Source organism: Alexandromys fortis, unplaced genomic scaffold (genome assembly GCF_014885135.2).
Source record: "Alexandromys fortis isolate MF-2015 unplaced genomic scaffold, M_Fortis_MF-2015_v1.1 scaffold_201, whole genome shotgun sequence".
Taxonomy (NCBI): Eukaryota; Metazoa; Chordata; class Mammalia; order Rodentia; family Cricetidae; genus Alexandromys; species Alexandromys fortis.
Window position 1 is genome coordinate 720,267 of NW_026068087.1, and position 72,089 is coordinate 792,355.

General features: G+C 40.7%; 1 pseudogene; it reads left to right on the forward strand.

Annotated features, from left to right (window-relative positions):
* The first annotated feature begins 17,518 nt into the window (after positions 1 to 17,518).
* Positions 17,519 to 17,891, forward strand: LOC126488688 (60S acidic ribosomal protein P2-like; annotated as a pseudogene).
* Positions 17,892 to 72,089: the final 54,198 nt, after the last annotated feature.

Here is a 72,089-nt window from a genome sequence, read left to right on the forward strand (position 1 = left end):
CTGGGCTTTTGGTAGACGGGTCTCTGGTAGAGTGAGAAGTCTGTGGGGACTGGGCTTTTGGTAGACGGGTCTCTGGTAGAGTGGGAAGTCTGTGGGGACTGGGCTTTTGGTAGACTGGTCTCTGGTAGGGCAGGGGAGTCTCTGCCCCAGTTAGGGGTTGGCATATGGAGACTGGGATAGGGTGTGCAGAGACTGGCAGAGTAGGTGAATTTACAGGCAGCCTACCTGGACTTCCTCCAATCTCCTTGGTCTCTGGAAGAGCAGGGAGTCTCTGTCCCTGCTGGAGGCTGGGGCACAGCAAGTAGGTGGGCGCAGGACTGAGGATAGCATGGGGGGGGGGTGCTGAGACAGTGAGAAAATGGGGACGATGGGGGAGGACAGCCTACCTGGACTTCTCCCCGTCTGCAAGGTCTCCAGTAGAGCAGGGAGTCTCGGCCCAGGTGGGTAGGTGGGTATGGCCAGTAGGAGGGTAGGATCTGAGGTTACAGTGGCCAGAGGCCTAGACAACAGGGGAGTTTGGTGGGCGCACAGCCCACCTGGGTTTCTCTCCGTCTCAGGTTTGTTTTTTAATGTTGATTTATTATTAAGGAAAGAATTTGAGTGAAAACTATCCTTCCTGCATTTTTCTGAGTTCTCAACCTCCTTTCTAAGCAAATGTAAGCTAGCAACATTTTGTAGAATAAGTTTAACGGGATACCAAAGTACTAGTTGGCTTTGGATGCCCGTGGAGCTTGACTGGCCAAGCGTCTAAGGTTACTGCATGTGGCTCTCAGCACCTCAAGGGAGTAAAGCCCCTTTTCTTCTCTGTGAGAGAACCGCTCTGTGGGAGCCCGAGGCCTTATTCGCATGACCTCATTGTGGAATTGAACACTCAGTGTTGAGATGGAGGGTTGGGATCTCTGAGGCTACTTAATAGCATGGTAGTGCATGGAGTTTCTCCTTTTGGATGTGGTACATAAAAGTTGTGGTGGCATTTTTGCTGATTTTATATGGTGAACCAACATGACTCAATAAGTGGATTTTTATAATTTACTTATGCATTTGTATAATAATAAGAGGGTCCAAAGGGCAGGTTGAAGAAACCACATCCTGCCTTTTCAAAAACAAAATCTCTGAGGACGGATGTTGCCAGTTGAATTCTGTTTGTGGAGTATATTAAAATCCGGGGCTCCTCGGAACCTAAACGTATAAAATATGTCGAAGGAGAAGAAACAAACGAAGTTTGAGAGCTGGTGCTCCAAGTCCTTCACAAAGTACTGTCTGTACAGTTGTGTTTCTCGTGGCCTTCAGAAAGGCGGCTCGTGAGTGCCTGCTGGAGGAGCCAGCAGAAACACTGAGTCATTCCTGTGCCCAAAACTTTGTCTGTTCGATGTGACTGGAGGATCCAGTGTGATAGGCAGAGGGGAGCAGCTTGGCTATGTCATTGATGGTCTTGTTTGTATCAAGAACCATCCTTGTGCTTAGAGACCATTTAGGTCAACGAATAGGTGAGGGACATACCTGGAGAGTTTCTAAAAGTTCTCTACAGTGATAGGACAACTAGAAGCTCAGACATAGTTTAATATGATTATTTAGTACTGTTTATTTTGTGTGTATATATGTCCATGCATGTGAGAGAGCACAGGTACATATGTGCCACAGTGCGTGTGTGGAGGTCATTGGACAGCGCTGGAAGTCAGTTGTCTTTTCTTCTTGTTGACCTGATGTCTATTGCTATTTTTGGCTGAGTTTTGTATTCCATGCCAATTGCTATGCAAGCTTCAGCAAATCTTTTCTCTTTCCCTTCTTGCTGTAAGAGTGCTGGCAATAAAATGCATGCCACCACCTCTTGATCTTTTTTATGCTGGTTACAAGGATGTCACTCGGTCACGAAGCCTGTGAAGGTGCCGCTGTGACATTTCTATTGCTGTGATGAGACGCCACGACCACGGCACCTCTTACAAAGGAAAACACTTAACTGGGGCTGGCTTACAGTTCAGAGTTCACTTCATTGTCATCACAGCGGGAAGAATAGTGTCACACAGGCAGACATGGGCTGGAGAAGAGAACAGAGAGCTCTCCCTCTGGATCTGTAGGCAGCAGGAGCCTTGAGCTTCTGAAACCTCAGAGCCCGCCCCCAGTGACGCACTTCCTCTTCCAAGGCCACTCCCTCTGAGTCTATGGGAACCATTTTCATCCAGACCACCACACTTCCTGAGTCTCACTCCGCCTATGAACATAATTCTAAAATGGCACAAATATTGAAAATATACTAGGGACTCATTCATATAATTAAACATAATCTACCAAGTGAAAACAAATGCTGAAATCGAAATAATACATATCTCAAATGTCATAATTATAATAACTACTATCCAAGGAGTCTCATTGCAAAGCTATGAGTAAATGGGTTTTACCTACGCTTTCTCACATTTTGCATTGTCAATATTTTCCAGAAACTAAGAATATTATTGCTTGGCCTCTGAGTGTACTCAATAAGGATGTGAACTGAAGTAAGATCTATTGAGATCAATAAACAGCATAATATTGTAGAAGAGAGAGCTGAGAGAACTTGATAGTAATGAGAAGGGGTCTAATGACTTTCAAAGTCTCTAGCACGAGGTACTTCATTTGCACAGTAGGTAGTGAGTTGGTCTCATAAAAGTCTTAGAATCATGGGTAGATTCAAATAAATGCACATGGGAAAAGAAAAATATTAGGAAAGCAGTAATACATTTTAAGCAGAATTTAATTTTAACCATCACTTGTGGAAGTTCTTCCAAAAGTATGTTTCTTAGAGACTAGAGTATTGTTTTAGCTAAATTTATTTGTGCTAAGACTATTTCCATTAAAAATGAAGGTTCTGTCCTTTCTGGAGATTAACATCATCAGCTTGAGGCTGAGAATCAAAAATTTCGTTTTCACTATCTAAAATCATTTTATAAGGAACTTTACTTACAAAAATTTATTCTATCATATGTATATGTGTGTGTAAAGGAGTATATGTATGTCTGTCACATGAATGCAAGTGCCTTTAGCGGCCAGATGAGGGCGCCAGGACCCCTAAAATTGGAGTTACAGGTGGTTTACACTGCACTACATGAGGTTGGAGCTGTGGAGTTAACCTGAATGGTATGGAGAACAGCGTGTGCTCTCAACTGCAGAACCATCTCTCCGGAGCACAGAGGGCACAGTTTTGAAATCTGGCATCTTTCCCTGAAGCCCTTGCCTCAAGCAGAAGACTGCCCCTGGCTCCCAGCACTGGGGTACAGATTACAGCTCTTTGTGGTATGCCTTCTGATCTAGAGACTCCTTTTCTGAGACAAGATGCGCACGCCTTTAATCCCAGCACTCGGGAGGCAGAGGCAGGCAGATCTCTGTGAGTTCGAGACCAGCCTGGTCTACAGAGCTAGTTCCAGGACAGGCTCCAAAGCCACAGAGAAACCCTGTCTCGAAAAACCAAAAAAAAAAAAAAAAAAAGATCTCACTATAAAGTAGCTGTAGCTGTCTTGGAACTCACAGAGGTCCTCCTGCTTCTGCCTCCCAAGTGCTGGGATTAAAGGCATGCGCACCACTATGCTCAGATGATCAAGAGATTTTTTGATGACTCAGACATTTTGATTATCTGGAGAAACTCTGACATGCCAACCGAATTGTGCACCTGCCAGTTAAAGCACACGATGAAGGAAGGAAGGAACAAATTACTTTCAGAGTCATAAAGAACTCACTTGGGCTACACAATTCTGCAATTGCTTTCATTCTTAATTAACAGATGTTCCTTTGACACAAACGAGCTCACAGATCTGTACCTTTCTTTGTGCTTTTCTCTGGCATGTGGAGAGACATGTAATCCGTTCCTACTGGAATCTTGTTCTTCTAGCCTGAAGCTACATTGTAAAATGCTAGCTAGACAATGTTTTTGTCTTAACATTGATCATAGTTCATGTTGCAATGTCAGATACGGTAGCCAAGAGACCTTCAGACTGATGGAGGGTAGGAGCTCTAACAGAAGAACAGCTCCTTCTGTTTCTCCTCCTCTTACCCCTTTTCTTTACCATCTTCTGTCTCCCTGGTGTCCCTTGGTTATCAGATTCAAAAATAAAAAGACGACAAATGGAATTGACTTACCAAATTCTTACAGTTAGCCATCCGTATACTCTCATCATCTCTCCATCCCCTACTTTGGGAACATTTTAGCACAAGGAGCGGTGACCCTAAACACTTGTTTTAGAAGAGAAAGATAAGGAGACGGTGTCGGTTTTCTTCTTTTGTTTTGTTTTGCTTTTTGTTGAATGGAATAGACTAGTCCATGGAAGAAAATAATATCTGTCTTTTAGTTTCTGGTTTGTTTCTAAATAACTCCATAAGGATTTGAAATCAGAAGGAGCTGGCGATGCGGCAGCAGATTATTGCCCTAAGGATTAGACGGTTGCCCTGGTGAAGTCTGTAAACACTGTTTCTAAGCGATGGTTTGAATGTCTCCAGAGTGAAACGAATTACAACTCAGGGATTAGAAGGAAATTTTCACAAGAGACTACCTCAAGGTTAGCTATTCATTAATATAGTGTGATTTCAATAAGGATAGATATTGTTTTACTCATTAACCATGCTGTCAGATAAATATTATTTTTAAAGATGAGAAGTATACATATCATTTTTGAAACAGTTCAAATCCCTGACATTTTTTATAAGCTTAGCTAGCAAACCGGAGTAAAATCATCAAAGCTATTCTTTTAATGAGAAAATCCACTCTTCTTAGTGATGTTCAAATAGAAAATTTAAAGCATTCAATTGAAAACCATGAGCAGTAGCCCTGCACATTGCTGCAGGACTCTTGCTGGTATGTTTTTTTTTTTTTATTTTAAAAGAAAAAGGTAATCAAAAGCACATTGTGAGCTCCAAAGCTGTACTCTATGCTTCAGGTTAACATAGTAATGGGCCTGACCTTTAGCCCCGATGCAGCCCCTCCGTCCTAACAGCCCTCTGTGAAAGGACACCAAATACCGACAGAACTGGAAAGGTTAACAAAGTTAGCGGGCAAAATAAACTTGATACTGAGAATGAACTTTCACATGTAGCAAAAAAATAAACATAGTCCCTTAGGCTGACCATCAAAGGATGCTTGAGACACCCATGTGCCCTCCGGTGCTCAGTTCCTACTCTCTTTTGGGGGTAGAGTTGCTTAAGCAAAGGGTTACCAAATTCATAGTGAGTCAATTATTGCAATTCATAACTAGTATATACGGGATCATTTTAAAACAGATGAAATCTCAGCACCGCTGGGATGGTCATATCTAAGAATGACCACCTCTCATGTCGTCTTTGTGATATCAAGTGTGAGACACATTCTAACCTACCCCGTTTATACCCCCCTCAGTACATTTGGGTTTTCTAGATGATTTAGAAAGTTCAGGTGCAATATGTGGCCTAAATTCATGGCTACAATGAAGTGATGCAAAGCCATGCTCCTGCCTCTGACACACTTTAGAAGTGGTGATGTTCCTTCTGTGTTTGGTTTTCCAGAACAGGGTCTTCCTACGAACTACTAAATGCTATGGAATTCACTATGTAGGTCACCTGGGTGGCTTTGAATTCACAGAGATCCAACTGCCTCTGCCTCCCAAGTGCTGGGATTAAAGGGGTACACCACCATGCCTGGCAGAAGTAGGGATTGTGTATTAGGTTACCTTTCCAGTGCAGAAGTGGGAAGAAGCAAGTGTATATGGCTATCCTCTCTAGTCTCATAATTTCTCCTCAAAGAAATCCCAGACCTGCAAAATCCCAGATCTGGAAAGAAATCCCAGACCTTCAAGGAAGGCTTAATTTTTGTCTGTCTGCCTGTTTGTTTCAATTTATTTAGTTTTAGTTTCTATGCACGAGTGTGTTGTCTGACTATATGTAAATGTACCGTGTGTGTGCCTGGTGCCTGGAGGTCAGAGGAGAGTGTCAGATCCCTTGGAACTCAAGGTACAGACAGTTGGGGAAGCTGGGAACTGAGTTCTAATCCTCTGCAAGGGCAGTAGCTCTTTTTACCACAAAAGTCAACGGGAAGCGTAGGTTTGGTTCTTTTACCCACCCCCATATCAAGGAAATAACACGTAAAAGGAAAAGCCAAGGACAGACAAGCATGGTCATACCTGCTTTTGCACTTAACAACCCAGTCCTTCACGACTTAAAATAACAAAGCTTCAGGTGGCCTTACTACTTAACTTAACAGAGTTCCAGTTGTTACCTAACTCCTCATAATAATTTATTGTTGGGCTTTGAAACTCTTTCTTCATGTTGCTAGTCTTCTAAAGCACTGGTTGATGTGACTAACAGTCTCTCAGACAACACCGGGATTAAGAGGGTATTTGCACACCTGCAAAGCTCATTGAGTGACAGAAATTGAAAATGCTGCAAAGGGCAAAAAAATGTATATTTTAAGTTATTTAGTGACCACAGCCATATAACACTGTTCAGACAACCAGGAATGTATGCCTATATATTATATATTACAAAACCCAGTTTTGATTGATTTTTGTTCCATGTCGAATATTTGATTTACTGGATGAAATGACAAAAATCCATCAGAGAAATAGTTGACTTTATAAGAAAATACCTGAGCAAGAAATGCATTAAGCCAAGACTTGTGATCCTGGGGGACTTAAGAAAAGGAGTGAAGAAGGGCATGAGGGACTTTTCCTAACTATGTGAATTCTGAGGCATGATTGAACATGCATACTAAATGAGTTACTGTTTCCTCTCTGCCCACTTGCTTTACACAAGTGTAAATTTTTTCATGAATTTCACTAAGTTTTCCTCGAGTGAGTCTCATTCTGATGACTTTGAGATTTTTTAAAATTCTCTCTTCTCATTTTAATAGAGAGTTGAGCGCTCAACCTGAGTGCATTTTCCCAAGAAGGTAACTTTCTGATGGGCTCACTGAGGAGGGGAAAGGTATCCATGGCTTGATTGATAAACCAAGAAAGTGATGGCAAACAGGAACTCTCCCACTGCCAGCTCCCAAGGCCCACAGCAAGTGAGCAGTGGGGTTATCTCCAGAGCCCTCCACAAGTCCCTGCTGAGCAGCACAGAAGACTGAACCTCACTCAAGTGAAGAAGTCTTCTCGCCACCTCATTTCAGACTCTTTGGAAAAGTTCTCTTACTATCTACTTCTCTGTTCATGAGTCCTGGAGAGCTCTACAGAGAGATAAAACTCTGATGGGGGATTCCACTCTGTATGCTATGAATATGTTTTATTAACATTTGTTAATAAAGGTATTTCTTTGGCCTATAGCAGCACATAATAAAGCAAGGCAGAAATTCCAAGGAGATATAAAGGAGAAAAGAAGGTGGAGTCAGGGAGGCGCCATGTAAGTGCTGAAAGGAGACAGGTGCCCCGGAAGCTTACAAGCCTCGTGGTAAAATACAAAATAATAGGAATGGGTTAATTTGAGGTATAAGAGTTAATAAGAAGCCTGAAATAATAGGCCAAGCAGTATTTTAAGTAATAGAGTTTCTATATGATTATTTGCTTGTGGGCAGCCAGGAACAAACAAACAGTCACCTCCTACAAAATGATGCCCATGATCTGGGGCATGGGTCTACATAAGACATTTAAAAAAAGCTTAAGAAAAAAAAAAAGATGGCTTCAGACCCACAAAAATGGAAGCCAAATGCAACTTCTTGGTAGCCATTTTTTGGATGGACTTTGTTTGCTTGTGGTAAGCAGGGGTGCCACAGCTCCTTTAAGAGAGGACTTCCTGGTTCAGCACTAGCAGTAAAGGTTGTGCAACTTCTTTAGGGGCGGGATTCCTGGTTTGTGCTAATTCCATGAACAGCTCTGGCTCTTTCAGGAGGCTGAGCATTTAAATGGGGTTTGTGGGCAGTGTGCTACAAATTGGCTAATGGTGACATAGACCCACTGTGACCCTGGAACTGGGGTGGTGTGCATGGCTCTTAGAGGCAGTGATTATGCCTCTGCCATGTTAGAGTTGGCAGAGCCAACAGGAAGGGCTGTGGAGTTGGTCCTAGCCATGCCCACTTAGCATTTAAAAGAAAAATGTACTCCTGGTCAAAAAATAATTACAGATATGCAATAAAGACAGATTCAAATGGAAAAGACCTCTCACAGTGTTGAATAAATACATGTAGGCTTGAGAGAGAGAGAGGAAAAACAGACAGGTATAATATAAAAGAATACAAACAGTCGTAGATTAAAAGAGTATAGATAAATATTAAACTTGTAGAAAAAGTAGCAGAGTAAGAAAAATAAGCCATATAAAGATGGAATATACATAGTCTGGATTATGAATATTATTGTGTTTTCTTTTAAATTTTTTACTATAGAGATATTTGATTCTGGCAGCTGCTAAGCTAAACCAACATATATACTTTAAAGGTATCTTGATTTCAAAATTTAAGTCTAAGGATATGTTTTTGCTTTGTAAAATAGGTACTGTTTGTGTTTCTATAGGGGATGAGAGCCTGTGGATTCCTTCCAGACCAATGTGATTTGATGGACCAAGACGACCAGAAAGGTCTCCATGAACACCCAAAAATACTTTGCCCAACAAAAAACAGGAAGCAGTTTGGAGAGAACTATGCCCAAATTCCCAAATATTGTTTATAAATGTTTGTTTTTATTTAAATGGGAGTATGATATACACAAGAATACTTTGCATTATTATGGATCTTTCTCAATTGATTCAAATTTAAGGTCAATTTTATTTTATGTTTATTTCAGCTCTTGATTAAGGTATTGTGTTTTTTCAGCACATTTAAAATGTAATTTATAGTTAATAAATATAGATTAATAGATAGCCATCTATAATAATGTATTATTATATATAGTCATATTAGTAGGTTTTCTAAATGTACAGAAATGTATTTCAGATGGATAGATATTCTTCAAACCTCTCAAAGACTAATCGAATATGGCATTTAAAATGCTTAAGAACTTAGGACTTTTCATAACAATGAGACACATGTGCTCCTGGCAGTACCAATCTATTTCAAGAGGATGATGGGCATCAAAGAGATTCCTTATAGAGTTGATTAGTCATTTGGGCAAGAAACTGCTATTGTCTGGACTGCTTGATGGTATACTGTATGAACTGGACAAGCAGGACCATCAGAAAAATGACTGCTGAAGTTGCCTAAAGAAGGTGATACTGTCCTTCAGGGTTTCTGTCTCATTAAAGAGTCTGCCAGACATTCTTTAGGACACAGAAGAACGTGACTGACAAACTGCCAATAAAGGTGGAAAAGTTGAAATTTCCTGCTTCATGGAAAAGTCTGCCAGATATTATCAGCCTGTAGGCTGAAGATGGGGCCCCCAATGTTACAGAAGAACTTTGGGTGACTGTTCAAACAGCAAGATGTCTCTGTCAATTCTAGAGTTTTGGAAGTTGCTTACAATGTACTTCCTGTTAACTTAGGTAATATTATAATTTTCTGGGGTCTTTGATGTCATTGAAGAATAGATAGTTATAAAATTAATTTTCCTTAGTTATTATAAAAGATAAAATAGATATAAATATTATAACTGTTGGTACATGTTTTGTTATATATAATTTTACTATCTTAAAGTTAAAACATTCCTTTTTATTTAGACAAAAATTGGCAGGTAAGGTGGGATTCCCCTCTATACATAGTGAATATGTTTGATTACCATTGGTTAATAAAGAAATCTGCTTTGGGCATATGACAGTGCAGAATAGAGCAAGGCAGTAATTCCAAGCAGAGATATAGGAGAAAAGAAGGTGGAGTCAGAGAGACACTATGTAGTTGCCAAAGGAGACAGATGCCCCAGAACCTTACCAGCAAACCATAAGCCGCATGGTTAAATACAAAATAATAGAAATGGGTTAATTTAAGATGTAAGAGTTAGCTAATAAGAAGCCTGACATAATAGGCCAAACAGTGTTTTAATTATAGTTTCCATGTGATTGTTCATGTGTGCACAGCCAGGAACACACAAGCAGTGTCTGCCTACAAAACTTGGCTTACTACCCTTGATAACCCATTCATTATGCTTAAAAGGAACTTATATCAAAAGCATCCTGCCAGTTTATAATCCATTTTCTCATAATTGTCTATTGTTTCCTCGGGGCTTAATCATACAGGTTATTGAGTTAATCAAACATGCAATTCTTTAAGAAGTTAAGCTTTATTTGTGATATGGATTGTACTTTATACTGCTGATATTTTACAATTATTTTGAGTAGTAGTAGGCAAAGATGTTGTGGAATATTTGTTTACACTGTGTGAAGATGTGTCACTGTGGTTGGATTAATAAAGAACTGAATGGCCAGTAGCTAGGCAGGAGATGATAGGCAGCATTGGGGGGGGGGGAAGAATGCTGGGAAGAAGAAAGGCAGAGACATCAGGAAGACACAAAATAAGTCAGACATGCAGTACAGAGGAGAGGTAACCTAACAGCATAATATAAGGTAGATGAATAAAATCAGTTTAATTTGAGTTATAAAACCTAGTTGGGAAAAAACCTAAGCTATACATTCCATATTTGTATTAATTCAGATATGTATGTTACCTTTGAAAGCTTATATNATATGACCAGACACCAATGAAGACAAGTAGCCCGGGTGATCCAGCCTCTTAAAATGCCTTTGTTACAATTTCCTCAAAATTCTTTATCCAGAATAGCTTCAAGGCAGCTAGCTGAGATGATCCAACCTCATAGACTACTCCAGTCTAGACTTCAGATAATCTCTATACTTTCCCACCACACCAAGACTAAACAAAAATAATACAGCCAGCTCTCCCAGGACTTGACCATTGTCCCAATTTCCTCAGGGTGCCCTAAAGGTGGTGTCACCCCCCCCAAACAACAGGAAACAGTCTAGAGAACATGAAACTCAAAGTCCTGGAAATGGGGTAGCTGTTTTTTGATTGTATGGTGGATGTTTGTCATCATTTAGGGAAGCTGGTTATAAGTTGTTATTGATTATGTTCAGAAAAGAAAACTAAACAAAGGAGATTGGATTCATGGATTTGTTTCTGAAAAGAAAGAAAAGAAGGAACATAGAAACAATAGGATAAAAGGGTAAATTATTAAATCTACTTTAAACTAAAATAAAATTATTAATCTCAAATATTTTACATTGGTATGAAATTTTTGTATTTTGATACAAATTTAGGGCTATTTTTGTTATAAAAAGCTTTATATGTTTCTACTCTTATTTAGGGTATTTTTGTATAATGATACAGATTTAAGGTTATTTTTTATTAGAACATACTCTATAGATGTGTCTACTCTTGTTTAAGGTATTATACCTACACAGCTCATTTAAAAAATGTAATGCATAATTAAGAAATACAGTTTAGTAGTTAGCCATCTATAATAATCAAACTTGCAGTCATGTTAGGTATATTTTCAAGGATAAACAACAGACAAACACTTCAAAGACCTACAGAATATGGTATTTAAGATGCTTTAAATAATCTATGACTTTTCGTAATAGTGAGACTCATCTGCTCTTAACAGTACCAATTTGCTTCAAAAAGGGATGATGGGCCTCAAAGAACTTCTACATGGAGTTCACTTTTACTGTGGCAAAGTTAGCCACTTGGAAAGAAACTGCCCTTGCCTTGATGGCTGAAAGTATGTTGTCCAAGTTGGACAAGCACAAAAGAAGGCGAATGTTGAACTTTGACAATACAAGGTAAGACAGTTTTTCAAATTTTATTTCTTCTCAGAAAAGTATGCCATATATTTTAAGCCTGTAGGTTGAAGATGAATGTCCCAACATTTCAGAGGAAACCTGAGTGACTGTCTAGAAGGCCAGCTGTCTCTGCCATTTCTAGAGTTTTGAAAGTTGTTTGCATTAAACTTTCTCTTTACTCTGGTAATATTTTACCCTTATTGAGTCTTTGATGGGGCTGAAAACTAGATAGTTATAGTTATAGTCTTCCTTGTTACCAACTTCAGAAAAGAAACTCACAAAAAATGATGTAAAGTATAAAAGGTTGAGAGACATAAAAACTTAAGTTGTTTATCTAAGAAAATAATTATAGGTCTAAAAAGGTATTTTTGGGTTGGTAATACTTATGATAGAAAGTGGTTTAGGTATAATGCTCTTGTACACTATAAAGATTTGTCACTCATATTGGGTTAATAAAATGCTGAATGGACAGTAGCCAGGCTGGAAGTATAGTGGGGTGACCAGACTAGGAGAATTCTAAAAATAAGAAAGCAGAGAGTCAGTCGCCAGCCAGACACAGAGGAAGCAACATGAAAATGCCTTATTGAGAAAAGGTACCAAGCCACATGGCTAAACATAGACAAGAATTATGGATTAATTTAAGTTATAAGAGCTAGTTAATAATAAGCTCAAGCTAATAGTTTAATATAAGCCTCTGTGTGTTTCTTTGGGACTGAATGACTGTGAATTGTGTGGGACAGAAACTTTTATCTACAGTATAAAACTTTGGACTCGCCAAGAAAAGAGAGAAAATGGAATATTTTCTGCAAATATTCCAAATGCAAATGCAATGTTAGAGTTAAAAACTTCCCTTTTTATTTAGACAAAAGGGGGGGAGTGTGCAATACTTAAGTACACTGTATGAATATGTGTCACTGTAACTGATTTAATAAAGAGCTGAATGGCCAATAGGTAGGCAGGAGAGGATAGGTGAGGTTTCTGCAGAGAGTGCTGGGAAGGAAAAAGGCAGGGATACTAGGAAGAAACAGAACAAGTCAGATATACAGTACAGAGGAGAAATAACCAAACCATGTGATAGGAGGAAGATTAATAGAATCAGGTTAATTTGAGTTATAAGAGCTAGTTAGGGAAAAGCCTAAGCTAAGGTCAAGCTTTCATAACTAATAATAAGTCTCTATGTCGTTATTTGGGAGTTGGTAATTAAAAGATAGTATGAGAAGAAATATTGCTACACAAAGAGGAGTGAATATTTGCATAATGTTGAGCTCAGTGGTGCACAGCTAAAAATCTCAGTGGTCAGAAGAGGATGATACATGCAGTGCCAGACTCAGTCACAGCAAAATATTGGCATCCCCTCTAACGATCATGGCTATGATCTATGACATCACGATGCCAAACGCAGAGAGACGTCTTGATGCCTAGGTTACTTGCAGTCTGTCCATGATAGCCATGATATGGAAGCAAGCTCAGGTTCGATCAACATGGAATACATTTGTGATGTGTTGACACTTCACCCATAAGAAAGAATAAACTCCTTCTGTTTGCAATAACATGGATGTGCATGGGGGATATGATGCTAAGTGAAGTAAGCTGGAAACAAAAAGCATAAATGTGGAATCTACAAAAATAGGTATTGTACAAGTTGAGAATGCAAATAGTGATTTATAGAAGGTGGGCAGGGAGGTTGGGATAGAATACTGGTCAACAGTTGGATTGTAACAAAAGTATGTTTTATTATTCTACTATACAATAAGAGTAGTTATAATTAACAATAAAATATATATTTAAAATGATTGCAAAGGAAGAACTTTAAAATGGTTTATTTCTGGGCACACAGCTTTAATCCCAAGACCTGGAGGCAGAGGCAGACAAATCTCCATGAGTTTGAGGACAACCTCATCTAAATAGTGAGTCCCTGTCCAGCTAGGGCTACAAAGTGAAACGCTGTCTCTCTAATGCTTCTAATGAAGATATGATAAATGTTTAAAGGGATAGACATGTTAATTAATTTTATTAATGATTATACAATTTACATATGTTTCAAAACATCATATCGTACTCCAATACTATAAACACTGATCATGTGTCAATGAAAAGAAAAATTAAAGACAAGAATTTGATGCTATTAACTTAAGGGAAATGATCCTTGAAAAGCCTTAAAATCACAGCCTGCTAGATGTCAGCCTCTAAAGCCTTCAGTGTTCTGTTTATATTTTTCCATCTGTAAACACTTTGCTACTTAAACAGTGGGTTTTACTTAAGAAAGTTTTCAGCTCAGAAAGCCCACGGGCTTTGCAGCAAAAACCTTGTGTCAGAGAAGGGTACTGAGAGCTGTAGAGTTGGATGAGAGGCTGTACAGTCAGGTTCCCCCTGGACGTGGGAGGGAGACGCATCTGTGATGGGAAACAAGCTTCCCTTTGGTCTGTTTTCCCCAGCGTGACTCATCCAGCTATGGAGGAGCTCAGTGATTACTGCTTCCCAGCTGTGTGCAACACTCCAGCAGTTAGCATTCCTTTTAGAACATATACAAACAACCCGGTCTTCCAATTCAGACTCTGCGGTTGGGCCCAAGGCTGTTATGGAGATAAAGAGGAAGGCCTGAAGGCCGCCTGTGGCTTTGGGTGTGGGGTGGTGGTGTTGGTGGTGAGGAGATGGAGTGATACTTAATATAGGACAGTGCTCATGCTACATCCAAGGCAAGATTTCCCCACTCCCTCTTTCTTTCTCTCCCCCTCTCCCCCTCCCTCTCTTCTCCTTGACCTTGTTCTCTCCCCATCTCTCCTTCCCCGCTATCCCTTTCATTTTCTGCTTCTGTTACCTCTTTTCCTTCCCCCCTTCTTCCCTTCCCTCTTCTCCCAGTGGTAGTTGCCAGGTAACCTTCCTGCCAACATAACTCAAAATAGGTTACTTTAGGTGAACCAGAAAATCCATTTCTCTGCACTTTTCCATCCCCATAATTAAACCCACCTTGAGGTCTGGTGGAAAACTCCTCACATGCTGTGTTGCCATCCATCTCCCCCTACTCCACGCCACCACGCGCTCTTTAAAGTGACCACCACATATTGTTCCAGAGGGAAACCTCTCGTCCTCACCTGTTTCATCGCTGCTCTGTACAAGTTGGACTTCAATTCACAGGCCCTAAAGCTCGTCAGCTTAGATGCAGAATTGGGTATTTTGGTTCTTTACCATTGTGCAGACTCTGCCATTTTCTAGTTCCGGAATGTTTAACACCGCTCCAAAACCCAGCCTACTCTAGCCACGGCTCTTTCTCCCTTACCCAACCTCTGACAACCACAAATCTACTCCCTGATTCTATTGATTTGCTTTTCCTGCATATTTTATAAAATTTCAATCGTATACTCTATTGCTATTTGTGATTGACTCTATTGTTTAGCTAGAATGACTTCAAAGTTCATCCATGGGCAGAACAGTACTCGGCTACATGGATACACATGTTAGCCATGGATTCACACCAGATGGTCGTGTGTTCAGGGCATGCTTGCCCCTTTCCCATTTATTCTTCCTTCTTTTTAGCTTCACGTTACTCTGGGTTTTGTAGCATAAAGCTATTTCTTATAGTTTATTTGACTCTATACCTTCTAATAAAAATTACCTCAAATGCCACTATGTGTATACACACACACAGGGCTCATTTTAAATGTATAACCTGATTTTAAAAGTGAGGATAAATGCCAATACCCTGCACCCCTGACGAGTTCGGTATATGACTGATGTTGTTGCTCTGATAATCACCCTTGGGTGTCAGTGACATCCCACTGAGAAGCAATGTTTCAAATTGGTTTTCTATGTCCAGCATATGGTAAAGTTTCACTAATTCTAATTTAATCTGAAATTTTATGAATACATATTAAGTGTATGCCCACCTATTCCCAAATAAGCAAGACTCATATGAACTCACAGAGACTGGAGCAGCAAGCACAGAGCCTATGAGTCTGCACTAGGTCCTCTGTTCATATATTACAGCTTAGCATTTTTAGGGGACTCCTGAGTGTGTGAATGACTGGGTCTTTGATTCTTATGCCTACCCTTGGGGATCTATTCCTTCTGTTAGGTTGCTTTATAAAGCCTCGATATGATGGGTTTTGCTTTATCTTATTATGTTTTTTATTGATTTTATTGAGCTATACATTTTTCTCTGCTCCCCTCCCTTTCTCTCCCCTCCCCTTATATCCTCTCTCATGGTCCACATGCTCCCAATTTACTCAGGAGATCTCTTTTTCTACTTCTCATGTAGATTAGATCTATGTATTTCTCTCTTATGGTCCTGATTGTTGTCTAGGTTCCCTGGGATTGTGAATTGTAGGCTGGTTTTCTTTGCTTTATGTTTAAAAACTACTTATGAGTGAGTACATGTGATAATGGTCTTGCTGAGTCTGGGTTACTGCACTCAATATTATGTTTTCTAGCTCCATCCATTTGCCTGCAAATTTCAAGATGTCGTTATTTTTTCTGATGTGTATTACTCCATTGTGTAATTTTCCTTATCCATTCTTCGGTCAAGGGGCATTTAGGTTGTTCCCAGGTTCTGGATATCAACATATAGAAGAATGAAAATAGATCCATATCTATCACCATGCGCAAAATCTATCACCATGTACAAAACTCAAGTCCAAATGGATCAAAGACCTCAACATAAAGCTAGCCACACTAAACCTCATAGAAGAGAAAGTGGGAAGTACATTTGATACATTGACACAGGAGACCACTTTCTAAATATAACCCCAGTAGCACAGTCACTGAAACAATTAATAAATGGGACCTCCTGAAACTAAAAAGCTTCGGTAAAGCAAAGGACACAGTCAACAAGACAAAATGACAGCCTACAGAATGGTTAAAGATGTTCACCAACCCCACGTCAGACAGAGGTCTGATCTTCAAAATATACAAAGAACTTAAGAAATTGGTCATCAAAAGAACAAATAATCCAATAAAAAATGGAGTACAGATCTAAACAGAGAACTCTCAATAGAGGAATCTAAAATGGCTGAAAGACACTTAAGGAAATGTTCAACATCCTTAGTCATCAGAGAAATGCAAATCAAAATAACTCTGAGATTCCATCTTACACCTGTAAGAATGACCAAGATCAAAAACACTGATGACAACTTATGCTGGAGAGGTTGTGGGGTGAAGAGAACACTCCTGCATTGCTGGTGGGAGTGCAAGCTGATACAGTGTGGCAATATCTCAGAAAATTAGGAAACAACCTTCCTCAAGAGCCAGCAATATCACTTTTGGATATATATCCAAAGGATGCTCAATCGTATTACAAAGATATGTGCTCAACTATGTTTATAGCAGCATTTTTGGCCATAGCCAGAACCTAGAAGCAATCTTATTATGCTTCATTATTTTGTTTTATTATGTTTTGTTATCTCTTAGAATCCTGTTCTTTTCTAGTGAGAGACAGATATGGAGTCTATCTTGATAGTAGAAGAGGTGGGAGGAACTGGGTAAAGTAGAAGGGTGGGAAACTATAATCAGAATATAGAAAATTATAAGAATAGAAAACAAAACTATTATTTTTATTTTATTTGTTTTGCAGGAGGGGAGATCAAAAGTGTGGGAAGTAGACCTGGGAAGACTAGGAAGTGAGTGTGATTGGGGTGCATTATGTGAAATTCATAAATAAACAATAAAAATATTATGTTTGGAGGAAAGCAATTTAGAGATTGACACTGTGCAAAACAATTACCTGAAGCTATATTTTAGTGGGATTAAAATTGTTATAGCCCAAAACTAAAAAGTGGGGAGCTTTTGCTGCCTCTGTGGAGGTTGCAAGCATGAGACCTGTACCATGCAGTAAATGCAACATGCAACTATGCAACTAAATTTAGTACCACGCAACATGCACTAAATTGCCTCTTATCTGCTGGCCAACCTTGGGGGCAATTACTCTCCCACTGCCAAAGACATCAAGAGGACACTAGACATCGTGACCAAGTGGACACGATGACCAGATCAACAAGGTCATGGGTGAGCTGAATGGAAGAAAATTCTGAAAAGAAAGAAGAAAACACTGAGGCTGTCATTGCCCAGGGTGTTGGCAACCATGCTATTGTTCCTGTTGATGGAGCTGTGGCTGTTCCTGCTGTTGTGGTTCTGTGGGCTCTGTGCTGCCCAACACCCCTTCCACTTCCTGCTGTGGCAGAGAAAAAGAGAAGGAGGAGGAGGAATCCAAGGAGTCAGATGGTGACATGGGATTTGGCTTGTTTGGTTAAATTTCTGTTCCCTACTAATAAAATCTTTTTATGTAAAATAAATAATAAATAAATAAAGGCATAAATAATAAATACATACAGGGACTTGATTTTTAAAGTAAATATTCAGTGGGTTTCTTAATTTTGCATACAATTTACTTTGAAGCATAAAGCACCTTTCATATGAACATATAGTTGTTAATTTCTCTGTGTCTTCATAAATTTCCCCCAACATTTCACCAATGGAAGAAGTAGATTCCTTCTCCATATGTGAGACTTCAGACAATGCCCCTTAGTTCCGTGTTTCTCCTGTCCTCAGAGACATTCGCATTGATCTATCCTAGGCCCTTCTAAACTTAATTCTCGTCTATGTTTTCTACCAAGAGGCTTTTGGCGTGACCCTGAGTATGTAGGTATAGATCATAGTTATACAAATCAAGTATATTGTAATAATAAATCATGAAGATATTTATGTAAAGAAATTTTTGGTAAACAAATACTTTTTCTATGAATTAAATACAAAAGCAATTTTTTACACTATAATGAGACATAGTTCTAATATATTTTTACATAAAGAATTAAATTTTGACTAAATACTTGGTATCTTTAGATATAAAGTAGATTCAGTGTTTTTCATAGTTGATTGGTACTTTTATTTAATAATAATCAAAGCAAGAATACAATTTCACATAAGTATGTAATACAAAACAGCAGAAATGCATTTAGCACCAGTTAATAAATTCTTGGAAATCTTGTCTTAATCAAAGACAAAATTTATTTAATCACTTTCATGAAACTAAAGTCAGCAAATCAAACATTTTAACACAATGCAATCAAAAATATACTAACTTGTAACTTAGATGCTGAAGAATAATGTTAGCAAAATATGAAAAGTCTTTCCTTTCTGTGATTAAACCATCATGTTCTGTAAGAACAGTAAGCTGCAATACATTAAAAACACTAATTCATAATACGCAATAATCTTGAATTCGAGCCGATGAGGTTAAGGCAGATTGGTTGGCACTGTGCGGTGTGACATTGTGTCCACTGTGGAGTCAGCACTGTGCGGTGTGACATTGTGTGCACTGTGAAGTCGGCACTGTGCGGTGTGACATTGTGTGCACTGTGGAGTCGGCACACTGTGCAATGTGACATTGTGTGCACTGTGAAGTCGGCACACTGTGCGGTGTGACATTGTGTGCACCATATGGCCGGCACACTGTTTTCAGAAGCAAGGCTGCCATGAAGTCATGTGATATAGCACAGGTGAGAACTGACAGAAACAGTTCTGATTCATTCATTAACACAAAATGCAACATCCACTTTCAATTAAAGAAGACATCCGTGCCTTACTCTGCTTTTATGTTGTAGACAGACATTTTCTAATTTCCTTACCTTGGCATTTGATTCACCTCCGAGCTTCCTTCATCTAACCTTGACCAGAGAGAGTTAGGAGACTCTTATTCAACTTTGAAGGAGGCGAGCAGCTAAGTAGAGCAGTTACTCTGAGGATCACACCGTTATGTGGTGATGACAATAGGTCCTGATGGGTATAATTATGTTTCCTATTTTAAAAGCATTCTTACAGACATTAGCAAATAGAGTATATTGTCATTGGTGTTGCTTAAGATGGAAAAAGGGCCTTTCCGTTGCTTCCTATCTGTGATCTTAAACATTTCTCGTTACATGTCTGAGCTCCAGCATGGTAGCGTGATATTTCTGCGTGGCCTGCTTTCCATGTTACATAAATTCTGCACACTTTTGTTCTATAACCTCACCATCTTCTACAGGAAATATCCTGGTGCTGTCCATATCATGGTTATAATTGAGTGGAAAATGAACATATTAAATATGCATTACACTTACATAATATAATTGTATTGCATCTCATTGTAAAAGCCCCATTAGCCTGTATCTGTGAAAGTTAATGCTGGATTAGATGCATATGATTCAACCAATACATTCCTAATTTTGCAATCAAAATATAGTTTCTTGACATTCCATTTTGTAGGAATTTCTGTATATTCTAGAAAGGATAGAAGTCTGGGTGAAAACATATAGAAAAAATTATTACTTTTGTAGCTTTCTCAAACATCACAGAGCAATAGCCTAGATTTGTTCATATAAAGCATTGGCTTGCCCTTCCTCCAACTATCACCACCAGGGGAAAAACAAAAAACAAAAAAACAACAAAAAAAAAACCTTGCTCATGAAACTTAATAAATCCCATATGGAAATATACAGAAGTTTATCCCATCCTTCAGGAAGAAGATAATAGTTTGCATTGTGACTTCCAAAACCGCCTACTACATGGCATTAAATAGCATGTATGTGTAGTTGTATATTCTACATATTAACTTCCAAGATTTACATATTACACTTTCATGGGAAATATCTTACTATTGCTTAGTTTTTAGCATTCCATTCTAAACCAGCAAATACCTCCATAAACGACATTGCAAGGAAGGCCACTTTGGATGTAAACTGAAGCGAAATTAATTAGAAGCTGCTGAAACCCTAGAGAGTGGGTAGTGATCCCAAATGAGCTCCATGTGATGTTTGATTTCATGACCGACGGAATTAGAACGCCTTCGTTTACTGTTCCGGGAACGTTCATTAGTTCTGCAATGTGTCACACACATCTCCATTCCTCCCAAGCTATTTTTTTAGTCTCCGCATTTCTATTTTGACGTTAGAAAAATATACAACCAAAATCTATAAGACTTTGATTAAATGTTGATACAGCTGATTTCAACACAGCCAAAGCCAGTGACCATCCATGGAATCTAAACAACAGCTTGCAATTACAATGTCAAAGGCTTGTATACACTGTGTGTTACGTTTCATTGTCTGGCATGCAAATATAGTCTCCATTTCCTTTACACTGGGTCCAAAGTATAAAGAAAGCCAACCAAAGAGTTCTGTTTCGTTTACACAAAAGAACAAGGTTCAATCATGTTTGATAAGTTGCAAATTACTGGTAATAACCACAAGTGTTGTTACAGCTGCTGAGAATGGTCAGGAGGATGTGCAAAATGCAGCAAAAGCATGAATCAAAAGAAAAAATCTAAACAAGTTTGAATGATGGTGTATAGTATGGCTAACTTTAGCTTCATTTGGGGGCCCAGAAATGCCATATTGGATGCAGAATGAGGTGCCTCAGATGGAAGCTGGCCTTGTATGGTCGGTTAGACTTTCAGCTCTTCGTACAATGATGTGATCTTTACTCAACTGGATGCAAATTATACTTACAAGTCAAAATTATGACAGCTTTTTCATTTAATGCTAATATTGGGATTTTGTAGAATGTACATTTATAAAATCTTATTCTGAGAAGAATTTCTTTCATTCAGTCCAATTTCTGCTTCTCTTGTGCACTAAGTCATCCAGCAGCTTGAGTGAACTCCTGGAGAAGTTGTAGAAGGCTTAACAGAGCCTCTATCAAAAGAAAAAGTATGCCCCTCTTCCATGTTGCACACTATGGCCATCAGTGATTTTTTAATTTCTCAAGTCCTTTGTTTGAAGGTTTGTAAAATGAAGAAGAATGGGTGAAATAAGAAGGCATTTCCCACATAAGTGTCTGATTAGAACTATCATTTGAATCAGGTTAAAATATTCAAAAGTCAGGATGTTCTGTTTAGAACCATAGACTTCCAGCTTCCTTTGAAAATGTGTACACTATGGTAGAACTGTGTTGTGTCCCACATAGCAATGGTTGGGTAAGGATCAGCTGCCCTCATTTCTACATAATGCTGCTCTTAAAGATAGATCATTCATGGCACCTGCCCCCTTCAGAATTTTAACTCTTAATTGATCCTTTCGTCTTCCCTGAAATTTGTAACACTGCCCAGTTTTGCTTGTTCTGCATCCCCTGCCTTTAGTAGCATTGTTCTATATTCATAATACAAGTATAGAAACAGAAACAAACCGTCTCTGTCCAGCAGGCATATTGCGTGCCGCAGTATTAGTGACAATGAACATTCACTGCTGCCCTTTATAGCCCGAAGAGTTCCAGGAGCTTATGTGTTAGCTGCAAATGCTCACACCAGTCTGTTCAAACACCACGTCCAGCAGGACAAGATCTTTCATGCTAAGCCAGCGGATCTCAGACTTTAGTTTGCATCAAAACCATCTGGAAAACTTGTCAGAACAAGTTGGCAACTGCTTTTCTTTGGACCAGCCTGGGATTATTCCCAAGGATGTCTATTTCTGACAAGCTCCAGGTGTTGTTGATGCTACTGAGCCAGTGACCACACGTTGGAAACGATTGATTTTAACATTGATCTATCCCCTGTGCCTACTGACACAGGTGAGTAGTCAATAAATCATTGAAATAATAGGAACTGTGTTAGGTAGATACTACTTTATAAAACGATGAGAAAATTATAACTTGGATAAAATTGTATATCTAATAAACATCAGTAATAGGATATTAAAACTTGCCCTTACAGCACAGAGTTATGATCCAGTTTTAAAAAGAAGGCACACAGAAGGTTGCTTGATGGCTTGAGTGTCTTGTATCTCAGCTGTTCTTATTCTATGGTGGAAAACTCTCTCCCTGACCACTGAACAAACATTAAGGTCTTGGCATGGTGCCCAAACAATTCTATATATGCTTTATATAGAAACTTTTGCTTAAATTCATTCACAGGGCCGGCAACTCTTCCCCTGCCCTTTCTAGAACACACTTAAAATGTCTGGAGCATGCCGAAGGCTCAGAGCTGCAAGGCTGATGCCCATCCACTGTGCCCCCATGGCTGAACTGATTGGTACACTGCAAGGGGCAGCAGGCTTGCTTCCTACCTGTTTCTTTCTATTTGGATTGTGATTTGATTGGTTATTAGTCAATCAAATGAAATCTGAGTTCAAAGACGAACAGAGCTCTTTGTAAGAAAATGAATGTCCTAGAAAGGCTGAGCACAGGGAAGACTCATGAAAAACACAATGATCTGAGAAATGGATGCAGAAACCAAAAGCTAAGAAAAAGAGATCATAAGATGCTCAAAGATTCTTAATGCTTTGCTGTTAGATGATTTACTTAAACTTTATACTTAGTTAAAGAAAATAAATTGAAATGCACACTTGATCCAACACTGTATGGATCGTACAAGGAAGAGATGGAGCATCAAGAGTGATCAGCAAAATGAGAACTGACAATGTAAAGTGCTCATTGTTGGTTGTGAACTGTGAGGTTCACATCTGAAAATACCAGAGCCTGCATTGGTATGTCTTAGAGCAGAGAATGATCTAAAAATGTTTAAAGAGCTATAAAAAATAAAAGATAAAAGAAAAGGAGGGAGAAGTTGGAGAGATTAAGAAGTGGGATCCGTAATGGCCCACCATCTGTCAGAAGAGAGCTATGTAGAGACCCGTATAACCTGTGTCCTTTGTTCCACATTATCTTTGCATAAAATATGTACTTACTATGCTTTATAAATGCAACTACACTGCTTTTAAAAATTAAGATTATTTGTAGAAGAGTCTTAAAAATCACTTTTAAAAGACTACGTTGGTCTGGAGAGGAGGCTCAATGGGTTGAGGGCTTGCCACCTAGAGTCAGCTTTCCAGAATCCACACGGCAGAATCCACACTGACACAGTAGCCCCTTCCTGTGACCCCAGCACCAGGCAGGCAGGGTCTGAGGGCCCCTGAGGACCTCCTGCTAGTCAGTCTACCTAGACAATAAACCCCAGGTTCAGTTAGAGTCTTATTCCGCCCGTAAGATATCAATTGAGAGAGATTCCTCAATGATATCAGCCTCTGGCTTCTACACACATGCATAACACAGACAGAAACATCAACACAGACACACACACATGTGCACACACACGTGCACACAGAGACACACACATACACTTGACGCCATTGGAATGCAGCGTTTACCAGCTAGAGGTGCTCATTCATTCTCTTGGCTCCACCTCTCTCCACCTCTCATCACCTCCTTATAGCAGCAAGATTTTAGCCAAGAAACTAAATTATTTTCCACTACCAGGATGCCTAAATAGTTTTTGTCCCCATGGACAAAAGTCTTGCAAAGAATAGCAAGCTTATAATACTGTACTACTGGTGCTTTAAAAATGTATACGTTGAGAGAGACATCCTTCATTCTGGAATGTCACCTTGGTGGCATGCAACATGCTGGCCAGTATTCCAGATGAGCTTCAAGTAATCCTAACAGAGACACTCCATTCTTATGTCAAGGTGACCTAAAAAGAGGCCCCTGACGCTGATCATTCTCTGTACAGCCCTTTCAGCAATCTGGGTTAAGCAGACATTGGTCAACTTGCTTCTGAGTGACTTTACTTGATGTCTAAGCATGGCTTCCTTCATGGGAATCTTGTTAGATGAGGTGGTAGGAAAAGGTAAGGATATAAACTGTAATCCTCATACACTAACCACTTCCCTCCAAAAGGTGCGGATGAACTGATACGTTTTCATGTGAAACAGAACAACCTTTAGGGCTGGTATTTTTAAGCCTTTTTAATCTCTAAGGTCAAATAAAGGTGTAGTGTAGAGCCAGATGGTGACACCGCACCAGATGGGCTGAGGCAATGCCCTGTTAATTTGCACAGGTCTGTCACGTGGGCTAAGTATCTCCCCCTTTATAAGTGTGGTTCTGAAGACAAGGGGATTATTATTTGCCAGGCCTGCCCCCTGGTATTCCGATACTCACGGCTAATTGTGTAACTGGCACTCTGGCTCACACAGAACCATTTTTCCTTCCTGCTCTGAGATGTTTTCTCAGAAGCAGTTCCACCTCTGGAACAAGCCGTATGAGGTTAGCCCCCTGGGAAAGTTTTAATTTACAAGATCCTTACTAAAAAAAATTAATCTGTTTCAAAGAGATCGCATTATAAATGTAAACGCCCTAATGAGCTAGAGTGAGATGCTGTAGGCTACAACTGGTGAGCGCTGAAAGTTTTACCCTTTTCCTCTTCCTATATATATTTTATGCGATCTGTATTCTAAGCCCTATAAAGAGACCAGCTGTTGCTCACAGTGAACTGATGCTTAGAGCCAAATTCTACATTTTCTGTGATATAGGCCTCCCTTTTCTTTTAACCCTTTTCAAAAAAAAAAAAAAAAAGAAGGAGCCAACACTGCCAATTGCATGCCAGAGGCCAGGCAAGTCCTTTACATAAAACACCACATCTCATCTTCCCCACTGGTTAAGAAACCTGCACGTTAATTAGGTTGCAAAGAAAACACGTGATCTGGATTTGCTAGAATCAGGCATTAAAAGAAACGTTAAAAATATAAGGAAATTGCTGTGGTGATTCCTCAAGGTTTTCAATGTGCCCAGTGTCCCATCCTTTATTCAATAGAGCGATAAACAATATTTTTATTCTTCTATTTTCTTTTCAACTCTTTGCACATATGAAGCACACAAATTCCACGTCACAATAATATTTTTACAGTTTATTTTACTTATTCTCATTTTGCCAGATATGCCCCCAAATGATATTTGAGTGATTCAGAGATCCCGGGGAACACAGGTCCAGTACAAACTCACCGTGCCCGACAAATACAGTGTTGGAAGTGGCCTCAGCATGAAAATCTTCGCAAAAGCCCTTCCATCTCTCCTCCAGGCAAACTGAGTTAAAGGTCTAAACACTGTGTATTGTTAGATGTATGAGAAAATCTGTTCATCTATGTAGCTCCAGTTTCTTTATAAAGCAGAACAAGGAAACAGTCCTATTTTGCTCTCATTAAGGTAGCTTTTAACTTAAAAAACAAAACAACAAAACAAAATTAAAACTATGCTGTTTTTAACTTAAATTTTTAAAACTCATAGTTTCCAGGCTCAAATTTTTAAATCTGGTGTTTAGTCCAATGCTTGTTTGTCTCTCGCCGTGTGTTTTTCCTGACTTTATTCTACTTGACCCTGGAGGGCCTTTTTCCTCTGAAATAGCAGCGATTGCTCAGAGATGTTTCTACCACTGGTTCCAATTTCCTGACTTGGTAATATGATGACTTTGTCATCGAGAAAATTCATGGTCCATAACCAGTAACAAAACTAGATAAATACAGGTCAATTCATAAATCTTGGGATAAGGCATCGCCATCGTTAGTCTGTCTAACATGCACAAAACCCCAGGTTCAGTCCTCACCACTGTACAAATGAGTATGATAGACAGACTGTAATCTCAGCAAGGAGGACACAGGGGCAGGAAGATCAGACGTTCAAGTTCATCCTAAGCTACATGAAGAGTTCAAGGCCAGACTGGCTAGAAACCCTGGCTCAAAGAGAAAATCTCATCATGTTTTAAGAAAATCTACAGTTTTATATTGAGCTATGTTCATCGTTACCCTAAGCCACTGCAGCCAGTGTTGCCAGAGGTTCTCTGTCCCACCAGATCCCACAGCCATTCAGTCCCAAAGAAACACACAGATTAATATAGACATTAATTTTAAACTGGTTGACCTATTATCTCAGGCTTCTTATTTACTCTTATAACATATATAGCCCATAATTCTTGCCTGTGTTACCCCACGGCTTGGTACCTTTTATCAGCGAGGCAGTCTCTCATCTTGCTTCTTTTGTGTCTGGGTGATGACTGCTGACTGACTCTTTCCTCCTCCCAGAATTCTCTTGTTTTCATCGCCCCGCCTCTACTTCCTGCCTGGTCGTCCCACCTATGCTTCCTGCCTGGGTACTGGCCAATCAGCGTTTTGTTAAAATACAATTGACAGGGTACAGACCATTGTATAACAGCAGGCTGGGAGCCTTGGGTTGGAGACACCTGCCTGAATCTAAACACATGCTTTTCGTGCTAGGCAGAATAAATTCATGGAGCCACGAGACATCTCCTACGAGTCAAATATTTTTACAAGCATCTTTTGACAGCTGTCCAGTGTCTTCTTGTTTCCTCTTTGGTTCCTTCAATAATTAAGCAAGCCAGAAAGAGAACAATTTCCTGTTCCTTTTTAGTCCAAATCGGAAAGGCTTCATAACCTTTCTCAATGTTCTCATCACCCTCATGGATACAGGGAAAACAACACAAGAGACTCTCATAGACCTCGTCTGCCGTCCCCTCTCAAACCCAGCAGACTCGGAACTTAGAATCGTCTGCACTTCTCAGGTGAGCAGCTTTCCACTTCCCTGAATGACGGAAGTTAAGACAAACAAACTGCCAACTTCATCAGCAGTTTCAAGGACAATCAACATTTAGAGATTGGAAGTGAAGTTCTCAAAAAGTATTACTCATGGGTGGAAGTGAATGCTAGTCCTGACACAGATGCGGTGGGGGAGATTTAGAGTAAGGGAGAAAGAGAGCGAGTTGGGGGGGGGGGGCAATATCAGCATACCTACTCCTGAAGCATTGGCCAGGGAGCAGCCTGTGGTAGTGTTTCTCTCTTAGTATCTGTTAAGAGCTCCCCCTGCCCAAACTGGTATAAATATTATTTGTTTATAACCCCCCCCAAATACCCATATCTATTTTCTGAATATTAAAGAGATTTTCTATAAGACTTCAAATTATATAAATTCTATTTAAATGCACATATGAAAAAATGATAATTTACGAGACTGACGTACACACTTTCAAGCGTATGTGGGAACCATCAAGCTCGGAACAGGAAACCACAAGTACACTACTTGGATAATGTGCCTGCATAGCCCTTGTCCCTGACTTCTCTTTCAAGTTGTTGTTCGGTTTCATGAAACAGAGTCTCACTACAGCCCAGGGTGGGCTGTCCATTCCTGCCTCAGTCTCCTTGGCATTGAGATTAGAGGCCGGGGTCAGGCCCAGTTCACAGGACTTCACAGTATCTTCAATACTCAGATACCGTTATCAGAAAATGGAGCAAAGGCAGCAGGCTAGCCTATCATTTGTGAGTTAGTTCCTGGTTTGGCCTTGGCTTTGCCCACTCTCTTCTGCATTGCACAGTCTGGAGATGAGGAGACGTCCTTGTCTCTTTCTCTTTCTTTGGGAAACATTATTCATTATTCTGTTTCTTTGTGGAGCACTGTGTTTGACTAAGAAGATGTTTTAACAGCTCTGTATCTCCTAGACTAGGATTTGTTTCCAGATTTGTAAAGAAGAAAGAGCCCTTCAGAGAAGACTAGTAGAGAAAGGATGGGTGGCAGGGTTGGGGCAGTGTCTAAAGTGTTAAAAGCAGCTACTGCTTTCTCAGGGTCCTGAGTCTGCCTCCCAGAACCATCTTCATCTCACAACTGTCCTTAACTCCAGGACAAGAAGATCCAATACCCTCTTGCGAACTCTGTGGTAACCTGTACTCATGTGTACCTACCCAGACACACATGTACACACACTCATACACAGGGAAGGGGTGTGTGGGGGGGGGGGAGGCGAAGGAACAGGGAGGAAAGGAGGAGGGAGGGTAGGAAAGAATTTTAAAAATAATAGAATTAATCTAAGAAAGGAGGACTCTAACCACTGTGTGGAGAGAATGGCTCAAACTACGGGATCTTGTGGCTTGGCAGAGAGACATCTTTTTTAAAGTGAAATGCCAGAGAGCAGTAGGCTGTGACCTCCCTACTCTGGCCCAGAATAGCATGAAGATTTGAAGACTGTGTACTGCACATATGTGGATTTCTTATGAAAGAGGTGTGATTTCAGGTCAAGAAGGACACTGGCAGACACATGCCCATGGAAGGAACGTTGACGCACCAGGTGGTTGTTCTCCTAAAGATGAAGTTCTTAGTGGGCTCTGGGGGAAACTTCCTCTGCCCATCTTTAGACAGGGCTGAGTTCAGTTAGAAACCTTCTAGGAAGAAAAGCCTTAGGTGAGGAGAGTGGACTGGGATGGCTCAGGGGGTAAAGCACTTGCCTTGCAAGTATGAGGATCAGAGTTCAGGTAAATGTTCACTGGACATGGGGCCATGTCTGATTCCAGCACTCAAGGGCATAAGACCCAGGCTCTCCAGAGAAAGCTGGCTAGCTTGATTAGCCACATTGACAAACACATGGTTCAACAAGAGAACCCTAAGTCTAAGCCAGTTAAAAAGGGGGAAGAGTAATCAAAGAAGATCCTCATTGTCAAGTTTTGCTCCTTTGGGCGGACACACACACGTAAACATTCAGTGACCTGCCCCCACATGACCCTACCCACACACATAGCATCTCACACCACACACACACACACACACACACAGCATATCAGGGGTACAGCAAGGATGTAGGCAGGAATTGGCATTAGGTAATGTTTACTAAATTGTGTTCAATTTTCTAATGTCTATACAAGTATTTGTTTTATTTCATTACTCCTCATGCAAGCTATAAGTCTTCCTATAAGTATACCAACTATATAGTTTTGGTCAGAAAAATCAACAATTTTACGTTGTTTAAAGTTTGCCAAGAAAGCCTTACTTGATGAAATACCACTTCTATGTTAGCCTGGTTTTCCCTAACTGCAGAAACGATTCTCTTAAACTGAGCTGCAGACACAAAGGAAAATCATTTCCAAACTCTCTGGCCAGGTAAAAAAAAAAAAAAAAAAAACCTTTGGCACTTTGTTCAGGGATCTACAGCAATGTTCCTGGAGCCAGAGACTCGTGCATTCTCCCGCCTGACTCTGCTGGAAGCTAGAGCTTCTCGTTGGAAATAATCATTTTTAATAAAGCAGATCATCACGAGAGCTCGTGGGAAATCCCTCTAAATATTACCCTTGGACGTTTGTGTCGAAATACAATGAAGGGAAATTGTCCCGATGATGCTCAAGGGTTAGAATAATATGGAAAGAGAAACTCAGTTCAAATAATTTATTGTCTCTGCCATGCTTTCTGCAATGCACAGCTTAAGCTGTCATCCACTGAACGGCTATTTATACAGTCTGAAGTTCCAAAGCATTCCTGGGTTGGTGTTCTGCTCTTTCTAAATGATGCATAATAAGGCACTCTACAGAGGTCTTTTGTAATGAATGTGGGGATGTTTTGTTTGGGCCCCTTCAAAGGGATGGAAGAACAGTAACTGACTGTTTGAAATTTCATCTTATAGAAACTATACCCAGCCACTACCTGAATCTGTTAGCATCTTTAAAACAAATGTTTCCCCAGACAAAATCAAATCACTCTTTGCAGTCTTGACATTTCACTATAAATGGCAATAAAGGGAATAAATAGAAACTTCAAAAAATATAGAACAGTTTCTCTACAGGGGCATCCTGGAAGAGATCTGCTGGCTGTTGGTGGTGGTGTTTTCTCTTAAAGTGGCCAAGTTTTTCTTGGCGTCTTTGAGCTGTTGATAATGTGTGCCTTCTAGTGAGGCATGGCAGTGTAGCGATCTGAGCTGCTGTTATCCAGTCTTATCTCAGTGTCCTGAATAACCCCGTCCTGGCAGGAGGTACAGGTGTCTGCCACTTCTATGCCCCTTGTCTCATGATGTGCAGAAGCATCCCCAAGACAATGGAGCAATAGAATGTGAGAGACACATGTGTTGAGGGATGATGCTCAGTCCAAATGATACGTGTTTACCAGATATTAAATTATAGCTTTAACAAAATGAAAAAATTGCATCAATGTTAACATCTTATATTTTTTTCTTTTATGGGAAATAGATTCTTTTCCCATACAATATATCCTCATTATAGTTTGTAGAAGTTAGCTTGATTCGGGAAATAACCAGGCTAGCTAAAAGATAAAGCAATTATATTTTTATTTTATTATAAGGGAAAAACTCATGAAACAGGAACGAGACGTCCAAGCTCAGCTGTGCTGCCTGGGAACGAGAGAGAGAGAGAGAGAGAGAGAGAGAGAGAGAGAGAGAGAGAGAGAGAATGCACCTGGGTCATGCACCAGTTTTTCTGTGGGTCCCAGAAAGCCACACCCTAACTTGGTCCCACCTCTTGAAGATAATTGGTTAACAAAGCTTCCCCATCATCTCCCCTTTTGCCTAAACAAGAATGATCCAAACCCAATACAAAACCATATACAATAAGAACAGATATCAAGTATAAAATTACAACCAACATAAAAAATATTAAGCAAGGAACACATGACATTGAATCCAGAGGTGCAGGTGGAAAGGTGTGGATCTGCCTTCAGTGCATTTACCGCCTTGGAAAGAGTGGCCTTGGGGCTCGCAGGGGTGCCTACTGTGTGTGTTTGGGGGCCAGCACAAAGCAGGCAATTGAGGAGGAAGGTTAGAAGAGGAGATAAGAAAGAGGGCAGTGAAAGCTTCGACAGGTGTTCTGTTATCAAGTCCAGGATGAGGCTGAGGGATAGATCTGGGGGAACAGAGGGAGAAGAGAAGCCTGTTAGTGTTCAGGCATCTGCACTGGCCTGCCCTTGGGGTCCTCACAGGATACATCCTCAGCTGTAGCCCTTAAGAGAACCTCACGTGCCTGTTCACCGCTCCCTTTTAAATGGGAACCTCCCATCGCTTCTCTCTCTCTCTCTCTCTCTCTCTCTCTCTCTCTCTCTCTCTCTCTCTCTCTCCTCCTCCTCCTCCTCCTCCTCCTCCTCCTCCTCCTCCTCCTCCTCCTCCTCCTCCTCCTCCTCCTCCTCCTTTTTCTTCTTCTCTCCCCTCCTCTCCTCTCGTCACTCCTGTTCCCACAGACTGCTCTCCCTTCTCCCATTCTTTTTCCATAACCTTTCCCCCAATTAAAAATAAAAAAAACAAAACAAGCAAACAAAAACCTCCACATGAACTCTGTCACATGGCATCTTTCTCTGGTACCCCACTTTTTCTAAATTACAACAAAGCTTGCTTACAAAACCCTCTCCCCCGCCGCCCAGTTTCACTGAGAGAAGATACATAGGATATCTCTGAATATTTTCTGATTTTTAGCATTTTTCTTTCAGGACAGGGACTACATTTCCCAGGCCTGTTTTAAGCACGATTGATTTTCCTGCTTCAGCTCCTGGCTGAGGCTATGAGCACGGCACCATGTCCAACATGGACATTTATCATAACTGTGTAAACCTGCAATTGTTTCATATTTAAAAACACATAAAAACCAAAAGAAGCTTTGTATTAGGTAGAGAAATGCAGGTCAGCAGAGTTCCTTAAGCATAAATTCTACTTTTACCTTACTCTAGCTGCATGCATAGAATGTTACAGCAAGATTTAAAATTTTTTTTCTTCTCGGTGCTTGCCCTTTTGCTTCTTTGATTGCTTGAGCAGCTAACTTGAAAGAAGCTTTATTGGATAATTATCAAGTATAGTTCTAGGCTCTTGATTCCGTGTGTGAGCGTGCATGTGCACACACACACACACACACACGTGACAGGATGACAAAGTAAGTACTCTTTCACTGTTAGCCTTGCCTCATGCACTTGGTGTATTTCATCATTTTTTTCTATGAAGCTTTATCATTGAGACCTTCACCCTTGTCTCTGAAGTACATAATTATTTTATTAAGGTTATTTGTGACTTACTTTATGTCCTAGGGTCCTGGAGATTAATGAGTCCTCTATTTATGGATTGTGGAAGATGATTAATGGACTAGTTGGCAATTGTTTTGAATATTTAGTGACTGTTGACTAGTGTGATTCCCCAAAGCCTTCTGAGAACCTCAAGAATGACAGGGGAAAGTGAAGAACAGTGTGGCTCCTTTTTAATTAATGTTTAGGGGTATGGTTTGTTAAAAACAAATGAAGAAGTCAGGATGGAGGCCAAATTTACAAAAAGATAAACTACGCTTAATAAAGTTTTCTCCTCCCAGAATAATACTTTCTCCTTCCATAATTTCCTAAATAATCACTTAGTTAAAGAAAACACACAAATATAGAGAGGTCTTAGTTTTGAAGGCAGATGGTTTGTGCTTACTGTAGGCTCAGGAGTTTAGCTATCAATTGTTGGTAGGTGAATAGCAAAAATATTTTTAAATACATGTAAATGTTTTAAGCATATTTTTCATAGACAGACCTGACCCAATCATAGACAAAATACAAGGAAAAAACCCTGCTCCTGCTCCTCTTGTTCTAGAGAATGTTGAGGATTTTCTTGCATCAGATGCTTAGGTTTTCCATCTGTTCCCTTTCCATGAGAGGAGATATTTATTCCTCACAAAGCATGATCTGTAATCAATTACATTTAATAGCTTAACTCAATTGTGAATGATATGATACAAATGAAGATTAAAGCTAATTTAGGGCAGCATTTTTACTACTGTGCAAATTACCATTGGAAGTACTAGCAGGAGCTGTGTTTTTGATTAAGGTTTGGTTTACACTGGAGGGTTTCAGAAAGATCAATTTTATAAAACTGAGCTGAAGCCATAACTGCTGAGAGATAACAGAATGTATCAGAACAAGGGAAGAAGATGAAATATAATGTCCCTGGAAGCCTTTACTCGTGAGGACAGTCTCATGTGTTCTCTGCTAACAGGTCATGACATGCTGTTCTATTCTGCTACTATTGTGGGTCAAACACCTCTGCTTTCCTGAGTAGACTCCTTCTTAATAACTCAATTCTTTTCATGTTAAAATCAAGATGTTGTTGCAAGGTATCATACTGCACCTGTCAGTTTTCTGACTAATACCCATGAGCAGTGAGCCCGCCCTTGGCCTCAAGGACAGACAGTGGTGTCCACACTATTATCATGGTGCAGAATGCACCATAATTTCTGCTCCCACTCAGTTGTCCCTCGGCATATTCTCCTTCCAACTCCATTAGATCACACACCAGGGACTCTGGAAAGGTATTGGACCTTTTCTTATCTCTCAGTCTTTAGCTGGATTTGCACTATTCTCACAATCCTTTTCTAAGAGCTCCCATATATATTATGCAGGTTTTAACAATAGCTCGAATCATGGATTGAAAAAGTTATCTTTGTTTTCTGCCTTCATAAGAATTATGACAGCTCAATTAGATCAGAACCAATATTTTGCTCATCTACTAATATATGTCCCTATTTCATAAGATTCAATGATTATTTTTGATGGTGAGAAAAATACATTGGTAATCAGATTAAAAAATGACACTTCATTTCTTCCTGGTCCGAAGGAGAGGTACCCCAGGACAGAATAAAAGTATGTTATGACTTCACGGGGAAACCTTAAGAACAAGTGGTTGGTTCAGCTAAGTATACAGGGCACATTAGCTATTGACTAACATGAGTGAGTTAGCCGTCTCCACAGCATGGGAGCTGCCTCTGGCTGTCGATATACAGCTCTGCAGCAACTGATCAAGAATGTTTGTGTGTTAAATGGAAGAATCCGCTGAAGGAAGTAGCTGGAGAATGGGCTTTTCAAAGGCTGAAAGTAAAACTATATTATGCTGTAGTTTAGCTTCTAAATTTGTGTTTTCAAAATATTGACACAGTAACTGAAATGGGTATGCATGTATGGGCATATGTAACATTTGTTCCTGTGACAACTATTCTAATTTTTTTGATAAACTAATAATTTTTAGGATGATCTTCCAACATCATCTACCAGGCTCTTATAGTGAAGGGAAGTAGAAATGCATTTGATAATTGAAATGTAAATATTTTTATTTCCAGAAATATAAATTTATGGTTATATTTATTCAAGATAAAATACTATAAAAATGTCTGGCTGGCTATCTGGATAGACAGTTTGATAAAATCTTGGCAAGAAGCAGTTTGCAGAGCAGACAGACAAATATGCTCCCTTTCCTTGAAAATGGACTGAAAATCTCATCTTTATTAAACATTAGTCAAACGTCCAAAAGCACCAGCACTCTAAACTAGAACAATAAGACACCAACTAAGAAGTCATTAGGCTTTAAATTATCTTCTTAAATATTGAGAATAATTTGGGCAATCGTCCAGCTCCTTTGGTTGTATTTTGAGAGGCATCATAAATAAGAGCATTTGTAGAGTATGTGCAGACTTAACTTTACTTGAGAATTTTCTGGTGACAAATGCTGGTTTTCAGCGAAGGGCAAAGCAAGAATGAGTCCCTGAAGCAGACTTTTCCCACTGGAGATAATAGCATTTATACTTTTTAGATTTGTTTGCGTTGTTAACATAATTTATAAAATGGTCAGAACAAGGAGCTAGTCTGTTTCATTCGTTCCCAGTTGTATGTCGGAGATTTATGTTCTAAACCGTGACTGTATGATAAACTTACACGTCCTCCAATATCCCTCTCATGCTTTCAGCTTGTAGGTATCTGATCAGATCCCAGTCTCTAAAAGAAGATGAGGGGAGATTGTGTGCATAGGAGGCTCAGCACAGAGGGCAGATGAGAGATTCCAGGCACCAGCAAAGGACAAGAAACCCACTCAGAGCATTTAAGAGACATTTCTGTCTTTCATCCCCATCAGAAAAAGCTTTACATTTTGTTACTAATTCCGAAACAATCACAAAATACTTGCAAATATTTCGACTATTTTTGAGAGAAACCTCTCAACCTGGTATTTAACTTATAAGTTCTATGGTAATTTCCTCTAAGATTTACTAAAAACAAGTTCAGTATCTCATACACCCACAACGCCAGTATTAGGATGTGGAATCCCTTGTTGTCTGTTGCTATGTCCTTCTTTTCATCCCTAATTTTGTCAATTTGGATCTTCTCTCTCTACCTTTTCATAAATATGGATAAAGATATATTAATCTTATTGACTTTTTTCAAAGAATCAAGTCTTTGTTTCATTGATTCTTCATGTTATTCTCTTTGGTTTTGCTTGTTTGTTTGTTTCTGTTTTGTTGATTTCAGTCCTGAGTTTGATTATTTCCTGCCACCTACTCCTTTTGGGTGTGTTTTCTTCTTTTGTTCTAAAGCTTTCAAGTTCTTAAGTGTGCCATTAAGATTCTAGTATTAGTTGTCTTCAGTTTTTTATATATAAACTTGCTTCTTAGAATGCCTTCACCATTTCCAATACATTTGGGTATGTTGTATGCACCTTGCTTAGCTGATACAGAGGGCCGTGCTCTTCTGATATTTTCCATCCTCTCTGGCTCTTACAATCTTTCTGCTTCCTCTTTTTCGATGTTTCCTGAGCTCTGAAGGGAGTGATTTGATGGAGACCTCCAATTAACGTTCTCTTGCCACATAATGTAAATTTGTACAAGGAATGAGTTCTGTCTTATGAGATCAGCTTTAAATTCAATCATAGCATAATCATTTACTTTCATAAGTTCCACAAAAACAATGAATATTTTTGCTTAATCTAAAGACACAATTATCCTATTGCTAACATATTCAATTGATTTCCATTTTCAAGGTGATTTTTAAAATAATTAGTGATCATTTATTTAAATAAATATATTGCATTTATAGAAAAATTTAGAAATCAGAGTCTTTAAAATATTGTGTTTGTATTGAGAAATATATCTTGACCTCTCTTAACAGACTGAAAACAGTGTGTGCAACCAAAAGTTGGCAGAGAATTAGAAGCGGGGGGGGGGGGGGCCTCTGCAGGTGCTCTGAATTACGCTTCCTCATTACACCCTACACGCAATCAGGAATCGTACCTGAAGCCGTACACAGAACTGATCCTGGGATGTCTCCACAGGGACCACAGCTTTTGCTACTAACAACATCCCACTTAGGACTTACCTGCAGCCCTGATTGTATTCTCCCTAGAATGAATTGTAGCTGCTCCCTGCTCCTGTGCATGTCTGGTTCCCTCTGCGGGTGCTTCTAATTAAACCTTGCACGCTACAGCCTAGCTTCAAGTCTTGGAGAGGCCAGGTATCTGACATACACAGTGGGAACAAAGTAACGAAAAACCCTGCTTTGTCAAGGTTCACATTTAGCTCCCTAAACTGACTGTTTCGTCCTGTATGGGCTATGACCAATTCAGCAAGCTATACAGCAGCCTCCTTCACGTGGCTAGGATGCAGAATTACCTTAAAGCGTGTCTATAAACATTCCTCATATACACATCAAAAGGTTCGTTCGTTATTTGGCTTGTAGTTAACCCTAAAACGCAACCACCTTTTAATTCTATTGAACCATGTATTTTTCCTGCTGCACTCGTATATTCGTGGTTTGATTTTTCTAACCCAAACACAGAGTTTTATATCCAGTTCTGTTACATTTCATTTTGTTAGCTTTGGCCCATCTTTCAAACCTTTTGTAGTCTTTTTGAGTACCATTTCTGTTGTCTGATATGGTAACTCTTGGCTCCATAACTCTGTCTAAGACACAAATAGGCTAAACATGCCTTTTGTCTATTCAAATCTCTGGTTTAAAAAAAAGTTGAAAATAATGGCAAAGAATATAAACCATTTGTGGAACGCCACAACCTGTTTTCATGCGGCGCGGCATGAAACCATTAATTATTATGTTAAGCCATATTCACTAAGCACATTTATCTAGACTTATGTGAAACACTTGTCCCCGGGTTTCAGTTACCTTTATGGTGATAATGATGATGAAAAGGAATAGATTAAAAGTAACTAAAGGAAAACCATTCTTTGCAGTATGAGCATAACATAATCAGGAAATGAGGCATGGTTAATAATCAAAGATAACATATTCTCCAATGTAGACAACATGCTTTTTAAAAATAGAGTAAAAATATAGATTATTATCAATGATACAGTCAAGATCAGTCTTAATATCATATTACTGTAATAGTAGAGTCTGTGAGAATAGAAGCGTCTCACCATTTTCCATGAAAACCCAATTAGTAAATATTTTAGATTAGGCAGGACATATGGTCTTTGTTTCAATTACTCAACTGTGCTCTTGTAGAGAAAAATAAGTCACACACACAATACACTAGTAAGTTGGCAGAAATGTGTTCCCACAAAATCTTACTTGTGGAAGATTACCTGGTCAGATGTGACTCTCCATTGCCCAACTCTTTGAAATAAGCTGTTTTCCAAAAATGGCAACGTGGATTTGTGTATTTAGATATAGATGACAACATTGCACCGCTCTCAATAACCAATACATCTAATATCTGAGAAATTTATCATACCAGCTTTCCACGAGTGAGAAATACCTGCCATGATATTGCATTTGTATTTTAATAAATAAAGCTTGCCTGAAGATGAGAGAGCAAATCAGCAGCACTGGTCAGCCTTACAGACCGGCCAGTGGTGACACACACCTTTAATCACAGTTTAGCCACACTACAGCCACACTAGTTTGCTGTAGAAGCCGGGAGGTGCAGGCCTTTAATCTCAGCACTAGTGAGGAATATAAGACGGGAGGAGACAGCTCTCTCACGCAGTCTCATTCTGAGATTCCTGCAGGCAGATCGCCATTTCGGACTGAAGCAGAGGTAAAAACCAGCTGCAGGCTTTTTTTGCTTTTCTGACCTGCAGGCTGAACTGCAATTTCTGTTTCTGGGTTTTTGTTAATCATGCTACAAACACCACTCCATATCTATATTAAGAACAACCATCTAGGCTGTAGAGAATGCTCAGTTGCTTTTCAAAAGACTTGGATTCTATTCCCAGCACGCACAGGGCAACCCACAACCATCCTTAACTAGAGTTCTGGAGATCCATTGCCCTCTTCTGGCCTCTGGAGGTACTGCATGCCTGTGTCGCATAGTCATAAGTCTGGCAAAACAAACACCCATACACACATATGAAGATAAACAAAGTTTAAAAGCAAAGAGTAAAAACTATTAAGGACCATTCCGACCTCAAGACCATCATTGTGCTGGAAAACTGATCAGTATTCACACAGACCTGAGGGTGCCTTTTTGCATCCAGAGCCTGTGAAGGCTCAGTGATCCCAGCTCCTGAGGAGAGAAGCAAGACACCCTTGAATGCAAGCAGTTCTCCCCAGTAGAAACCAGCGGGGCTTTATCTTTGATTTTCCAGCCTCCAGACTACCAGTAAGAAAATTAATTTCTACCTTTTATAAATTATCAGCACATCACCTGATGGACTAAAGCAAGGATTTTACCCTGTGCATAACTCTACAGTCTAGACACGCTTTCACAGTTCATACACGGTCATAGACAGGTTACCAAGCACTCTACAGTCTAGGCACGCTTTCACAGCTCACAAGCATGGTGACAGAAGGGCAGCCTTTTGCTGGTGCTTTCCTCCGGAGAGGACTGTCTTGCAGACCTGTGCATTCTGTAGGTGTGTATGAAGGGGTGGCCTCCACTTCGCGTTAAAGCAAAAGTGACAGGATTTTGTGGAACCCCTCATAGATCTTCCTGGTTCTCTTCAAATGATGGCAGCCAGGAGAGAGGGTTCACAGAGAGCCAGGAAGCTTCTGGATGGTGATGCTTTGGGCTGTAGTTTCACTTCCTGCAGGCATACAATAGTGAGTGCCTCCCCAGGACGCTGTCATAGTCTGATAGGGCCACCTAGAGGGGAAGCTGCCTTGGGAGCTGGAGATGGAAAGAGCCCTAGATGATGGGGGATACAGTGCCAGAGAACCCTGCAGGTACAGAAGTCACTGAGAGACGAGATCAGTTTTAAATCTTTCATTCCACTCCCAATCCCATCCCAGGAGGAAGTCCAAAGCCGTAGGCAGAAGCAGGAGGAAGGAGATACATCCTACTGGATGTAATATCTAGAAACCGACCGTGTCTGCCCGGATGAGAATGACTGAATTAACATAGCATTCAAATATTAACAGTGCTGATTGGTTTGGGGATTTTAGGTGTTTGCTGTGTTTTGATTTGATGTTTTTGAGACGGAGGTCTCATGACGCAGCCTCTCTTACTGCAAACTTGCTGAGTGGCGTGATTACACATGTGTACCAGTATGCCGGACCAGACACTGTATACTGCATACATGGTGAGAATTGTTCAGACCTAAGTATCTACCTAGAAGTCTTCCTTTTCTTTGACAATCTTACACATTTGTGGTGGAATTTCAGGCATTTTGGTCACTATTACCCTTTCTCATCCCCTCTGCTCTCCTGAAAACCCATTTTCCCAACAACTCCTCCCACTTTGATATCATTTTGAACCCACAGATCCTCAGTGCAGACGTGTGGCATCGTGACCACACCCCTGCATGTTAAGGTGTAATGAGGCCAGTTTTGTTGAAGTCCTGTTCAGGTAACCACAACAACCAGGAGTTGGTGAGTACACCGGCCATATCCAGAAGACTCTGCTTGATAGAACTTTCCCCCAAACTCTGGTTCTTAGTCTCGACTTCTGCAATGGGAGGTTGGAAGGTTTTGGCTTCATTAATAGCACCAGGTAACGGTCCCATCTAGTGGGGCCTCGCCTCACAAAAATCAAATATTAAAAGTATATTAAAATATGCTTTGAACTTCTCATGACTTTGACCACCTCAAAATTGCAATATTCACACACATACACGCATACAGAGAGAGAGAGAGAGAGAGAGAGAGAGAGAGAAAGAGAGAGAGGAGAGAAAGTCTTCTGTTACTTGTTCTTTCTATTGCTTATATCTTTTTATCGTTTGCTCTCATCTGTGCTTTCTCCCATGTTAATGTGAACTTCATCATGGCAGCAGGAAAAATCTGCCACAGGGGTGCTATTTTCATTCCGAGAAATATTGTTCTTCATCTGGGGTTTCTCTGGCATTGAGCAACAGTCACTCCTGGCCTGAGTTAGAAGTTGGTCAGCAGGTGGTCAGGCAGAAAATTGTTCCGAGGGTTAATCTGAAGGGGAGCATTTGCTCTAGAGCAGGAAACAGCAAAGTTTTCTGTGAAGGCGTGAATGACATTTGTGTACATGTGATGTGTGCCATGTCTTCTTAACTTTGCTTTTGGAAGCATGGAGGTAGCCATGGACAATATGTAAATAAATGTATGATTGTGTTCCAAAATACTTTGCTCACAAAACAATAGGCAAGCAGGTCAGTTCTGTTTGCTCATGAAGCACACCGTGGCAATATTATTGTCCACGGATCAGGGAGCATAAATCCTCATCTACTGTTACAAACAATTGAGGTCACTTAAAATCTTTGGCTTAAACTAGCAGTATTTTTATGCATTCTTTAAATTCAAAGTTTTATTTCATTATTTGATTTTATATTTCAATCAGTTCTGTTTTACTGGTGTCTAAAGGCATAACCTGTGTAACCAAATCAGCATAAGAGAAAATAATTTTTAAAAGAAACACAGCATCCCATCAAATAAAAACGTCATTTCCAACTTATTGCAAATGCTATGTACAATGTTTAAAATATCCACAGTACATGCTGGCTTTTGTAGACTTTATGTTAGACAGCAGCCCTGGGGTCCCAGTCCCTCTGTCTGTAGTATGCATATGGATCGTGTAAAGAGTTACCTAGGGAGATTCAAATAAAAGAGAAGACCTTGAGTCATGGCAATGGTGCGTCTCCTTCCCTCGGCAGAAGGCAAGCATTGACTTTACATTCAGTTTGTCCCAATGAGAATTCATTCCCGCTTTTCTGTTTCTGTCATCACTTAGCACCAGGTTTTAACAATGTAATGATGTTATCCCAGGAGTTGAGAATTAAAAGTCCCTAGGGTTATAAGCAGAGTTGTCCTTGCTTAAAAAAAATGCTTTTTATTTCAATTACAAAAAAGATAGAATAATGTAATAACAAATGATAACCTGGTCGTTTCTCCTGCAACCCCACGAGAAAGTGGAACTGCTGGGTGCAGGCTTGCAGGCTAACCAAGCTGTTCCCTCAGGGCATTCCTGGGAACGACTGTGTCCTTTCTCATTTTAGGACAGCGGTATTGCAAGACTGTGGCCTTTCACCCTGAGATGTCAAGAGGCGACGTTTACCCGGGGATGTTTATGTCTATTTTTATTATTTTTAGTTATGTGTACCTGAGTGTCTGCAAGTGGACACACGCATGAGAATACATGTGTCGCACGAGATGAGAAGTGTCAGATCCCCAGGAAGTGGAGTCACAGGCAGTCATGAGCTTCATGACGTGTGTTCTAGGACTTGCACGCAGGTTCTCTGGAAGAGCAACAAGCTTTCTTAATCACTGAGGCCCTGTTTTTGTCTTGTCATTTTGCTCTCCAATGAATAGTTTGTGATTTTGAAAAAGTCCATCTTTAAAACATACTAATACAACTGTCAGCTTTCTTAATGTTTTGAAGGGGGTATGTAGTGTTAATCCAAAAAAATCCTTATTCTGTGGCACACAAGGGAAAATGACAACTCAGTAACAGTTAACTTGAAAGATAAACATATTTTCCTTTGGCTACACATCTTCGTTTTCATGGGTTCATGGTTTCTGGAAAACTTTTTGAGGTCATTTTTCTTGAACTATTTGTTGTTTATTTTGTCTTGATGCATATATGTGTGAAATGTTATTCTTCTTCATTTGGGGTGAAAACAAAAGAAAAAGTAAAAATTAGAAGAGGAACCTGGTAGTGTCATTGGTCGGGCTTGGGCTGTCCATCAGTCCTGTATCTTTCTGTTCTTTGGGTATGTGAGCAATTGGAGGAAACTACGGACCTTAACCCAACACTACCATTCTTAATCCATCCCTTGTAATTGGACTAGAGCTCTAACAGTTATCACTGTAAATGGAAAATTCTTAGTCCACCTTCAAATCCAATGCCATAGCTGATAGTCCCCTAAAACTGATCCAGGCTGCTCTCGTGGGTGTGTTAAAAGATGGCAACCTTTGCACATTTCTTTATCACGTGTCTTAGGTTTGTGGATCCCACTTTAAATGTGAGAAGAGTTCCTGAAATGAAAGCAGAAATTAGTAAGCGTTCTAAGGAAAGGAGCTATGTCAATGTGGAGACTGAATTTTATCACGGAGTCATTTCTTCATTAAGTTCCACCTCTGTGCCAACAAATACCCTAGTAGGGTTTGATTTTATCTTCAAATATTTGACATGCAGCCCAGGGCAGACATCTAATACCTTAGGTAATGTACATCCAGCTTGAAAATATCTCACTACTAACTAAAACTTTCACTAGATAATCAAGGAAATCTGAAGCATAAAATTAAACCAACATTCTCAACCATGAAAACAACTAAATCAAAATTGAAAAATCTGAAAGCAGACTTCACAAATAAAAAAAAATGTATCTACTTCTTCTACCTCATAATAATATTCAGTTTATTAGGAAGAGGTACACTAATTTATGTCAGATTTATTGCTTGCCTAAAACATACAACACCACAAGTCTTGTCTACTAACAGATGACCATCCCACTCATGGGAAAGACAATGGCTGACAGGCAAAGCTTTATCTGTTTTCTCATTCAAGCACACAACACAGCAGGGGACTCCCACCCTACTTTAAGGCCACCTATCTGTAAAATTTGATGAAGTGGTAACATGTTAGGTGTATAGAATGGTAAAAGAGCCTTAATTTTATATTAACATATTTGTAACTTATGTTATTTACCAATATAAGGGAAAAATCTGCTAGCTTCTTGGTCTTCTTGTAATAAATTAGTAAATGCACTTAATAATTCTGGAAAGCACATGAACGTATTAACAACTTAGTAATGCTAATGGGATCTTCTCTAAAACAGGTTAGCCTTTTAACTGCCTCTAAAAGACTAGGTTGGCATATTTTTGAGATGAATACTAGATGGATTTAAATGAAATAATATAATATCAGAAAATAGTATCTGTTGCATATATTTTCTTTTAGCCATTGTTTTTAAAGGGTTTTTTTTAAATGTTATGTGTATGGATGTTTTATCTGTATGTCCATCTGTGTAACACATGTGTACAGTGCACATGGAGACCAGGAGAGAACACTGAATTCTCTAGAACTGGAGGTTCAGATAGTTGTTTGCCACTGTGTGGTTGCTGGGAACAAAACCTGGGTCCCCTGCAAGAGCAGTCTGACTTCAACAACTGAGCCATCTCTCCAGTTCTTGATCCTTATTTTTGAAGGTAAGATTACTTGGAAATAAAGAAGTTGATTATTATTATCATCTATTTACAGTCTTCTAAAGTCTAAAACTCGTTCTCAAACATCTGTCAAATATAATCATCTTGGGGTTAACAAGCAATATACATCAAAGGGTACCACTTATCTGCTTCATTAGGTAAATAAAACATATCTTGAACCAATCTATGGCTCGTGTAGATATAAAGGATAAAATTATTCTGGCTCAGCAATATTTATTTATTTGCCACATAGCAAGCACTTTCTGTAGTTGGCTGATGTGCCATAGTCATTCTCGGGTCAAAGGTTTTCGGCTATTGCCTGAAGATAGAAGAATACTTAAAGTATCTTTTCCTGTCAGGAATATAAGAAAAGGTCATTTATAAGTCTGATTCACCAAGACCCTGAATCTAAGTAATTCATTATAGTGGAAACTTCTTCAGAAATATGTACCTACCCAAGTTGACCTTGGTGGAATTGGTGCTCGGCAAGGGTAGACTCTATTCCCATAACTCTGTGGTTTTCCCCATCATGATCTTGACACCCCCTTGTTCATATGATCCCTCCTCTGTCTCTTCAGCTGAACTCCAGGATGTCAGTCCAGTGCTTGGCTGTGAAACAGTGGATCACACCAATAACTTCCAAAGCTTTGAAGCGTTTAACATCAGCCATAAAGATCATCAGACTTTAAAATAACCCAAGAAAGGTGGGTCACTGCATTGTTAATGGCACAGCTGCTCTTGGAAAGGATTTTTTTTTTGGGGGTGTGCTTTTTGCCAGAGATTTGCGTTATTTAGTACTTGAATTATTTTGTAGATTGATTTTAAAATATCACCTCATAGTATCTTACTTACAACATTTAAAGAACTGAGATGAGAGATCAAAAGAAGTTGACTTATACATTGGGTGAAAATAGCAGATGATCAGATCCTATCACAGGGAAACAAGAAACCAGATTGTCACATTACGAGATTCCTCCTAGAGGATTTATTCTCCAGCCTGTTGGGTTTTCATCTTTATGGAGGCAGCTGGACTTGTTATCGCCCTCTGCCACATCATCCGTCATCTGAGCTACTGCAGAGAATTCCCTCCAGCACCCGGGACATTCAAGAGTTTATATTACTGCCATAAATTTTGAAGCTGTAAGTTTTATACAAATAATTCCATGTCTCTTGTATATATTGCACCAATTGGTTAATCATATGATCTCTGTCAAGGGATTTCTAGAATGTTTCTATCTTCTAAAACAATGTTCTAGGGTACATTTTTTTTTACATGTTACAAGTCTTTTAAATGAAGTTGGTCAATCTGAGGACATATATATGATGAGAATATATGGTTTTCTTTAATATTGCAATTCAACATAGCAAATCATTTCTTTAATTGGGAGATGCAAAAGTGAATTGTTACAGAAAGGATGTAGAAAGATGTGTCATATATAAGTTTTCTTAAAAGAGAGGCAGTCTATCAAGTCAGAGTAGTTAGTTTCTGGCCATAAAGCTAATTCCCCAGTTCTTCTGCTTTTTGGAGTTAAATAATACCTATGAACAGGCCCCAGCAGGTATGCTTTGAAAGGATGCTTAACCTCATGTGGCATTAACTAATACCAATTAAAACTAAACATGGGAACCACTACATGCATATTAGTATAAAATCTGGATTGCCATAACACCAAATGCTAGAGGGGATGTGGACCAATAGGAATGCTTATCCATACAGGGCTTGAGAAAACACAAAATGATGTGGCAACTTTGGTACATAAATTGTATGACTCACTGAGCTCTTACAATGCTAAATATGGGCGTATTGCATGATTCAGGGGTTATGTTATTTGCCCATAAGGAATGCCAATGAAAATCTTTTTCTATATAAAAACCAAATATATTGACATTTGTGGAAAATCTATTTCTTACTACCAAAAGGCTGAAGAAAAGATGTCTTTCAGTTGGTAAATGGACACATAAATTGTATCATATTCAGACTATAGGACAAGGCTCAATGCTTTTAAAATGAGCTGTATCAAGCACAAAGAAATGAAAGAAGCAGAAGTGTGTGTGTGTGTGTGTGTGTGTGTGTGCTTGTGTAAGAAGCCATTCTGAAACCATACTTCCTGGGTGACAGAAGAAACAAAACTGTTAGGGAGGGAAAAATTCCATAGTGGCCAGAGATGGGGGCAGTAGAGAAGTAGAGAAAAATAGAAAGAGAACATGGGTTTTTCATGCAGTAAAAGCACTCTATTGAGACTATAGTGATGCATAATATCTATTTGCCATAACCTATGTCACGTACAAGGGTTACTGTAATATGAACTGAGTACTCTGGGTGATTAAGACATATCATTATTTTTTGTTGTTTTGAGACAAGGTTTCTCCAGGTGTAACTTTGTGGCCTGTCCTAGAACTCACTCTGTAGACCAGGCTGGGCTCCATCTCATAGAGATCCACCTGCCTCTGCCTCCAGAGTTCTGGGATTAAAGGCGTGCGCCACCACCGTCTGGCTGACGTAGATGACAGTAATGGAGAGTATGTACATGTGTATGAGAAGAGAGATGTGTGAAATTTTTGTACTTTGCTATTAATTTCTCTATTAAACTAACATCACTAAATAATATCAATGTTTGATTTCAAAATAAATTCTAGATTTTGACATGAATTAATTACTTTAAGATTGCTTTAATAAAAGCAAAACCATGTTGGTAAATCCATTTATATTGTGTTTTCATAACATGAGTTCTTGAGTCTAGCAAGTTTTATTAAGAGGGAGAAAGTGCAGCTGGTGAGATTCTCAACAAGTAAAATCACTTGCCACATAAATATTATGACCCGAGTTCTATCTTCAGAATCTACTGTACAAGAAGAAAAAACTTCACAAAAGTTGTCCACACATGTACCCACTCTCACACATGCACACACAAACCACGAGTAACAAGGCTTTGCAATCCCTCTATAATTGTTCAGGGATCTCTATGTCAGACAAGAGGTACTCACATCCTGGCTATGGATAAGTGAAGACTTACTATGCACTAAAGAAATTCAATTTCATACTGTCTATAATTCATTTTACATACATCTATTTATTTATCATTGTAAGCAAGACTTTTTCCTCACGTAAAGACTATTTCCTCAAAGCCAGCTCAGTAATGAAGAGTTTTGACAACCAGTCTATTTGAACATAGAAGATCCTGTTGATACACACATAAGAGGCAAATGCCAGATAAGGAATTAGGCTGCACCTTCTCATCATGACTGCAATAGTTGCAGGTCCTTACTGTCATGCTTCCCTAAATACCAGTATTTATTATTCATGTTCCTTTAGTTAATGCTGTGCACATTTAGATTAAACGTGGGCATCAGCTCAGTTTTAAATGTCACTCTAGGGGTGCTAGAGAAATAACAAAGTAATGAAGTCTGCAACAGAGGTTTTTTTTTTTAACTTCTTAAGTCTTGTAAAGGTAAAACAACTGCAACAAAAACCATATGCATTTATAAGCAAACTGAGTGATAAACTTCACAATTTCCCCAAGCATACAGCCAGTGATAATCCACTCAAACCAAAGGACTTAGAGATACCTACATCTGCATGGAGGACAGCCTGGAGGAGTGTCAGGCTGTACCACCCTACTGAAACGACCCAGGTGGCAGCCCAAGACCTTGCTTGGCTTGATTCTCTGTAAATGTTCAATCTTATGAAGCAGTCAAAATGAAATTAATATGTGTGATATAGGTTTGAGAACTAAATGGCTCTGATATGAGAGAAAAAATTCATAACAATATTTATTTAGAAATCAGTAAATGTGAACCAAGAGTTGATTGCAGAGATCAGGGTAATATGAAGGGAGAAAGAGGGTGAAAAGCCTATTTGTACATTTGACTAATTGAGATTCATCAATAAGCATTAACATAAGCATGAAGTTCAGTTAGATACATAACTTTCCTAATCGTATAAAATTACCAAAGTAGACTGAGAGTAATGTAAAGAGCAATGAAAAGATAACACATATCTTCCTGAAGCATTTTGTGGGCCTGATTATATTTTTATTAAACAAGATATTTTAAATAAGTATTTGTTCCTTTTATAATAGTGAATTCTCTGCTGATTGTAATGAGTAATCGTTCTTTGAAAGAGCACCCTGGGCTGGTGAATTGTATAGGCTTACCTGTTGAGCATCCTGGGCTGGTCGGTTATATATGCTCATCTCTAGAGCATCCTGGGCTGGTGGGTTGTATATGCTCATCTCTAGAGCATCCTGGGCTGGTGGGTTGTATAGGCTCATCTCTAGAGCATCCTGGGCTGGTGGGTTGTATAGGCTCATCTCTAGAGCATCCTGGGCTGGTGGGTTGTATAGGCTCATCTCTAGAGCATCCTGGGCTGGTGGGTTGTATAGGCTCATCTCTAGAGCATCCTGGGCTGGTGGGTTGTATAGGCTCATCTCTAGAGCATCCTGGGCTGGTGGGTTGTATAGGCTCATCTCTAGAGCATCCTGGGCTGGTGGGTTGTATAGGCTCATCTCTAGAGCATCCTGGGCTGGTGGGTTGTATAGGCTCATCTCTAGAGCATCCTGGGCTGGTGGGTTGTATAGGCTCATCTCTAGAGCATCCTGGGCTGGTGGGTTGTATAGGCTCATCTCTAGAGCATCCTGGGCTGGTGGGTTGTATAGGCTCATCTCTAGAGCATCCTGGGCTGGTGGGTTGTATAGGCTCATCTCTAGAGCATCCTGGGCTGGTGGGTTGTATAGGCTCATCTCTAGAGCATCCTGGGCTGGTGGGTTGTATAGGCTCATCTCTAGAGCATCCTGGGCTGGTGGGTTGTATAGGCTCATCTCTAGAGCATCCTGGGCTGGTGGGTTGTATAGGCTCATCTCTAGAGCATCCTGGGCTGGTGGGTTGTATAGGCTCATCTCTAGAGCATCCTGGGCTGGTGGGTTGTATAAGCTCATCTGTTGAGCATCCTGGGCTGGTGGGTTGTATAGGCTCATCTCCCAGAAAACACGAGACTGTCAGATTGTGCCAAGGTGCAACACTTAGTGTTTCTTCCGTCCTCTACCTCAGGAGTTACACACAACAAACGTTGCAGACATGGGAACTTCTAATGTCCTCTGTTTACATCTGAGTTCTGATGAACTCGGTTACATTTTATGTACACACAAGGGACTTACACTCTAAGAGGAGAAACATAATACAAGACGCTTATCCAAATACCGATAATTTATCTTCTAAATACGACATCTAATATGCTATTTTTAGAATCCTATCACAGAACAACAAGAAAAATCACTAAAACTAAAAGAGAAATGACTAGAGTAATACATGGAGTGGAAAACGAACTGAATATGTCTCGACCGACACGACAAACAGTCTCTGCCAGGACGGCAAACAGAAAACACTGACTCCAAAAATATTTTTAAACTGTGTTTTAAATTTAGCCAGTGATATCACTTATCAAACTTCCAGCAATTGTTAACAAAGTACTGAAATAATTTAAATGAAATCAGGCTAAGATAGTCAATAGATAGCTTCGTAATTACCAAAATATTTGGAAATTTAAGAATATACTTTCTAATTCAAGCTGGAATGCACTGGAATATCCTGTATCATCAACTATATAAATCAATCTGTACAGTCTAATGAAACAAGAGCTTCCTAAAAACGAACACATGTGTAACCGGCGTCCAAATCAAAGGAGAATTCCCAGAAACTTTACCGTGCCTTAGCAATACATTTCAGCATTTTGGAAAGCAGAATAAAACCTGAATTAAATAGTGAAAGTATAGTATATTATAATTTGTGGGGTGCAGATAAAACTAAGCTTAGAGAAAAATAATATCTTAAACTTATTTTAATGAAAACTATCTGGACACGTGCATCTCCTAAAGCATCTGCTCCAAGAAGATAGGGGAAAAAACATAGCAAGGAAAATAGAAAAATAAATCTCTGAAAGAACTGTGAGGGGATAATAGTGAAATAAAGAAAAAGTGTGGGTTTGAACTGGAATTAGCAAGAACTGTGAACTGCTCTGAAACGCTTCAACTTTTCCCAATCGCTCTTTTGCAGTGAAGCTCCACAGCAGGCAGGGAGGGACTTGAAAACACTTCCGCTGGGCCCTCTGCTTGGCACAGCATCCTCCTCTCTGGGAACTAGGAGGCCATCTGCTTTCCTATGCTACTACTCCAACAGCGGCCAGTCTGGAGAGGATGGGGGAACGCGCTTGTGCTTAAGAAATCAAAGTGATGCAGGAAGAAATAGAGATGGTGTTGGCATGGAGGGAAAGGACTGTGTGAGCAGAGCGAGGTCTTCATTTCCAGAAAGCTTCTGCCTGGGCTGGCAGCGTTCCATACCTGGAGTATTTTGCTGCCCCCCCTTTTTACCCTCGCTCTACCCACCTGCCCTTCACACGGGTGCATCTTCCACAGCAGGCTACCAAACCAAGCGAGATTTGTACTCACAACTTCAGAGGTGAGCCTGGCTGCTTCATGGAGTGGGTCAAACCAAACCTTTTTTTAGTGTTGCCTGAGCTACTTAGTTTGAAAAGTAGTTGGCAATGGCAAGTTTTTGTGTGATTCAGTGAGTGAGAAACGTGCCCTGTATCCTGGGCTCTTTCAACGTGCAGGATAGTTAGTTCTCCATTACTGACAGAAACTTTAATGTGCATCTTTATCTCCTTCCGAGACACATTAATTTAGTTCCACTAAATAGTTCTGCTGGTGGCAGAGGAGCAGCAGGTGGCAACTGAAGATCGGGTGTCAGTCCAGCAGGAGGAGCATCCCTGATGGATGAACAGCACATAGGCCAGGCCCTGAGACCACAGACTCCAGAATGTCTTTTGCGTCTGCTGTGTCTTTGAGTGTTTGCTGCTGCCATCTTTCTCTGGTATCTGGCATGGTGTGAATGGGTGTGGGGAGACCCCCACTGCTTGTAGTGTAGGGTGGTTATCTCACGGGAATATCTACTGAGTGTTTTTACCTGTAGATTGTTATGTAAACTGTACTATCTAATTGATAAAAATAACATTAGCTTAAATAGAGGTTTGAGGATAAAAAATAAAACAAGGAAGTGTCACCCAGCTAGAACACATGAGTTTCTATTGAGGAGCCCCAGAGACTGTGGCTTAGGTTAGTGATTAAGAAAAACAACTGAGTCCCAGTAGCCCAACTACTTAAATTATTTTAATCTTAATGTTGGGAGATGTGTTCACAAGTTTGGGAAGGCATCTTAGCTGAAACAAAGTTTTGAAAATAACTTAAAGTTAGACTAAGATGTTTTTGTCTAATAGCTTTGAGGTGAAAAACCCAAGAAGGCAGTCTAAAGTTTTAGAATGGCAGAGTTGAGTGAGGAACTCGCTAAAGCCATGGAACAAACACAAAGCAGCCCAGCTGTTACTAGCTGACATACTTCCCTTGCTAGGGTTGGTGATCAAAAGTGATGATTAATTTCTTATACCCTTTTGCCCTCAATCTTCTGATATAAAGAACTATTGATGAGTGTGTATGTACCCTAAAGATTTAAAGTAGAGCTGACTGATTTTTCCATGTATAAAAGTTTAGGTTTGTCATTCTTTTAAGACTCTTTATAAGATAATCTTTCAAGATAAGTAACAAAGTGATTGGTCCTTTCTTTGTAACCTCAAAACATACCCTGCCAGTAAAAGAATATCTTGCTTACTTACACACCGTTAATCAATAACAAGGTGCGTGGCTATGAATGTATGTGGGTTATTGGGATAATTTGTTTTTCACCTGTAATATGTAAAACATTTAATCACGAGAAGGCTATGGTAAATATGCTGCTTTTTTATTTGTATTCATTGTAATCATTCACTTGAAAAAACAGAGTGTAACTGTTGCAATTTCTATATTGCCTGAAAGATTTTGCTGGGGTATACAAGCTGCAAGAGAAAGACATAAAGATGGAGCTAAAATGAGTAAGGAGGAAAACATCAAGAATGGAGAACAAGAATAAAGACATAATGAGTTAGAAGGAAAACACAAGAGAGACAGAAGGGACACTTACGGATAGAGATAAGAATAGAGAATTGAGGATACAAAGAAAGAATAAAGGAAAGGCCTGCAGGAAACAATCAAGAGAGTGTTAGTGTCTTTCCCCTAACCCTCTTAGATAAAAAATTCACGGTATGTATGCCCTGACTCCCTGGATTCTCTTTGAGCCCTGTGCTGCTGGAGGCTGACCGCCCAAGCAGCGAAATAATTCACGTTCCCTTCTATGCTAGTTAGTTGCCTGGTCAAACAAGACTTCTTAAAACGTAGAAGGAAGATTTTTATTTTAATCTTAGGGAGGGTTAAGCACTTGGAGAAACATGGTATCTGTAGAAGATTTGCGGTGCACCATGCCCGTCTGCGCTCTGTGCACCACCATACAGTTCGTGAACCGGGCAAGAAGCTGGAGGTTGAAACACACAGACGCGCAGAGACACGGGTCATCCTTGAAACAGGAATGCCCCAAGAATGCCCCCTTTATTGTGTTCAGGGGCAGCTTATATAGGGATAGCCATGCCTCAGCCAAACGCACCAGAAACCACTCTCCTGCCATTAGGGACTCCTGAGGGTCTCGTGCTCAAAGCAGCTGCAGGCTCTCTCAGAGCAGAGGAAAACAAGTTGTTTACAAGAAATTCAGGGTCTGAGGGTTCACTGCTCCCAACAAAGAATAACGTATTTCTCAGTTTGGAAAAAATGAAAGTAAAATGTCCTCTAGAAATATTCTGCAACCTGCCCAGGACTCCATGTTCAAATTTATTTTGTCTCTTGCGTCTTCATTCCCTGCTCAGGCACTTGAAGGGTAAGGCCACAACTGCAGCAGAGAAGGTCATTCCTGCAGCCTGTTACTATGAATACATTTGGGTTTTCTATAGCCACTACTCAGATAAGTAGGAAAATGGCGGGGGTGGGTAATAAAAGGGTAGGAGGGACTCACATTTCTGCTTTTCTGTCTCTCTGCCAGGTCACAAAGAGCAGGCATTTCCATCCACGTTTAGAGATAGGGGATAGAAGTTCAGAACCTTGAAAAGTCGGGGAACCAGGTTCAGACCTCAGTGGACCAGACACCATCGTATCCTTAAACCTCGGGCCCACGTGTTTCTTGTCTCTAAACTAAAGGCCACCAGCTTAAAATCTTCCTAGTTTATAAAACTTTGTTGACTGAGGTTTAGGAATATCGGAATTTCACAGATCCTCAAACTCTCTGGCCCATGTCCAATGATGAAAGCTGATTTCAAATTCCTACCTAAAGACTTCAGAAGAAACTGAAGTGTTTCCAGATAGAGACTGCGTTTTTTGATCAACACCTTTGAGTAGGTATTTGGAGATCCTCCAACAGATTGCAAAAGAGCAGGAAGAAACATTTGTTGTCTAATGCTGTATTACGGATAAGAACAGTCAAGGAACAGGCCTCAGAGAGATGAAGGTAGGAGAACAGGAACACTTGAAAGGCAGCAGTAGAGTTGCAATAGGACTAGCCATTGGTGCAAGTCTCAGATCTCCCTCTCTGTGTCTCTGTGTCTCTCTCGCGCGCTTGTGTTCTCTCTCTCTCTCTCTCTCTCTCTCTCTCTCTCTCTCTCTCTTTCTCTCTCTCTCTCTCTCTCTCTCAGTGTGTGTGTATGTGTGTGTGTGTGTGTGTGAGAGAGAGAGAGAGAGAGAGAGAGAGAGAGAGAGGTGGTAGGGAGGAGAAGGAAAGCTTTAAGTTTTCCCTCACACGCTGTTGATTTGTGTACTATATTATTTAAAGCATCATATACATGAGGTATCTTTTCTTTTTAATAAATTAAGAAATTTCTCAAGTTTATATCTTAACTACTAAGTTATCATTGTAGCGGGCAACCCACAGACAAGAGTGATGGTCGGGTGTTTGGCTCAGTGGTGGAGTATTCGGTGCCTTGGATTTGGTCACCGCTCATGAAAGAGAAAAGGGTGAAATTAAAAAATGAAAACTCTGCAAGATCAAGTAAGCAGCCTAAGATTCTATAGCTATTTTTCTGAGGCAGAAATGAAACCCAGACCTTCTGAACGCTATTACTCCCCAGCATGCCATTCAGCTATATCATAACAAAGGACGTTGTCACCGTCTGACACCAGAAAACGATGATATTCACACAAAAGCCTAGAGTGAGTGGGCCCAGGTTTGGGGAAGCTACTACGATACATATTCAGAAAACTGTTGATAGAATTAGATTTGAATTAATGTGGTTTTAGGACTGCAATTCTTGTTTCCTTGAAGGAACCAAGTTTTCGATTTTTGTTTTGTTTTGTTTTGTTTTAATGTATTCAGAGGCTCATGGAAGCCTCAACTATCAAGTGCACTATTAGCTGGGTATCTTTGACTCTTCTATTTCTCATTGACTTCTTTTGTAAGTTCGTCTACTGTAAGTACTGATTCAAACACCCCAGTAGCATCATAAGCTATACCTTCAAACTCCTCACCAACTCGGCCCCTGAAATGTGAGTGATGACACCAATGGCCATGCCAAAGTCAATGGAGGCAATCCCCACGAGGGAGGACCTCAGCCCTACAAAAAGGACTCTAGGCAACGGAGTGAAGCTGGGGGTGGAGGAGGTGGTCTTCCCCAGAAAAGACCACACCAGCTGGTGTGTATGGTCAACCCTAAATACATACATACAAATAGCAGTATACAGACTGAGCAGGTTGTATTTACAAGTATATGTGTGTATATACACATATATGCAATAACAATTAGTAAAAAAAAAAAAAAGAGGCTGTGAGTTTGATGCAGAGTGGGGAGAGGTATATGGGAAGGAGGAAGGGGGAAAAAGAAATATTGTAATTAGATTACTGTTCTTGCCTTGGCAATCAAACTTGGTCTATTTTAAGGTGAACTCCTTAGCACCTTTAATCACCCAGCAGTTTCTAGTTTCTTTTGGGAAAGGTGCCATGTTCACACATGGCCTCCTCCTCAGGACTCCATGGATTGAGTCTGGGATCTACTAAGAATCAGGATTTTTCCAGCCATGGTACTTCTTACCTCTTGACACTATGGGGACCGTAGTACAGGGTCCACATGGATGGTTGTATCCAGTTGTTTGGCATCTTGGTTGAGGAACTCCAGGTCTGGAATTCTGCTGGGTTTTCTGGAAGCAGTAAGAAGCACATAGTTTAGCGGACACTAGCTAAAGACTGCTTCAGGTCTATAAAGACACCAAGAGGGGGGTCTTGTAAAGAATCCCCCGCCCCTGCGCGCCCAGAACCGAGACCGCTAACAGACACAAGGCCTCCGGTAACTCCAAATGACAATTCGGACTCTGAGCTCTGCACACGACAGCTATCATCTCCCACCTCCACAGATCTCTTCTCAATCAAGGCTTCGGTTCCATCGAGTGCTCACCCTGAAGTTCCGTAAGGCATGGAGAAGGTGGAAGTACCCAGAGCTGACTGACTGGCCACAGACTTCAATGTCTCTCATTTATACAAGATACTAACTCAAAGTAATCAAATCTGCCACAGGTTAGGATAGCAGATTACAAAGGAATATAATACAATACTCTCATGAACCTTGAGGTATTGAAGTTTGAATTTTATCTTTCTTTTTAAAAGTTTTTTTTTATTATTGTGTCTTTACATGTGTGGGTGTGTGCACGTCCCTGTGCCATGGTGCACAGGCCACAGTTGGGATGTACGTGTGTGGATGTGTGTGTGTCCCTGTGCCATGGTGCACAGGCCACAGTTGGGACATACATGTGTGGATGTGTGTGTGCACGTCCCTATGCCATGGTGCACAGGCCACGGTTGGGGTGTACGTGTGTGGATGTACATGTGTGGATGTACGTGTGTGTGGATGTACATGTGTGGATGTACATGTGTGGATGTACGTGTGTGGATGTACGTGTGTGGGTGTGTGCACATCCCTGTGCCATGGTGCACAGGCCACAGTTGGGACATACATGTGTGGATGTGTGTGTGCACGTCCCTATGCCATGGTGCACAGGCCACAGTTGGGGTGTACGTGTGTGGATGTACATGTGTGGGTGTGTGCACGTCCCTGTGCCATGGTGCACAGGCCACGGTTGGGGTGTACGTGTGTGGATGTACGTGTGTGGATGTACGTGTGTGTGGATGTACGTGTGTGGATGTACGTGTGTGGATGTACGTGTGTGGATGTACATGTGTGGGTGTGTGCACATCCCTGTGCCATGGTGCACAGGCCACAGTTGGGATGTAACCTGTGGAGTAAGTTCTCTCCACTTTAGGTGAATTCTGGGGATTGAACTCAATCAAGTCTCAGGTCACCAGATTTACAGGGCTTTATGCTGAGCCATCTGGCTCGTCCCTTTCTTGATATCTTAGATGAATTAGTCTCTAAGAGCTGCTTTTCAGTCTTTTGGATTAAACAATGGCCTACAGATTTTCTGGAAGAATCGCATGAGGTAATTTCTATGAAGCTCTTAGCACTACATGTATCATGTACATGCATATCCATGTGTTAAGTGTTATGCACATGTCTCACAAGTGTTTCACTGACATTTTCTTCTCAACTCAAAACATAGCCACATAGGAAAGAAACAGGGCATCCCCGTCCTAAATATCCCATACGTCACAGGGAGTGCTGATCTAGGGGGAATGGCAGTCCCCTTTGGGGTTCTTAGTTTCATTAATAAAAGGACTTAAGAAAGAACTCAAACAGAAGCCCAAAGACAATTGTATTAAGAGTTTAAAGAAAACCAAAACCATTGCAAACAACCTGTGTACTTTGGAAAAGAACACAAGGGAGAAGGCAATACCCATGCTTCACTGTACGCTAGCATGGGAGGCAGGCATGTGGTGGACATGCAGCCACAGAGCAGGGATGGAGGCGACAGAGAAGTAATGAAGACCAAATTTCAGAGGGAAAAGTTCAAACTTGCAAGGAAGCCACGCTTACAACAGAGGTGGAAAGGAGAAATCACATAACCCCGCGGTCCTTCAAGTTGCTACACCTGGAGCGGGGGTTTCTTGTGGGAAGGGGAGGGACTACAGTATCTCAGTAAGGAGCTAATTGTTCCCCTCAGCTGCAGTGCCTGACTTTGTTAAGACCCCTTCCTAGAGGGTCCTTGGCCAGATGAACAACCCGAACTAACAGAACGTTAGATCACGACCCAGGCTGAGGGTCTATTTTGCTCTAACCAGGACAACTGACTCCCGGGAAAGGTCCTTTGGCTCTCGAAGGGCTCTCGACCCACAGGTTGAGAACCTGCTGGTTTAAGCGTTGTTTTTTTTTTTTTTTTTTTTTTTTTTCCAGGGCAGGTTCCAAATCTCCAGTGTAAAGAACATCTATACAACTGTGTGACTGTGTGTCTAACTGCCATGCTGGCTTTGCCCCCCATCCACCAGAACGCCTGCATTCGTGGGTTCCAGTCATCCAAAAGTCATGGGGTAGACGCCGGTGGGCTTGCTTCCTTTGGGTTACTAGTGGCGTTTCTATGAGGCTCTCAAATGAAGACGGAAGCTCTTGCTTTGTTGTTTGTTGTTGTTTTTTTTTTTTTTTTCTGTTGTAGAGAAAATCTACTTTCTTTATAAAATGAACCTTTCTGCTATAAATAAAATGTTAGTGTCCTGGCCGGTGTTGACAACATAAAACATCATGATAGTAAAAGTATTGGCAACTTAACATCAGGCAGAGGTAAATTTTAAAATAACTGAACATTCTGAGAAAGCTGCTCCTTGTTTTTCTAACCCGGACGCCGGAGTCTGCAAAGAGGAAGGCCACACCCTCCGAGGCGGCCTCAGGTTTACAGCCGGCTCGGTGTGTGGTCAGGACCTCTAGACTCGCAGTTAAAAGTTTACCAGGGATGGGATCCAGGAGAGCACTGGCTCCTCGGGATTAAGCCGAAGCCCTCCTCTGGCCAGGGTCCCAACCTGTCGTTCTCTGGAGCACGCGCTGGTGAAGGGGACATGTAATCTCCCCACATTTTTCCAGTGCTCAAGGATTCAAGCTTTAAATAAATATTAATGCTCCGATTCTGGGCTATGGAAAGAGTTGGGAGGTGCTTTGGGAACCTTGCCCGCAGATTTCATGGTGAGAGAGAAGTAACTACCTGACCAGCAGACAGAGAGGGCCAAAGGCACACCAAACCACACAGTAGAAAGCTCAGTTTGCCAGAACTGTGGCTGGGTTGAAGTGGATTTGGCCCTAAGTATATTAATTCCAGACACCCGGTGGTCTGAAAAGAAAAGGCAAAAGTAAGCAAACCAATTGGTGAAGGGTTACTTTTTTTTTTTCTTTCTGCATCCCGTTTCATGTGGGTTTCCCTCACAGGCGCCTCCCCGTTCCCACACAGTGTTCAGGAGAGAGAGCACATTGCAGGTGGAGCCACCGAGGTCCTGCATCTGTGGCCAGAGGCAGCCTCCGTCTGGCAGAGCCCGGCGAGGTTTCATAGGTCCTCTGGTCACATGAGAACCTGTGTTCCTCTCCGTGATCCGACCGCCTTCCAGTTTCCATTTTTACTACACAAGCCTATGTGTTCCCAAGAGCAAGGAGTTAAATTCCCAGAACTGCCCTGCAGGTTTTAGAGAGTCAGGCAGAGGTACTGGCTGAATCCGCACTTGGCCCTTTTCCTTTGGAAATGTTAAATTTAGCTTGGTTTGGTCTTTATCTGGTCCACTTAGGCAAAGGGAAAAAAAAAAAGGTTCCACTCAGAACCAACCCTTTAAGTCAAGAACTGCATATCCCTGATACATTCATAGTATCGCTTAATTTTGTAGGCAAGTAGGAAGACAATAACACTGATCTTAGCTTTTATGGGGGTTTTGTAAAGCATAGATTTAAAAAAAAAAAAAAAGAATTGCATGTAATGCAGGAGCGCGCCCTCTAGCGGTCGTGTTTGGTAATGAACATGACAACCAAAACAGAAACCTTATTCTCCAATGAAGGCTCATGTTTATACAACCTTGGAAGAATGTTTTGAATATTAGTAATAAGATTTATGCAGTGTTGTTGAATGTCTATTGTTTGGATAGGAGTTTTTTATTTTTTTTAGGCAAATGTGGAGGAAGACATAATAAGGGCTAGCCAGTGGTAGCAGGAATCATTGCTCAAAGCAGTAAAACCGGAGCTACGTCCAACGACTTGGGGTGAAACCTTACTTTACAGTCTTTAACAGTGTTGGGGAAACCCAGATCCACGTAGAGCACAGCTTTACTGTCGAAGGTGAAGAAAGTTTTGTGAGTTCATCCAAAAAGGCAAAGTTGAAAAATCCTGGGCTAGCCTGATGACCATAGTTCTACCCTTGAACATTTTAGTGGACAGATTAGCAAAAGTTGTCCTATCACACACACGCGCGAGCCCACACACACACACACACACACACACACACACAAACACACATCTATCACCCTTTTATCTATCACTGACATGTACTACTATTTTACACAGGAGTATACTTCATTTTCTCATATTCCACGCTCATGAATTTATGCTTTTTTTTTTTTTTTTTGGTTTTTCGAGACAGGGTTTCTCTGTAGCTTTGGAGCCTGTCCTGGAACTCCCTTTGTAGACCAGGCTGGCCTCGAACTCACAGAGATCCGCCTGCCTCTGCCTCCCGAGTGCTGGGATTACAGGCGTGCGCCATTATGCTTTTTATGTACATCCAATCTCACAGGTTTTGTTTTTGCTTCTCTTTTTCCCTGTTGCTGTGATGAAATAACCCTATTAAAGCATCTTGCGTGGGAAAGGGTTTATTTGGCTCCCAGCTGCAGGCTATAATCCGCCAAGGCAATCCACAGCAGCAGCGGCTTGAGACAACTGACCAGGGTAAGTCCACAGTGCAGAGGAAAGAGCAAGGAATTGATGCAGCCGGGCTAGCCCAAGGCCTGCTTCCTCCACTCTTGAAAACAGCGCCACCCAGTGGGTGGGTCTTGGTGGTCCCCGAATCAATCCAATAGCCCTGTGCCCACACGCCAACCTAATCTCGCAGTCTCCGGCTGAGACTCTGCTCAGGGGATTTTAGATTGTGTCAAAATGACAATTAAAATTTACCACCCCATCTGCTCATCTTAAATGAAAATTGAAGCATTTACAAAAAATGTCTAAATTATTCCAAAATGAATCAAACATGATGATAGTCTGATAGATTTAAAAAAAAATTCTCCTGTGAAGTGGGACCTTCACAACTGGGTGATGAGTGAGACTTTGCTACTTCTGCCAGGTGATCTTCTGAGGATAGGACTCGAGAGGACTAAACCGAGGTGGGCATGCTATGAAGAGTAAACTAATTGCAGGAGAAACGTGCCATTGAGAAAAATAAACAAAGGTTGTCCTGGGGGCTTCTGCTGGTTGAGTATACAATGTCCCTTTTATTATATGTTTATTAGTTAAAATAAGACCACGACCTCATGGTGATGCACAGATTAATGGAGATGGGTTAAATTAAGATGTAAGAGTTAACCAGAAATATGCTTAAGTTGTTGGCCAAACAGTATTGCAAATAATATAGTTTCTGTGTGATTATTTCTGGAGTCCGGGCATCCGGGAAACAAACATGCTGCCTCCCTACAACAGAGGGCTGTTTAGAACATGTGGCTGAAAAGGCACTGATGGGCCAGTCCCAGTCAAGGCTTTGAGAAAGGCCCAGAGAAAGTGGCTTTTGTATGGACATCCAAGGCAATTTCTTTCTCGGTTTTTTTTGTTTGCTTGTTTGTTTGTTTTGTTTTTCTTTTTTTATAACTTTCTCTTTATTCCTTGCGTCTTTATATCACACCTCCTGATCCCACCCATCTCTTCCAAACCTCAGAATGAAACAAAATAAAATTTAAGAGAAAAGAAGGAAAAAGGAAAGGGAGAAAAGGGAAATCTTGCCGCGGAAGCTGCAGTGCGACACAGTGAGTCGCACAGCAACCCCTTTATCCTGACATGTTTACACGCAGCATCATCACAGAGAATCACTGGTCTGGTTCAAGGCCCCTGCTGTCTGCTCCACCACGGACATTGGGCTCTCGCTGGAATCTTCCTGGGTATCCTGTTGCTGCCCTGGAGCCCTGGATCTACAGGACCGACATCCACCCACCCACATCCCCCCAGTCGCCCACTCTGCAGTGGTCCAGCAGATCACAGATGGGGTAGATGTCGGGGTGGGCCAATACAAACCCTGTTCTGGACCCGGATTGTGGTAGGATTGGTCAGTCTGCCAGCTCTCCCCGTCCTCACCACCAGGGTGCGCTCTCCGGCATTGCTCTGCTTAGTTCACCTCTTGCAGAGAGGAGCAAGGGGCGGGCCGGTTTTTCTGCTTCATCTACACCTGGAGCCAGCTATACTGTGTTGCCCCGGGTGGACGGGCCACTCTCCCAAGTGCTGCAGCTGGTGAAGGGCAGGGGTGTCTACTTAATTTACACATTGGTGAGGGCACACGTCTTTCTTGTGCAGCTAAGTTTGAATAGCCAGCTTCTCAAAGCATGTGCTGTAGGTCCTAATTCGATATTTGATGTTGAAATCACTGTATTTGATATTTGAATTTTTGATATTTGATATAGAATGTGCAGGAAAATAACAGTTGTTTATTCAGTCACCAGTTTTGAGATTCTATCCTAACTTCTGTCCAGTCAAGTCTAACATAACAGTGTTTCAAATATGGCACAGTAAAACTCAGATGGGGTAGGGTTTTGATCTATAAAAATTTATTATTCACCAAACTGATGTATTCTAGACATACATATGAAAGTATGCTGACTTACAGGTATATCCTTGGGCCTTTGGGAAAATTAAATAAACGTTAGAATGTTGGCTTGCAGCAAGGAAAAGCAGAGAGGCTATTTTTATATTATTTAAATCCTCTTTCAAATTCAATTGTGTTTTCTGCTCTCAATTGGTCAATAGATATGAGAGGAATGTTTCGTTCCTGATTGGAAGATTAATTTGTGTCTCCTTAATTCTATGATACTTGCCTAAAATATATCACTTAATTAAGTTCAGCCACAAATTTTCATAGGTATTTTCTGGAAATGCTTTGAAGTTCAGCCCCAGCTGAGCTGTGAGAAACAGTGCTTAGTGTTCAGATCCTGATTACCAAGGAGCGCAAGAACAGCCAGAATGGAAATTTTCACCAAGTGTCAAGTTTCTTTGGTCCAAACACAGAAACCCTGCCATTTTGCCTTAATAAAATGCATGGGAAGATGTAATTTTATAAATAAAAAAATTTAAATCCCAGGAAAGATGTAATTTTAAGTATGAGGATGTGGGGTAGGCAGGGGCAAAACTGCTAGTGCCTGAGAGAAAAGACCAGGGAGGAGGTTACTCTCTGTGTGAGAGCAAGGCGTAACAACGCAGATCTCTGCACAGTCGGGAAAACACACGTACACACCTCAGACCTCTGCACAGTCGGGAAAACACACGTACACACCTCAGACCTCTGCACAGTCGGGAAAACACACGTACACACCTCAGACCTCTGCACAGTCGGGAAAACACACGTACACACCTCAGACCTCTGCACAGTCGGGAAAACACACGTACACACCTCAGACCTCTGCACAGTCGGGAAAACACACGTACACACCTCAGACCTCTGAACAGTCGGGAAAACACACGTACACACCTCAGACCTCTGCACAGTCGGGAAAACACACGTACACACACCTCAGACCTCTGCACAGTCGGGAAAACACACGTACACACCTCAGACATCTGAACAGTCAGGAAAATGCAGACAAAGAGAGAACAAGACCTGGCCTGGTGTAGATTTTTGAAACCCCAAAACCCCACTCCGCAGTGAGACCTCTCTTCCAAAGGGCCACACCTCCTCCAACAAGACCACACCTCCTAACCCTTCCCACACTGTTCTGCTAACTGTAAAGCTAAAGCAAGCATTCAGATGCGCAAACCTCTGGGGGCCATTCTCATTTAAACAACCCCGGTTGTCTATTAGTTAGCTCCAAAAGTTACTAAAAGTAGAAATGTACTCTCACAAGTCAGCGTGAGACACTTCAAGCAGATCACTAAACCGTTCTCAGATATCAAATTATACATGCTGTTTCAGTATGAATAAATTAAATTTCAGAAGGTATATAAAAAAGTTGAACATACTAGTTAATCATGAAGCTCACAGGATGGAATGGACTAGCAGTTTTAAAATTTTCCTGAGTTTTAGACTTGAATCAAAAGTTTAAATATACCTACCAAAAAAGGAAGTGATTTTCTCAATCTAGAAGACAGAGAGAGACAGGCAGATAAACAGACAGACAGAGACAGAGAGAGACACAGAGACAGACAGAGACAGAGACAAAGACAGAGAGACAGACAGACAGACAGACAGACAGACAGAGGCAGAGACAGAGAGAGACAGAGATAGAGACAGACAGACAGAGGCAGAGAGACAGAGACAGACAGACAGAGAGAGAAAACTGCAGCATCTAGTTTTTACTTCATCCTGGTTAAAGGAAAAGTAACCAAAAGACAACGCTAAGTGTCCATGAATGCCTGTAACATGTGAAGAAGGTCAAAATTAAGAACACAAACATTTTCCAGCAATGCTTTTGATATTCTCTGCATGCAAGGTAATGGGCGAATCGGAACGGAACCCTTTGAAGGTTGCTAACAGTTGGGCTCACTGCTGGAGCACTCAGCTTCCCTGACCTTTAGCACAGGCTCTCCAGACACTCCACAGATCCCTGGGCTGTTTTCTGAAGGATCTGCCTCCTGGGGTCAGAAATCCAGTCAGAAGCTGAACTCTAACCTGAAAGCTCCGGTAGGAGTAAAACTAGAGAATTTTTAACAAGAAAAACACTGACCTTATGATGCTAGAAAATGGTCCATGTTTTTAAAAAGCAAAACTAAATTGCTACGGAACTCCACTTCTTACTTTCTTTTCTTTCCTGAAACAAAGAATTAGAGTCATAGAAAATTCTGGATGTTGTCCATTGAGTGTTCCGCTTGAAGCTGTTTGCAGTACACACTCTTTCTAAACTTATTAATATTAATATTTAGCAATTTTAGGTCATTTCTACCTTTAATCTGTTTTCCATGTCAGAATGAAGTGTTTAAGTGAAAATATTTTTAAAAAACTAAATTGCAGAATTTAATTTGAGTTTTGAAATGTAAGTCTTCTAAAACTTCAGAGTGAATGCACTAGGAAGAGCCAGTGAGTATCCTGATGTCAGCTCAGAAGAGTTCAGACTCTTGTGTTTGGAGCGTTGAAAGGTCAGCTGTGCAGGAACCAACACTGAGAACCACTCCAGAGGTCCTCGCCGCCTTCTTCTGTGCCAGGCACGTATCAGAAAGCTTAATCTATTTCACTTTCAAGCAGCTTGTGGAAGAAAGATGAACATCCCACGTGAATGTCTAAGTTGAGGGCCTTTTTGTCTTTTGTCAGAAGGCATAAGCGGTGTGATGAGTAAGTTGTAAGTATCCATTACATCCGATATGTGATCGAATAATTGGGACATATATTAAATGCCATATGTACTCATAAAGGCATGGATTCTATGTTTTCTACATGTTCTCTATATTCTTGGCTTGACTTTGTTTCTACTCATGGAGGACTTTTTTTATTATATTTGGGACTATAACCAACACATCAAAATGTATATTAACCAACACATCAAAATGTATATTAAGTATTGAAATGTCAACATTCAAACCTGACCAAACAGGCAGGGCAACGAAGATGAAACTCAAAGGAATAATCAAATCCGAAAGCTAACCAACTGAGTATCATGTGAATAAGGGATGCACGAACCCGACATGAAAAAGCCTAGAAGCTTGAATCGAAAATTTCTAGGAAGATTATATTTTAAGATTCATTTTGCCTGATTAAACCATTAAATGAATAAACGTGGAACTGCAGAAAGCAGGCTACCATTGGGTGATTCTAAAATCCGTAAAAAAATAAACTCTCCTGCAGTTTTCATGAAAAATAAGCAATAAGTTCAGGAGCGTGTAGTGCTCCCCAGGCGTTAAGACCATGCTGAGTGGGGGAATAAAAGCCACTGGAAAACGTATCACCAACGTCAGGAGTTTACAGTCTTAACTCTCGATCCTCCTAGAAAAATAAGGGAAAACTAAGTATGCATCTAACTCAAAGGGTGAGACAATACACAGTAGGACAAACAAAAAAAAATGAAGAGAGACATGGAAAGGAAAAACAGGAAGTTAACTGTAAACTGGAAAATGTGATGGCTAGTTGTTTAAAAAAATTATTGTTTAAAAAATAAAAAATGTAGTGTTTAAAAATCTGTAAATAAAAATAGAGAATGCAAGTGCGTGTGTGAATGTGTGCGCCCCTGTAAGCACGGATGCCCGGGGGCCAGGGGCCTGGGTTCCCTGGAAGTAGACATATAGGTGGTGTGAGCTGTTTCATGTTTGTGAGACAGGACTCAGTTCCTCGGTGAGGGCAGCGCACGCTCTTCCCCCTGAGCTGTCTCCTCATAGTGTGTTAAACAGGGAACTCTTTCTTGAGAATCGTGCTCCAGTGGGGACCCAAGGGATTCTGAGGCCGTTCTGGAAACCATAGTCGTGGTTTTGAGTTTAAGACAGTGCTTGTATTCGTATGATTTAGTATGTGGACTAAAATAAAGACAAATTGCATTTGTCTATCGGTGCTTGAAGCAAGGATTTCGACTCTGGTGTTTACTGAAATCTGCACCATTGAACGGTCGTGATGATTCAAGTGCACCCTATACGGACACGCAATAGTTAACTGAATTTTATCTTTGCAACCATCTAGCACAGGAGCAGCGGCCCATGAAACTTCCGAGGGCGAGGGCGCATTTCTCTTACTGGAGGAAGAAGACGAAGCTCGCTTTCTTCTTGACTGCCTTTGGCCTCTCCTAGAGATAAATCACATTGAACACACAAGCAACCTTTCTATAGGGCAGAATTTATTTGCGTTTTATTATTTATCAAACAGTAACTGTGGAATTTATGAATAATAAAACGGTTCTCAAAATAAATGAGGGATTCCTTTCACTCAGTTATTAATTATAGATCCTAAACTGGACTCTTTGGCCAGGAGCAGAGTTGCTCGGAATAAAGGTACAAAGGGAGGACCCTGCTGTGTGGGTAAACTGACGGCTCACTTTTAATATTAGGTTGAGTTGGGTACTCAGAGTCTGCCAAGTTGGCTCCACGGGGAGCCCCTCTTCAGCCCACTCACGTTTCCTAATAACGCTCTCGCCTTCCACCCCGCTCAAGCCGACCCTGCTACCCGTGCCATTTTGATGTGAAAATGGAGGCAGCGTGGACAATAATGAATGGTGGCGATTTCCAGGATAAGATGTTAAAGCCGCGAGTTGAAAGGCCGTGGATATTATGACAATGGCATGCAGTTCTATTTAATGAAAATTAGAAATGATTCATCGCTAGCATCCTCTTTGCCCCTGGTTTTGTTACACAGTGATTCCACGTGCGTTAACAGACAGATAAATCTGCTGTTGTTCTGAGTAGGAGGAAGACGCTGGCAAGGAGGACGGACGTTTGTACACGCATCCTTGCAAAAAGGGGAGTCTGAAGCAGGTTTAATTTATAAACCCGAGGCCAAGGAAGTTTCATGTGACGCTGGCCATGCGTTGCTGTGTTTTGACGTTAGGGATTTAAGCTATCAGGCTGGTTGAGATTTTTATGACCCCTTTAGACATGTTTATTTGAAATCTCTCTGGCTTTCCTTGGTGAACTTTAGACATGCAAAAGGACCCCGGGGCACAGACTCACCTCTGGGGGATTTGTCTCTGCTCTCAGAACTCCGGCTCCACCGCCATTGCCACACAGATCAAAAGACCCGTGTTTATTGTCCAGGCCACACGGTGGAAAATATATCCCAGTGTAAGCCCTGCGTTAGGTTTCCTGCCCAACAAGACAAAAATCCTTTCTGTTTAGAAACAAAGATTGTTCTTAGAGAGCCCTGGGCTTGCCTGTGAGCTGCCCTGTCTAGCTGCTGGCAAACTCTGCACTGTTTCTAAATGGGAAGAAATCATTGCTTTGGTTTTGTGTCTTTAATATCCTCAAGCCTCTCCCTACCCATGACAGCCTGGGGGTCCTCTACAAAAGTCAAACTTCAGTGGATACTGTTCTTCCTTAGACAGAAAGAGGCAAGAGTAAGGGAGAGGTGAGGTGAAGGTTTCAGCTGAGTTTGAGAGGTCAGCTGTATATCCATCCCTCTGCTTTCGAGGTTGCGCCTTCAGGATTCTGCAGGTGCTCCTTCAGGGGATTAAAGAAACAGTCTTTTAAATGACCAGACCCTGAACTAGTACCATTCCGTGGGGAACACAGAATTACTCAACAGCGGGGATCAGTTACCAAGGTCAACACAGATGTATCTAAGTCGTCTATGAACCAGCCTGCTTTGTCAAAAAAAAAAAAAAAAATTCCACACCCACTTGCAGCCACAGTGAGTTTTTTTACTTACTAGAAACCCTCTCTGTAATCCAAACTTGTGAAAAGTTCTCTACTCTGCTACAAGAATGGGCTGAGTGTGCCAAAAAGCTTGAAATAGTTTAAAAATCTGCATAATAAAGCTTAAGAATCAGAAGAGACAATCTATGGACTAGAAAACCACCATGTATACACCATGTATGTGACGAAGAGTTCATAGCCAAATATTGTAGAAATTCGTCCAACTCAATAACACAATAAACGACCTGATTTTAAAAGGGCAGAAGACAATCGGAGACATTACTTCAAGGGGGGGACAAACGAATCAAAAGGTGTATAAAAACACGCCCTTCGGGGAGATGCAGATCAAAGTTATAACGAAAGGTCCCCTCCATCTAGAGGCTAGCTATGATCTAAAGGACGGTAGGTATTGATGAAGACACAGGAAGGGGAGTCTGCACAGTGCTGGGAGAAATGGAAGCCAGGGTATCCATCATAGGAGGCCGTATGTGCGTTCCCCGTGGAACCGATAACGAACCACCTCATGAGCAGAAATCTTGCTTTGCTATGACGTTTTCAAGGAAACTGGAATCAGAATGTTGAAAAGATATCTCCATCCTAATCCCTGTTCACTCTCCGGAGTTATCCGCAAAAGCCAAGCTACGGAGTCAACCCAAGAGTCAGTCCCTCGGCAGATGGGATGGATTAAGGAAATGTGCTATTTTTGGATGATGCAATGTTAGTCAACTTGAAAAAAAAAAGCCTAGACATTTTCAACAACTGAGATGAAACTGTGGGATATTGTGCTTCATTAATAAGCCAGGCAAATATTTCATGACCTCATTTCTATATAGAAGTGCAAAGAATTGGAAGTTTATGTTTTAGGTCCGTGTGTATATATTGCAGGATGCACAACCTCAGAAGCAGGCAATAGAACGGTAGTTAGTAAATAGGAGGCTGGGAGGATCGTGGGGTGTACTGACCAAAAGCTAGAGCTTCAGCTAGGCAGGACAAATAGCTTCATATAAAATACAGACACTGCAAATTCAGAAGTTAAGAGAGTAAATATTAAATATTAGCACACTCACACCACCCGCTGGATCTGCCTTTACCTTGGTCATTGAATCCAGAATAGCCTGATAGGCTGAGGGAATCTCTGTGTGATGATAATTACGCAATGTACACTCATCCAAACACAACAGTGTAGGCTTGCAATTTTCCCCGTTAGTTACACCTTGACAAGCTAGGGGGAAATGGTATTCAAACCATTAGCTGTGATTTCTGGGCAGTAGCATTGCTGCTCGAGTCCTATGTCAGTACATTCCAGAACAGAATGACCGACTTCTTAGCCTTCTCCTCATTCCCATTCCTCTCTAGCCCCTCTTTCTTCCTCCCTCCTCTTGTCAGCAAACTTGTTTCCCCTCACAAAATAAACCACTGTTTATCAGCGAAAAGTAAATTAAAACTTCATAGGATATGTAAATGCAACATGCAAGTCATAATTCTGAGCACAGTTGGAAATTTTATAATCCAGCTCTCCTTTCATTAAGGGTTAGATGACATTGATCTGCTTCATGTTTAATTGGCCCTGATTGAACTTCTCTGGCTTCCCTTTCCCATCGTGAGCAGACACCTGCACACTCCTGAGGTCGTGGTAATTAGTCTTTTATCGGGTATATGTGTCTAGAGTGTGTTTTCTGTGTTTGCTCTCAAAACAGCATTGAACACTTCATAAAGGCCCAAATGATGAGTTGCAAAAATTGTGTCATTTTTACAGTTTATAAAGCCTTATGAAAGAGCCAGAGGTCTAAGAGAATGAAAATAATATTTGTAAGCTATGATTTGCAGGCTCATAAACTAATCCTAGAGGTGAGGCCTCTGTATTACTTTAGACTCTTCTCATAGGCAGTCATACACATCACCACAGAGAAGTGCAGTTCTCCTGAAGACTGTCTGTCTGGGATCTAGCACTGGTACAGAAGAGTGTTTTGAGAAATACCGATCTAACAATCCAAATGCTAAAGAAGGAAAATCCCAGGGTTGTAGTGGAGGTGGCATCTTCATGATAATATTTGGGAGGATGTACTCGGAGGCTACTAAATATTCCGGAGGTTCTCCAGAAAATGGCATAGCTAAACAAATCAAAGTTCCAGGGAAGAACTAGACCAGCAATGGTGCTTTAGGCTCCGGTGAGTAAGCAGCAAGGAGTGTGTCTGAAAAGCCATAAAACAAAAAGAGTGTGCACTGAGACCCACAGACATCGATGCAATAAGACCTTATGGTTCTGAAGTACTATGGCCCTGAGAACAGCTAGAAAAGCAAAGAAGACAGAAAAAAGAAAATAAAAATCTAGACAAAATTTAAGAACAAACAGGGGAAGTGGGTAATAATGCCAAACATTGTATTATTACTCTACAAAGTAATTAGAAAGGGCAGAATCTTGATCTGCGTGTATAGAAACTGTCAAAGAAAAGACTAAATCTGAAGTGAGCCATCAATGAGAAGGAAGGCTGAGGCCAGGCCATCATGAGGCGAAGGACAAATTGGGTGCTTAATGAGTTTGGGGCAAGTATATGCTACACAGTAAATCCTTGCTTCAAAACTAAATGATCTCTTAAAGAAAAGAGTGGATAGACGTGTTGGCACATATAGACCAAAGCAGGAGAATCACACATGCAAAGTCAGGCTAGGCTACATAGCAAGACCTTGTCTCAAGAGCAGTACATTGAGGATGGGGTCATTTTAGAACCAAACACAGGAATGTGCATAGGAATGTGTAGCAGAAGAGACCCAATGTGCACAGCAGAAGGCCCTGAAGGAGGAAAGAGAACAACAGACAAAAACAAAACTTCCTAATGGCTCTCCTTTAAGTGAATGTGAAAGTCCACTTTCATAACAAGCAGTGTATCCGGCAGAGCTCCGCTTGGATGGTTAAAAGCTGAAGCATTCTCGTAAACGGCCAACTTTGTGAGCAGAAAGGAAACAACCCACCACAACAACGTAAAAACAGGATTATCATCAGACTTCTGACACACCAGGAGCAAACACCTCGTACTGAGGGAAGAAAAAAGAAGTACAGGCACGGCCAACCCACACAGGCGTCCCTGGGGCACGGAGACTAGAAACTGATGTTTGTGGACATGAAAGAATTCAGAAATTATTGCCCTCGTGAGCGTTTCCTGAAAATTCCAAAGCACGGACTTTGTAACAAAACACTTTGCAGCTACATCAAAACAAAGACCGGGGCAAGTGCTGCGGGTCAGTGCTACAGAATGATTCTGAGGAAGGGAGCCACATGCAATGGCAGATAGCTACAACACAGAGAAATAAAACCAACAGGGTTCGTGCTTAGAAAGAAGATAATTATAATAATAAGCTTTCGGCTCTGTTACAGTTGTTTCTAGTGCAATGTGTTGCACACTATTTTAAGCCACAGTGACTCCACCGTACTGAAGAAATGCCAGAATAAACCCCTTCCCTCAATTTTGCTGTGTTTTACGAAGTGGCCGTCCTCCATCCCCACATCGGTCCTTTCCTGTCTCTATTGGCAGAGATTCCATTCAGTTCCTCCACAAGATTAATTTATGAGTTTCCATGAATGATTTAAAACCGGTGGTATTTGTCTTTCTGTGTTTATTTATTTAGCTCAATGACCTGCAGTCCTGTCTGTGTTGTGGCAAAGGAAGGGCTTCCTTCTTCTTTTTTAACAGCTGACTAGTATTCCACCATGTATGTTCTCAGGCCTCCTTTCTCCATCTGTGTTGACTAATCTTTAGCTACTGTTCACAGTGCTGAAAACGCATGACAGCAAAGAATCTCTGTCGTAGGATTTATATCTTTTATGCCTACATTAGGAATACTATTTGCATGGGAGCATCATATCAAAACAAAGTAGTACTGGATAGAATTAACTCTATCAATCACGACTTTGAGCTGCTGTGACACAGTAGGGTTATATTTAGAATTTTAAGAAAACACATACAGTTTACACACTAACTCTACTGGTTTGTATTGGCACAGACAGAACGTGTTTCTTCTTCTCTGTGTCCCTAGCAGCATGAGTTATTTGACTAATGATTTCGTTCTGCATCATGTTTATCTTTTTAACAATAGATACTCTACTTAGAATGCAATCATGTCTCATAGTATATCAGATTTGTATTTCAGTAGTGAGCAGTGAAACTGAGCCTTCGTATGAATTTACTGGCTGTTTGTGCTCCTTCAAGAAGTATCTATTTAATTTCATAGTCTATCTTTCATCTATATTGGCTGTTTTGGGGAGTTCATCTTGGTGCGCAGCCTTTATGCTCTGGCTGTCATTTCCTTGTTGGAGGGGGTATTTGCACGTAGTCATGATTAATGTCCAGTTGCTGCAAAGAGACACCATGCCTAAGGCATCTCATGAAAGTAAGCATTTAATGGGGACCTCCTGACAGGTTTGGAGGATTAGTCAAAGATCATCATGGCCGGAGGCAGACACACGTGGTGCTGGAGCAGTAGCTGGGAGCTCTACATTCTGACCCACAGGTAAAAGAGATGCTAGACCTTGAGCAGCTTTGAAGTCTCACAGGCTACTCCAGCAACACAGCTCCTGATCCTTCCCAGACAGTCCATGACCCAGGAGTAAGCATGCAAACATATGATCCCATGTGGCCATTCTCATTCCAACCACCACATATATACTCACTCTGTTGCCGGAGATAGCTTCAGCTCTGCAAGCTGTTTCTCTGGAGGCACGGAAGCCTCTTGGTTTGGTTGACTTAAAAAAATTTTATGTATGTTTAAAAAAACATATTTGCACAATTCCTGAATAGGAACTTTATAGATAACACAGTATCACAGTATCAAAAGAATGGACACTCTTGACTGTGGTCTCTGCTAACTTTACTCTTTCTTCTGATCTGACCTGGATACAACAAGCTTTGTCCCCTTTCAGGACAATTCCACCATTCTGTGTCTCTTTTGACCTGGTGACATATTTACCAAGGAAATTCTTGTGGCTGACTTTTCTGGATCACTTTTGCAGGAAGATGCAAGCTTATTGGAAGACACATCAAAATTGTAGCCCCCAGCAAAATTATATTTCTCAGTGTAAATTTTAGAATTTCTTTCTTGGTATGATTTGGTTTAGCAGTTAACTTGACCCCAGAGTTGCTTGTGTTGATGCTGAAGACTTGAGTTCTAAGTTCTTGTCTTCCACATTAATTGATTATTCTTCACTGATATACTTACCTCTTAAATTGCTAAAGCTGAGTAAGTACCTATAGTACAGCGGTACCTATAATGATAAGGCTTTGAGTTCATTCAG